This window comes from Ornithodoros turicata, chromosome 6 (genome assembly GCF_037126465.1).
Source record: "Ornithodoros turicata isolate Travis chromosome 6, ASM3712646v1, whole genome shotgun sequence".
Classification (NCBI taxonomy): Eukaryota; Metazoa; Arthropoda; class Arachnida; order Ixodida; family Argasidae; genus Ornithodoros; species Ornithodoros turicata.
The window spans coordinates 18,893,973-18,960,374 of NC_088206.1; the positions used below are offsets into that span (position 1 = coordinate 18,893,973).

A 66,402-nucleotide genomic window follows, 5' to 3' on the forward strand; every position below is an offset into this window, starting at 1 on the left:
ACTAATTAATTAATTCATTCACTCATTAATGATTATGCTTTCTGGGAAGTGCGAGATAGCAGAATTGGAGCCCGTCATTATCCCAATCTATCGCCCTTATTAAGCACCCTGAAAAGTGCATGAACGTAGCTTGTGGTATAAACGCCCGAATTTTCCTATGCAAATGAGCCGAAACCAGAACTACGCACTACTCGAGTTTCGAGCACTCCACGTAGCCCTAGTCTAGTCCGTGTGAAACGCTAGAGGGAACCAGCGTTACACGCGAGAGAGGGGCATGTGCTTTGGAGCGATGGAGCTGATTGGAGTAGGTGCTAATCTATTGGCCAGGACCATGGCCAGGACCGCCAGTTAGCCCCCCCCCCCCTTTCGCCCGCCTGAGGATGGCCGACTACAGGGGGATGCCACGAATCCATCGTTTAAAATCCCAGATGTTCAAAATGCCACATTTCTCAGTTAAAGCTTTAATACGAAGCATATGGTGGAATGATAGTGTTGAATAATACATATTGCAGCCAATAAAAGCCCGGTTTTTGGCGACCGTTAGGCTTAGCATGGCGGTCACATCAGGTCAGCAGAAATGGCTAGAATTTGGTTAGGTTAATTAGGATATAGTTTTCAGAAGTTGAGTTCGTTTTTTGACAGTTCACCACGCGGTTGGGCCTCTCCACAGCTAGGCACGCGCGCAACACTACATAGCGCCGTTTGGGATTTTGAACATATGGTATTTTAGATGATGGATTCTTAACGGCTGCATTTCGGGATACCCCCCCGACTCCGTGGCCCAAGGTCGTGCCGTTTCCAGTGGTCGTTTCTGCGCTAGAGAAGTGCGTAGCTCTGGTTTCGGCTCATTTGCATAGCAAAATTCGAGGATTTGCATAGGAAAACGTTCTCATGCAGAATAAAACTGGAAAATGCAGGAAAAAGAGAGTTGGCTCTGCAGTGCGATGCAAAAACGCAATAAAGGCACAGTGTCTGTGCGCGCACAACGAGCAGACGGAACTGCGTGTCACTGTGAAATGCGATACGCGCAGCATGTCAAAGTACCATGATTAGGAAGTATCGACAAAATTCCATAAATCTGGATTTGAAAACAGTTAAAAATGTAGCAAGTACCAATTCTCCAAGCTTCCACCGCTTCCACTCCACTGTTGGCTACCTGACTAGCCCTACGAGCTACGAGCCCTACCAGTGACGCGACGGCGACGCCGCCTATGATGAAGTGGTGAAAACGTTCAATTCCTCGCAGCCGGCGCGCGTCTCGTGAGCACGTGTTTCTCTATGAAACAATGATAGTTTGGAGCTGGTGAGCGAATCCTGTGTTTGTGGCATGCTTCGTTGCAAATTGCACTTATCCTAGAGAGCACATTCCAGCGGCGTCCTTGCCAGTGTGACCCGCCAGTGCTGTACTGTCTTGAGAAACCTGCGTGAACAACTGGGTTCGGATTCATTACGTTTCATGTGCACATGCGAGTTTTCCGAATTCCTATCAACAACAGCAGAAATTCGTTCATTTAATTTTAGCACGTTCTTCTTGTTGTTGTTAAGTGCGAAATAATGCGCGGCAATTCCCTCCTATCATGCCGAGCAGATTGTGCAATGCTACTTTTTTTCGCTCGAGGGGTTACAATTTCGAATACACTTTGCGCATCCTACTGTCCCAAAATGCGGTGCATATGAGAACAGCGCTTCACAGAGGCGTCTGTAGTTCAGTCACTCACTGACATCGCTTCATTTGTTCTCGTCTTGTAGAACCTGTTGACCAAGAGCATAAAAATGAGAGCCGAATTGGTGCTCGAGGATGGAAGCGTGTTCTCGGGCAAAGCATTCGGCGGAGCCAGAAGCCTCTCTGGCGAAGTTGGTAAGCACAGACACACAAAAAATTCACCTCGAATGATTACGGTTGCGCAGACCTGACATCGTTTAAATGTGTTCTTCCATTCATGTTCAACAGTGTTCCAAACTGGAATGGTGGGCTACATCGAATCGCTGACAGATCCGTCGTACAATCGTCAAATCTTGGTCCTCACGTACCCCCTGATCGGAAACTATGGCGTTCCAGCTGAGACAAAGGACTCGTACGGAGTTCCATTGCATTTTGAGTCTCACAAGATATGGGCTGCAGGTCTTATTGTTGGGGAGTACGTCGCAGAGTACAGTCATTGGGATGCAGAATATTCGCTGTCCAGCTGGCTGAAGAATAACGGCGTTCCTGGCATCACTGGTATGACGATCACCTCGAGTGTTTTGCAGCTAACGAAATTTCTGCGTTCTTCCTCCAGGTATTGATACTCGAGAGTTGACGAAAAGGATACGTGAAAAGGGGTCTATGTTAGGAAAGGCAAGCGTGTTCTCTCTGTCTCTATTATCAACCTAGTATGATTACGCTTTCATTGTAGTGAGTAAATGCTGAGCTGTTCTGTGTGTACCGAATTCTTCCTTTGAGCCTTTTCAAGTATATTGTGTGCTGTAATGTATGGTAATAGTAAGAAGACACAATTCTTGCCATGTATCGGCAGTAATTTGTACTATTTCATACCATGTTGTTACACTGTACATCTTCAATGTCCTTCATTGCAGATTGTCATTGAAGGCACAGATGCTTCCCAGTTGCAGTTTGAAAACCCAAACACACTCAACCTTGTAAAAGAAGTATCCCTAAAGGTACGCTTCGGCCTGTTTTGCAGTCCTAACGGTCTTTTAGGAGCTTGAGTACAAATGAGCTAGCGAAGGGCACAGGGTGCAATATAAAACAGGAAAGAGTATTTTGTATTAGGGAAATAATGGTCCTCCATTTTCAATAAAAGTGCTAAAGGTGCCACAAAGGACACATACCGAAACTGTGCAGAGCACCCAACATGCCCAGTGTCTCCTTCATCTCATACTCCCATCTGTCATTTGTTATTAGTGATGTATTTGCTGGCTTGCTTTTTTTTACACTGGTTTGACCTATGTGTTAGTAGAAGATTTTCTTTCCAAACTTTATTTGCTCTTTTGTTGTGTCTAACTGGAAGCCTTTAGCACAATTTCTCTTGTAGGGACCCAAAATTTACAACCCCGGAGGATCTCCTCGGATTACGATAATCGACTGTGGCATGAAATACAACCAGCTGCGGTGCATTCTGGCTCGTGGAGCTTCTGTTACAGTTGTGCCCTGGGACCATCCAATTAATGTTGAAGGTACAGTGTCCTTAGTCATCGTTACCATGATAAGACGTTTGACTCACTCACTAAATAAGCTTCACTTCAGAGTAGAAACACTGAGCTCCACAGGCGAGCAGGGAAGCCATTTTTTTATTTCTGTTCCACACCAGCGCCATCCCCGCTTGAGAAGCAAAGACAGCTAACATAACAATGTTCGTCGTGGAGGCCTGGGTTGATTGTCATGCACCATTATTTATGTATTGTCGACGACAGCATTCCAAGGCTGCCAAGGTATCTGCCTTGGTGAGGTGCTTACAACAGGAGCATCATTTTGGAGCGCTCCACAGATAGCATTGTGAGAGCCGTTAGGTGATGCTAGTGTGGTGCGGAAAGAAGATGGCCTTTCCTTGCCTCACCTGCTCACATGTGGAACTTAGTATAGGTACTCTGAAGCTAAGTGCACTTAGTGTCTAGTGCTCGCTATCCTGCACATGAAAGTTAACTACACTGATGACCATACTGTGAATGCTCTGAAGCACAGAGAAAACGATGGCAATCATTCGTATCGGGAACGTGTGACAAAACATTAAAGGGGCACTGAAATTCCCCAGAAGTTCCATTCAAACTACTTTGAGGGTTGTGTTCATTTTGCAGCGTCTGTTATGACTCGATTCCCATTTTTTTCTTCCCTCCGCACCACTCCACAACGATCACTGCACTTCACGCATCAGGAGTTACAGTGCTGGATGTGCATGCCCCACTGTGGTGTGGTTTTGCGTTAAAAGAAATAGGGCTACCTACCTATGAAGCGAAATTTTGCTGTAGAGATTTACGAATAGTTTACTGCATAGGAACATGTCTCATTAATGTTACCAGTGGCAATTAAGTTGTTTTTACACTGTGTGTGATGCGGCATACGTATACATAGGGTTCTTCGTTTTCGTGTTTTATGATTTTTCAAATTCGGGAGGGAAAAATCGGGTGCTATTTATACACGAGAATTCGGGGAGAAATCGGGCACTGCGATCTCTATTCGTTATGTCATCGGGGAATTTTTTGGTAAAACGAAAGGCATATGAAACAAGCCAGTGATGTGACACTGGGACGAGAAACAACAATCATTATATTTCCGCTCGGAACAGGGGCAGTGAATGACCGCGGTATTCAAACACTTACCCGAGCTCATGAAAAGCTCGTCTTTGACTCTTGCAGGAGGGGATTATAAAAGGAGGACAAATTTGTTGTCACAAACAGCTCTCTTTGCTGATATTATGATTCACTTTTCCGACAATTTACCTGGAACAAGAAGTTGAAGGACCACAAGGATTTCGGGTAGATATCGGGTTTTACGCGAATTCTTGAAAACGTGTTCGGGGGGGAGGAACTATCGTGACAAATCAGGTTTAACCCGAAAACGAAGAACACTACGTATACAAAACTACTACAGATACACTATACGTTCGAAGCACGCAGATGTACAACATTCTTGTGAACGCACATTCCCTTGCCTGATTGGCTACCGCCATTGAGGTTCTAATTGGCTGCTGCCAGCGATGAATTTTTTTTTTTTTTTTTTTTTATGTTTCGATTGTGTTTTCGTGATGAACAGTAGTGCAATGTAAAACTGTTTTTGTTGCACAATGCTTACTGAAACTCTAATCTCAGAACAAGTTGGTTTTGCTTTTTAGTGCTCCTTTAATGTGTTCTGAGGTGTTTCCACTATAACACACCCCATGTTTTGCTTTTCTGAAGGAGAAAAACAGAAAGGGACCATAAGCTTCGTTTTGTCACTTTCTCACTCATTGCCATTATCTTTCTCGAAAGAGGCATAATTGTTTCTCTTCTGCTCACATAGAATTCGACGGCCTGTTTGTCAGCAATGGGCCTGGCGATCCAACAATGTGTCGAACAACCATCGACAACCTAGAGCAGATTTTATGGAACAAGTCACGTCCAGTGTTCGGTATATGTCTCGGACACCAGCTGATGGCACTCGCTATTGGAGCTGCTACTTACAAGATGAAGTGAGGGTGCAACGTGTGAAGCATTGTGAACAGATTACTGACATTGCAACATGCTGCTTTCCAGATATGGGAACCGGGGACACAATCAGCCTTGCCTGTTTAAGAACTCTGGTCGGTGCTGCATCACGAGTCAAAATCATGGCTATGCTGTATCAGCATCGGATCTTCCCGACGACTGGGAACCATTATTCACAAATGCTAACGACAAGACTAATGAAGGAATGGTTCACAAGAGCCTTCCATTTTTTAGGTAAGCTTACTTAAAGTAAGAGAACGCCATAAAAGCAATATGCAAAATTTAGCGGAATAGTAAAGCCGTTAGGCCTGGACGGATATCTTGCGCTTACCAGGGTCTCCGTAGCATTTGTAGCCATGTGATCTGACTGTACGGCCTCCGATTGTTTCCTTTGATAGTAATGTATGAAGTCCATAAGGCTTGAGACAGTTAAGTTGTGAACATATGAGTAAGTGAAGTGACACATAGAAAAGTGATTACAATGATTATTCAGAAATTGTCATCTCGAAAATACCAGTCTAGCAGAATTGTACAAGTCCAGTGGCACTGTTGTACTACACTGTGGAGATCTCCCCCAAAAAACTGAGCTAATCCCATTGGGAGGTTGTAATTGAATCGCTAAAATGTATTTCGGTACAGAGACAGGAAAATGCAGGGTTTGGATAAGTTGTCACTATGACTCAAGTTGAAGAAATAACAGTTTGAGAGCAGCTGTTCCAAGTCTGGAACACAAGCCTCAAGGCGCCTAAGAACCTCAAGATTGAAATATGGCAGTTGTCAAAACAGCGGCACAAGTCAAGCCTGCACCTCTTGATCAAGACTTCTAGATTACCGGTTAGGTGTGCTAATCATTACAACATTTGTGGCATAATGGTTAGAGCACTTAACTGATAATCTAGAGGTCCCCATGTTTCAACGATCCCTCCCTTTGATTCCCGTATGTAGCATGTTGCCCTGGACTGGACCCCCCTGAGAAAATTCCTGGGTCTACCTCTGGTCTTATTATGCCTACCTGTTCAGGCAGTTCCCCATTTCCTTCCTGTTCAGACAGTTCTATTAAAAGTGGGCTAAATTTCTAGTGTAAGAAAGTGAGCCGTACACATGTGGTTTCATTCGTAACATGCATCATCTTCATTGTGTCTTTAGTGTCCAGTTCCACCCTGAACACATGGCAGGTCCCGAAGACTTGGAGTTCCTTTTCGATGTCTTCCTGGAATCTGTGAGAGACGCAGTTGCGCAAAACCCAAAGTAAGGCACTCGTGCAGCCTTCTTCCAATTTGTAGTTTAAAGTGGTGCACCATAGTTGTGTGCTAACGCAAATGTCACAACATCCTGTTTAAATTACGCTTGTCCTTTGGATATCAATATTTGTCTTGTGTTTGCTATCCCCTGCGTTAACTATGCCTATGTTTTCTTACATAGCATTCCAATAAGTGAGAGGATTCATAACAAATTCCAACTTTCGCCAAAGTCCGAAGTGATCCCTGATGCTCCGAGCGTCCCCATGAAGCGACCGAGGAAGGTCCTCATTTTAGGCTCTGGCGGACTTTCAATTGGTCAGGCTGGAGAGTTTGACTACTCCGGTTCACAGGTAGTTTAACAGTTGTCACAGCTTTACGGTACTGTGCCTAAGGTGCTTCAGTCCCAATCAGACTTGGAACTGAATTTTGCAGGCCATCAAGGCGCTTCGCGAAGAAAAAATCCAAACTGTTCTCATCAACCCTAACATCGCAACGGTGCAGACGTCACCGGGCCTAGCGGACAAGGTCTATTTCCTTCCCATCACCCCCCACTATGTCACTGAAGTGATTAAGTCTGAGCGTCCAGATGGGGTGCTCCTCACATTTGGGGGCCAAACTGCCCTGAACTGCGGAGTGGCGCTCCAGCGATCTGGAGTGCTGGATCGGTACAAAGTAGCTGTCCTCGGAACTCCGATCAGCTCCATCATCAATTCGGAGGATCGCAAGCTGTTTGCCGAGAAAGTTGAAGAAATTGGAGAGAAAGTGGTGCCCAATTGTGCTGTCTACTCTGTGGCAGAGGTGAGTGTCTCGCTGGACATAGGAATGTGATAAGTGAGGTTGACATTTTAAATTAGAAAAGATTGACATTTATATTGGATTAGTTTCTTTTTATCAATACAACTATGCTCTGTATTCCCCGGACATTGTAAACTTGATGCTGTTAGAGCAAGTATTCATCTTCAAATACATCTTCAGTGGAATCTCATTAAACAGAACCTCAAGGGACCTGGAAGATCTGTTCTGTTTATCAGTAGTTCCATTTACTGAGTTGTGTGTGGTATGTTAAATGGTGTACCGTAATTTCCAGGAGTGCAGAAGCTGTACGCAGTCTTTATGCACATTACTGCATCAAAGGCAAGGAATACACACACAATTTTCAACTTCATTCTAGTCCTCATTGAGATGTTCCACCTTCACATGAACAATAGGCCCATTCATTGGGATATTCTGAATTTGGGCATGCTTTATCCACAGTAGCAAGCATTTTTCAAGCTCTCGTAGTCACCGAGTCGGTCTTCTTTTCTTTTTTCTTTTTTTTATTTTCTGTCCAAATCATGAAGCACTAAAGGCACCACAGAGCTTGTAATTTTCGCTAAGAGTTCTTATTAACATACTTTTGGCATCCCTTACTTAATCACGAGCTCCGTTTTTGTGTAGCAACCACTCTCAAAATTGTTGATAACTTCGATCTTGCTTTGAAGATCAAGAGCATGATGTGCACGATTCTGCAATGCAGTTGAAAATGGCATTCACTACTGTTAACATACTAATCCTAATCATGACCATACCAGAAGCGGAGAGCTCAAGCTGCAATGTGTGTAGCGATGTTGCTTTGCAATGTTAAGTCAGTTCAGTTTTCTGTTCCGTTTACCCAGTGGTGTAAAAATTTTTGTTCCGTTTAACGAGAACCTTTTTGCACTGCATAAATATGAATCCAAACGACCTTGCGGCTGTTGTTCCGTTAAAGCAGTAATTCCGTTTAAGCGATTTCCGTTTAGCGAGATTCCACTGTACAGGGAATAAAAGAGATCGCCTTCAATTTTCTAGATGAGCAACGGATGTTAAAGGAGCACTGAGGTGGCCCCGAAAATGTTTTGTTCTTTACTGCGGCGTGCTCTGCAACAAATAATTAGAGCCTGAAGTTTTCGGGAAATATTTTTTTCTAAATTCGTGGGGTAAAAATCAGGTAAATAAACATGTGCGCAGAAAGACAGTGTGTATGAAAGCAAAATGCATTGTACAGTGAAGCATTTTATTGGTGAAACTGCAGCAAACAACAACGTGTGGCTGTCCTAATGCACAGATACTTGCTGGAACACGTTGTCTAGGATATGTGCTGTGGAAAATACGAGCAAGTAGGGAATGAAAAGCACTGCAAGACCCTGTGCTTCTGTTGTTTTAGCTCTTCTCGGTTTTTGTGTTTCCGATAAACCTTTCGACGACAACTGATAACGTGTTGAATCGGTCTCTGCAATTTAGTTTACTGGCTGACTAAATGATTTTCCACTTAGGCACTCGCGGCAGCCGAGAAGCTTGGCTATCCCATCCTGGTTCGTGCCGCATTTTGTTTAGGAGGCTTGGGATCTGGGTTTGCTAGCAACCCTGAAGAACTGAAGACACTTGTTGCCCAAGCCATTGTGCGATCCAGCCAAGTGCTGCTAGACAAAAGCCTCAAGGGATGGAAAGAAGTAGAGTACGAGGTTGTCCGCGATGCGTACGACAACTGCATCACGGTTAGTTCCGAGTCCCAAACTTGCAATAATAATTTTGTGTTTTATGTCGTGCGACGGCCCTCACTAGAGCCCCCAGCATTCTGCAGTTCCGCGAAATTTTGTGGAATTGGCCATGTTTTGCGGAACCTGCTGTTTCCCTCTGAATGGGGTGTCTTTTGCAGAATACTATTTGGTATATTATGGAATTATGTAAGGATTTGAATTGATCTGCGACATTTTTGTGGGTTAAACCCGATTATAGTCGTGACTGCGATACCCGACGCCACTGATAATGGTGACACGCGGCTGAACATTCTGCGACGAAAGAAAATTTGATGACAGGAATGCCCTATGAGAAATTGTCAGTGTAGTCTGATTTTCTTTGTGCACTGAAAAGCTACGAAAGACTGAAAAAGCGCGCAGGATGAGCCGGCAAGCGTTTTTTTTTTGGGGGGGGGGGGGAGGGGGATTCTGTAACTTTTTTCTTTTGCTTGTTTTTATCTTGCCTGCAGAATCCAGCAGATTTGTACGTCCCACTTCGCAGAAATGTTAATTTTTCACCGCAGAAAGCTAGGGGCTTTAATTCATGATCCTGAAGATTAATGTAATTTTTTTCTTTTCATTTATTTTAGCTTTGATATGTGTGCTGTTTTCTGTGTTACTGTAGGTCTGTAACATGGAAAATTTGGACCCCTTGGGAATCCACACTGGTGAATCTATTGTGGTGGCCCCGAGCCAGACGCTTACAAACGAAGAATACAACCGGTTGCGTACCACAGCCATTCGTGTAATCCGCCATCTGGGAGTTGTCGGAGAGTGCAATGTGCAGTATGCTCTCAGTCCGAACTCCTTCGAGGTACATTGAGCGTAGAAGGATGCCCGTATTGTTGATGTTTATCGACATTTTCTTTCAAAGTACTACATCGTCGAAGTAAACGCGCGACTCTCACGAAGCTCGGCGCTGGCAAGCAAAGCAACTGGTTACCCGCTCGCGTACATTGCTGCCAAACTGTCCTTGGGGATTCCACTGCCTCAGCTGCACAACTCGGTCACGGGCAAGACGACAGCTTGCTTCGAACCCAGTCTGGATTACTGCGTTGTGAAGATTCCACGTTGGGACCTGGGCAAATTTCCGCATGTCAGCAACAAGGTCTGCAACACCTCTATAGAATTGTTCGATATATATGTATAAATGTTCTTTCCCCTTGAATGAAAAATCCTTCCCCCCCCTTTCAGATCGGCAGCTCAATGAAAAGTGTCGGAGAAGTAATGTCAATCGGCCGGTCTTTTGAGGAAGCGTTCCAGAAGGCTATACGTATGGTCGACGAACATGTTCACGGGTTGGATCCATATCGAAAACCATTCAGTGAGGAGGTCAGCCCTTGTGCCTTCTCATGCTTAGCCTGTTTGAATGTCAAAACGTGCCTAAGTGTAGTCAGATTGTTTTCTGGCACCCTGTTTAACATTCTGAAACTCTCAATCAAGGAACATTACCAGGAAGCCCATTGCACTCACCTAAATTGGATCTTGTGGCCATATTCGCTGCAGTGAATTTTGGCGGCACTGTGATTTGTGCCCTTAGTGCAAACATTGTTTATTCCCTTCTAATGCTCCTGAAAAAAAAAATTCCCAAATTCCCCTCCTACCCAACCTCGTTTTGTCCTCCAGAAACTAACCTGTCCCACAGACAAGAGAATGTTCCACCTTGCATCTGCAATCAAAGCTGGATACACTGTCAAGCAGCTGAACAAGCTGACACAGATCGACCCTTGGTTTTTGCACCGCATGGTAAACATCATCGACCACTATACATTCCTCGAATCATTACGTAAACAGGTAAGTTGCAGGGAAATAATGTTGATGCTGGAATTGAGTAGCTGAGGGAGTGTACACATGTGGTTCCAGCCAGAAGCGTTGACGTACCAAGTGTTGCTGCGCGCCAAGCAGCTGGGATTCTCCGACAAGCAGATTGCGGATTGTGTAGAGAGGTGAGTTGGTGTCTGCTGGCACAGCCATGAGCTTCTAATCGTGCCATAAAATCTTTAATTTCAAGTACGGAACTTGTCATCTGCAAGACTCGAAGAGAACTGGGAATCGTCCCGCTCGTAAAGCAGATTGATACCGTGGCAGCGGAGTGGCCAGCAGCTACAAACTACCTCTACCTTACGTATAATGCCAAAAGCAACGACGTTGACTTCAAACAAAGGGCAACAATGGTGCTCGGGTCAGGTGTTTACCGTATCGGCAGCTCTGTCGAATTTGACTGGTGCGCTGTCAGTTGTGTCCAAGAGCTGAGAAAGGTAACATACTGGCCTTGTTTGTAACAACTTTATTTTATGACAACAACAACTTGTTTGTAGTGGATCAGTGGCATGGTTGTAGTTGTGATGTTACCTCTTTGCAGATCGGAAAGCCTACAATCATGCTAAATTGTAACCCTGAAACTGTCAGCACAGATTACGACATGTGTGACAGACTTTATTTCGACGAGATATCATTTGAGGTGAGCTTTGCAATGTGTACTGAATGTTTATGCCCTTGTTGTATATCTTTCGGAGCTTCTGTCCCTTCCTTAGAGGTCGCCACTAGTTGTAGTCTGTAACGCTGTCCTGTGACTGCGGCTGCTTAGTAGTGCTGGTGTGTTAGAGATGTAGATCCGCCACAGAAATATATATAACTGACCCCTGTGCTTTTCGGGGTTTTTTTCTTCTTTTTTTCATATGAGGCAGTAAACAATTTTATTCATCTTTTGTTAAAAGGGGTAAAACTGTAAAATCTCGTGATACTGCAGATGCCCTGTGAAAGAACAGTAAAGAGCAGAAAGTATATAACCCCCCATATATATACCCCTGTACTAATGTTGTATGAAATTCTGCCTTTTCTTTAATGCACCTGCTATAGACTGTGATGGATATCTATAACTTGGAGCAACCTGAAGGCATCATCTTGAGCATGGGTGGCCAACTCCCTAACAATATTGCGATGGACCTCCACCGTCAAAAGGTAATCTTAACAGCGCAGTTCGATTACCCGTTCACTGGTCAGCCTGATTTGCGTTGTAGAAGTTTCTTCCCACGATTGTTTCAGGCCCGCATCCTGGGAACATCTCCAGAGTCGATCGACTGTGCCGAAAATAGGTTCAAATTCTCACGCATGTTGGATTCTATCGGGATATCGCAGCCCCGTTGGAAAGAGCTGACAAACTTGGAGGTAATAACAGAAACTTATCCACTATGTTCTAGCAAGGGCATCATCTGACGTTGTGGGGAATAAACATACTCTAGTTCCTATTCATTTTATGCTTGCTCATTTAGAATGCAAAGAAGTTCTGCGACGAAGTGGGTTACCCTTGTCTGGTTCGTCCGAGCTACGTGTTGAGCGGCGCGGCCATGAACGTTGCCTACACGCACAAGGATCTCGAGAACTACTTGGGTGAAGCAACGGCTGTTTCAAAGGAGCATCCCGTTGTGATTTCAAAGTTCATCTGTGAAGCAAAGGTCAGATGAACAGCCTTGATTCTGCCTCTGGAATTCCTTTGTCACTCTTCCCCCCCTTCTTTCTATATAGGTGTTACACACACAAAATGTGTTCCTTTCAGGAGATCGATGTCGATGCTGTTGCTCAGGAGGGCCAGTTGGTCGCCATGGCCGTGTCTGAACATGTGGAAAATGCTGGTGTTCACTCTGGCGATGCAACCTTGGTGACACCACCTCAAGACTTGAATCCGGAGACGCTGGCTAAGATCCGTTCCATATGTCAGGCTATAGGGCAGGCTTTGGTTGTCAGCGGGCCGTACAATATGCAACTGATTGCGAAGGTAAGAGAGAAAAAACACCTGGTACCGTATTACCGCGTATTATCCGGCATGCCGGATTTTCCGAGGTCGACCAACTTTCGCGATCTGCCTGCCTGGTCTATCCCGGCATGCCGGATTAAACGAGGTCGCCGGCACGTGGTACAGAATGACTGAGACAAGTAATTCTTACAAAACCTTTATTGTACAACGACATGCTATCACAAACAGAAGGCTATATGCAATAGTACAACAAACTTATAAGGCATTTATGTCCTCGTCATCAGAAGAATCGCAACTTTCCGCGTCAGTGAGTCCAGACCCGTTTTCTTCGTCGTGGATCGGGCTGGGCTCCATCGTGCCCGTCGTCAGAACATCAGCTAAACGTCCATGTAGACTACTGGAGTCTGCTTCTGCCACAAGTCCACACTTGATAAAAGATTGACGAATCAGCTCCTCGGGAACTTGACTCCATGCCTCTTTGACCCATTGTGCAATGGTGGCATATGAAGCGGAGCGGCGTTTTCCCGACTTCGTGTGCTCCACTTCTCCATTCCTCAACCATTCCGTCCACAGGCTCCTCATCGCTGTCTTGAAGTTGCGATTCCAAGCTACGTCGGCAGGCTGAAGAAGTGGTGTGAGTCCACCAGGAATAATCGAGAGGCAGGTGGCGTAATGCTGCTTGAAGCTTGATTTTGTTGTAGTCTTCAGATGCGCTGGCGCACTGTCCATCACCAGCACTGATTTGGGTTTGAAGAAGGCACCCGGTCGTGCAGCCCAGACCTTTTGCTTGTAGGTGTTCATAAGCTCAGCAGTCATGCTCCCTTTCATTGCCACGGAAACAACAATTTCTTTAGGGAAGTCAACCTTTGGCACGTTCTTGAGTCCTTTGAATATTATCATCGGCTTCAGTTTTGTACCATCGGCCATTGCGCTGAGAACAACAGTGTATCGAAGCTTGTCCTTGCCGGTTGTCCTGCATGTTACGTGCTTGACTCCCTTAAAGTCGTACGTCTTATTCTGTGGCAAGTCAAAATACATCGGCGTCTCGTCCATGTTTCCAATGTTCTTCAGTTCAATTCCTCCAATTACTTATTCGTGAAACTTGAAAAAACAATGGCACAGCTCACGCGCATTGTCCGGAACCTTTTGCCCAACACTGGTGACTGACCTGTTGACAACTTTGTACCTTTTGGTGAACCTTTCCAACCAACCATTGCTTGCCTTGAAGTTCGTTGCACCGTCGCTCTTGCTTAGTAAGTCTTCGGCCCGCGCCTTGATGTGGGATGCAGAAACAGGAATACCTTGCTTTCGTTCTTCGGATATCCAGCTAGCAAGGCTTTCCTCCATCGCAGGGTACCTTGCACGTTTCTTTGCGGTGTCCTCGGAAGAAGGTATGCACCTACGTTTCCTGATGACCAAGTCGTCGTCGGTCCTGCACGCTTCGAGCTTGTCCTGCTGCCTCAACCAGTCCTGCACGCACGAACGAGGAATGCAGAAAAATCGTGCTGTTGCGCTGATGTTACCATGAAGTTCGGACAGCTTCTTCAGCACGTCCAGTTTGAACGAGATCGTGTAACTACGCGTGTGCGTACGAGCCGGAGTCGGACCTTCATCCATGGTGGCAGGCTCAGTAATGCCAGAGCAAGACCCAAGCGGCCGTAAGCAGGTCAAGATTGTCCAGTGAAGATAATATTAGCACAATGAATGGGCTTTCATCCTCCGGAGGGAACAGTAGAGCAAGAACCAGCGTTCGTTCCGTGACGTCATCCTTCCCTGGGCTTTCCCCGCGTGTGTCATTGAACTGTTGTGAAGGACCTCGGTTGACTCCTGGAAGACTACGTCCCCGATTCTCGCATTTGCCGGCATGCCGGGAAATACGGGGTTTCCCGGCATGCAGGTCAACCTCGCTTTAATCCGGCATGCCGGATAATACGCGGTAATACGGTAAAGTATTCACCGTAGCCATGTAAAGTTCTGTACTTCTGTCAGTATTAGTGAGGACAGAGTGCATCACCGCACTACCCAGCTATCTGTGCTGCTCTGTCCTGACTAATAAAGGACAGTTTTTACCCTTCTCTCCTCTGTTTGCTGATTCGGGGTGTTTTCGTCGATTCGGAGAACATCCTGCCTCCTTTCTGGGCAGTTTTGCGCATATTGAATTGCTGCAAGGGGCTGTGTTTTGTTCTCAGTTAGTCGAGTGTGAGGCATTAATAGGACCCTACGTTTTCTGTTTTTTAAAAATCGAGGGCTAAAAATTGGGCCACATATCAGGAGCCATAAGACTGTAAAATTGGGCAATATCAGGTGGTAAAGCAGATTATTGGGTGAAAAAAATAAGCTTATTGCATTTTAGATTAACACACGATGTGGAACAGCCATGCTGAATGTAGGGCCCTGTGTTTTAAGGTAAAACCCAAACGTGAACTTGCAAAGTGCCAATTCAGCCACCAATATGAGCACAGGGGAACGCCAAGCATTGAACACTCAGCACAGCTGTTCTGCATCTCGTGTTCATCTAACGCAAGAAGCACTTTTTTGTTTTTTTCCACCCAATTTCGCCCAGTTTTACCCTGTTTTACGGCTCCTGAAATAAAATCAGACCCCACCCCCACCCCCGATTATCGAAACACATATCCCCAAAACACAGGGCCGTATGAGTATGTGGTGCTTAGCGTTCAGTGGCAGTATTGGTGGATGAATGGGAGTTTTTTTGCATTTTACCGTAAGTGATGACGATGCAAAAGGGGGTAAAAAATGGTCTGTACCAGATTTGGCCCTAGAAAAAAAATGGGCCCTACGCATTAACAGTTTCTGGTTGTTTCTTGTTCGCAGGACAACCAACTCAAGGTAATTGAATGTAACTTGAGGGTTTCGCGATCTTTTCCGTTTGTGTCGAAGACCCTCAACTGTAACTTTGTGGCCCTCGCCACTCAAGTCATACTGGGAATGAAGGTAGAGCTCCATGACGTCACCTTTGGATGCGGGAAAGTTGGAGTCAAGGTACAGTGCACAAATATGAACCACAGCTAGTCACGGGGAGAAGGTTTGTCCATCGCATCATTGTACTTTGATAGGTGCCACAGTTTTCGTATTCCCGACTCGCTGGAGCTGATATCAGGCTCGGCGTGGAGATGGCAAGCACCGGAGAAGTAGCCTGCTTTGGCGAAAACCGCTACGAGGCCTACCTCAAAGCCCTACTGAGCACAGGGTTCTGCATTCCTGAAAAATCAATCTTTCTTTCCATTGGAAGCTACAAGGTGAACAAGTGACCCTCACTTGGACAATTGATGTAAAAGTGGTCGTTTGATGTCTCGCAGCACAAGGCCGAGTTCTTGCCGAGTGTCCGAACGATCGAGAAAATGGGTTACAAACTTTACGGAAGCTTGGGAACGTCGGACTTTTACATGGAGCACGGAATTAAAGTGAGTTTTTGTTGTTGGTTTCTCTTTTTTTTTAATGATGTTTTTGTAGTTGTGTATATGACTCCTTTCCATATTACTAGTGTCTGTTTTTCGGTGATCATACTATTGTCCAAGGTACTACAAGATAAAGTGAAGATAAGTGACAAAGCGAAGTTATCCTGTTATTTCATCTTATAAGCCAATTCAAACTTGTACTACTGTAATTTGCCTTTTGTGTTCTTTTGTGCCGCATTTTGGGAGGTCTCAAAAATTACAATGACCGAAAACCCTACATGTTACCCATGAAACACGGGAGCTCCAACTTTACTTTGTCACTGTGCTAAAGCACCAGAAGAGGCACTTGGAGCGCATGCACGTTTACTCACAAATGGAAGGCTTGGAAGAAATTCCCTTTCCTTATCAGAAGCACCAGTGGACAGGTTGCTGACACCAGTGATTTATCCGTACCCCCCCCCCCTACGCCCTCCTAACACTCCCCCAAATCCTTCTAGACCCCCCCCCGTTCCTTCCTTTCCTGTGCATACGTACACGCACACACAACTTTTTCTAGCACCTCCAAAAACAGAACATATTCAGACATGTGGTAGACTGAGCACAATGCATGACTCCCAAGTGTAATATCAGTTTTATCCCTCCCAAGATTGAAGCCATCACTTGGCCATTCCACGAATCTGGGGAGACTCAGACAGAGGAACAGATCTGCAGCATTGCAGACTTTCTGCAGCAGAAGGAGTTTGACCTGGTCATCAACCTCCCGATGTGCAGCAGTGGAGCTCGTCGCATTTCAACAGTCCTCACACCGGGATACCGCACACGCCGCATGGCTGTGGACAACGCCGTCCCTCTCGTCACAGACGTCAAGTGTGCCAAACTCTTGGTCGAAGCTCTCCGCCTCGTTAAGAAATCGCCACCAGTCAAGACACACATAGACTGCATGACATCTCAAGAGATCATCCGCCTGCCTGGTCTAATAGATGTCCATGTACACTTAAGGGAACCTGGAGCTCCACACAAGGAAGATTTCGCATCCGGCACTGCGGCAGCACTTGCCGGAGGCTTCACGCTTGTGTGTGCTATGCCTAATACCAAGCCACCAATCTGCGATGAAGATGCTCTTGCGGTCTGCCAAGCTGTATGTATGAACAAATCTGTGAAGCGTAATAATACAGTCGCCAATCGATCTTTCGGACATCTAGTTATCGGGCAGTCCAAATGTTTAGTGAATGGCATAAATATTAGGGGTGTGCGAATCCGAATATTTTAAAGGAGCAGTCTAGAGGACCACAACTTTTTTTCTGTTTTTGGTCAGTGTGGAATGTTACGCGGCCGAAAACAGTTTTCCCACAATTAGTGCAACCGTAGCTAAATTGGGACGCCTGCAATAGCTCCCCGAACCTCCCGCGCGCGAAGCACCCTCCTTCGCCTTCACGATAGGCACGTGATGAGCGCCACCACACACGTCACTATGTGACGCAAGTGGTGAGGACGCTCCTCATTGGACTTGGGATCACATGATCGAGGTGAGCAACATCGTCCAGGCCGGAGCGTCTGCTACGGCTTGGGAGACGCCATGCGTTCTCCGGCTTCGTGATGTCCGAAACGGAGGGTTTGAAGGCTGTCAACGACACAACCACGATTTTTTGGGACCGCAGGCACCACGGGAAGAACGAGTGGTGCAGCCCGAAATTAACTGCGTTTGTACAGCAAAAACCCCGTGCTTCTCGACAGTGTGCAGCCTGTCCGACAGTTTTCACCGCGCAGTTGGTTCAGTGGCTAACAGGTGGCGCCACAATACCGCTTCCACAATACCGCTTCGCAATAGCTTTCTGCTGCTGTGAATTCTGAGATTGCACAGAAGCCACGGATATATTACTCTTGTGATCGTAATCTTATTTTCTCAGGCTGCGTATATGCTTCTTCTTTTAAAGAAAACGTGGTATAAATCATATAAATAATAGAAGTCAACAAGAGGCAGCTAGCAATGTTCGTAGCAGACGGTTTTTCCTACGAACGAATGAGGGGCTCTCTACCACGAACGTCACCCTAGAGTGGGTGTGGTCTGCAGTTGGAGCGCTGCGGCCTGTCACCGCGGCAGCGATTTTCCAAATTAATTGCACCGTGGTGATACAACTTTGGACAGAAATATGTTGTGGGAATGCTTTTCACATACTGCTTTACAAGATGACAGCAGTTTTGGGCCATGTTAGATACCACTTTAATGCTCCTTTAAGTCGAATCGAATATCGAATCGAATGGGGGAAAAATTCCGAATACCGAATCGAATGTTGAATATGACGTGCAAAATTTACAATATGTGACTTTCGCACTAAAAGTTCCCATTTTGTAGCCCATGGCTTTAGTGTAATTTTTCTGGCATTAACTGTCACAAGAGAGAGACGCAATTCTTCTGTTTAAAGCCCCTGCTCTTTAATTTTACATGAGAGTGCTTCCTGCTTGTCAGGTGAGCCTACACTTACTGGAGTACTGGAATGGTTATCTTCATTTCAAAATTGTATGCCAGGCAGTAGCACGTTATACGGATGAGGCTGTAATTGTTTCAGACAACCACAGGCCATTTGTGAAACAAACGAATTGACATCCTGCCTCAGCTTTGCCATGAACACCTTTTAGTTTCTTTGCACTCGCCCTAGGGAGTTGTACTACTGAAACTTTAGACGTAAAGGACATCTTTAAGACACCCTTCTTGTTCGTGGGCTGTAGTCATTATTCGAGAGTCCTAACTTTTTAAAGGCAACCTCACAGACATCAAGTCAAAGTCCCTCGTCGGCACCGCTGAACTGCATGTGGGAGGGGCGCCACCCCTTCCACAAATGATGTCTTTAAAACTAACTTTGGATAACGTTATCTTAAACTAAACACCGTCCCGCCTGTGTTGGTCCTGCAGCAAGGGCAATTTCGTAAAGCAGGATTCACCTCATGCACAGAAGCATCAGGTGAAGCCCACTTTCGGGTTGTGTCGTTCATATTCGTGGAATAGTCGAATATTTGAAAAATCGAATATTGGATATTCGATTCGCGAATCGAATAGTTCGAGCGTTTGATATTCGATTCGAATTCGAGAATTCGAATATTTGCACACCTCTAAATTAAATATACTTTATTTCAAAAACATTCACTCAGAACATTCAAAGTGACTTAAAAAAGGGTGTCTGTACGTCTGCTTTGCAGCGCGAACGAAAATTGTCCGAAAAATTGGAAAGTGTCGGCGACTGTATTCTTCAAGATATTGTTTTCTAAACCACGTCCTGTACCTTTTAGGCAGCAAAAGCTGGTGCACGCTGTGACTATGCTCTATTTGCCGGAGCAAGTTTGACAAACTGGGAAACAGTTCTACCATTGGCACCGTCTGTCACTGGCCTCAAGATGTACCTGAATAATACGTTTGGCCCGCTCTGCATGGATGCTGTGTCTTCCTGGATGAAAGTAATTTTTGTTTAAATTTTCTAGCTAGCACATAGCTGATTCCTGTGTAGGCTTCTTGTTTTCAAAGTTTTGGTACATGTGCATGTAATGAGGATTGATAAAAAAATCTCCAGAATGGATTTGTATTTAAAAAGTAAAATCTTAGTCAGCATTTGACGGTAGCCCCCTTCAGAAGCCACACACCTAGCCCAGCTGTTTGCATGGTCCAAAACAGTTTCGGAAGTCTTCTTTAGAAACAGTGAGTTACTGACTCGTAGAGCACTGCATGAATTTACTGGCACAACCTGGCCCGTACTTGGCCCCAGCTCGACCCGCCTAACTCGGCCCAGTCTGCAGCTGCATCCATCTAATTTAATGAATTGATTTTCTAATTATTGAAGTTTTAATTAGTTAATAATAATTCATTAACAGTTAAATTTTAATAATGAATCTGATTTAATCAAGCCATTTAATGTGATCCATCTGACAGGTGCAACCCATACGGTACAGACCTGTAACACAGCATAAGTAGGGCCCTCAGTTTTCGGGTTTTATTTTTTGTGAAAATCGGGGGGGGGGGGGGGGGGTAAATATCGGGTTGAAAATCAGGACCTGCCAAACAGGGTAAAATCGGGTGATATACTGAGAAGTTATGTATTTTTCGGTGAAAAAAAAAATTATGTGTTGAAATAAATTAATTAATAATTGGGGGTTTACATCGCGAGACAACTGAGATCATGAGCTACGCCACAGCGGTCGGTCTGTGGAGTGTTGAAATTAAATGAAAGAATATTTATTAAGAAACTGGTTGATAATTCACTGTATAACCACTAAGGCTTGCACTGGCCCCTGTTTATAGAAAGAATAAGTTGCATGTTCAGTAAAGCATCATCCATCGATGAGCGTTGAGAGCATGCTCGCGCTCGCGTTGGAATGCCTCGTATATCGTTGGCTGTTGCTGCATCCTCTTTACTACTCCGCGTACTTTGCTGATACAAGATACTCCCTACAAGATTTGAAAGTTGGCTTCACCTAACACTTCCGTGTATTGCGGGCAAACCCACTTCAAGGAACGCCGAGCTTTGCTTGACTTTGTTTCTTCGCTGTTTAGCGTGATTTTTCCTGATTCCTTTGCTATTTTTGGTAACAGCACAAGAAAGTGTCTCGTCGACATCCACGGAAAGCACTAACAGTACAAAAATCCAACACTGAAGTTTTCAACTTACTTATTGCACAAGCTTTCATGTAGCAGACTACATTTCTCCGGGTGTGAAAAACACAGGGCATTTTTGGTACGAAACCAGGGCATTACTTTGGTTGGCGTTGCCAATCTGCAAGGCGGCTTCACCTCATTATTGAAATGAATTTTGAGGGACAAGGGAAGCTGTCATGACCCCATTACTCTAACTTATCACTGAACTAATCAAGTTGATGATGTCTTAGGTTAGTTTAATGAGAGTTTCTGTATTTTGTTTAGTGAAGTTAGGTTAGATTAATAGGGCCATGGCCGCTTCGATAATGAAGTTTGGGAGTGCGAGGCAAGCTGCCACAGCCACACTAATCTAACCTAATATATCACTAAACAAAGTGTATGATGTCATAGCTTAAAGATGGCTTTCCCGTAACACAAATAAATGAATCGAAAAGTTCCGCTAAATCTACAAACGTACACTTAAAGCAACACTAAGCATTCGTTGAAGTGGGCTTAACCGCAATACACGGAAGTGTTAGGTGAAGCCAACTTTCAAATGGTGACGCCTACCAAAGGAACATTTTTCACGCTAGAAATCGGACCTGCATGCAAGCGTCCACAAATCCAAACCCGACGTGTTTTGTTTACTTCACCCGTTGTAACGCGGCGCGGTCGGGAGCGGTCGCGCGATTGCCGTAGTTCGCGCGTGTGCGGCTCAAGTCCTTGGTTTGCAGTTTCGCAAGCCCGGTTTACGGGTTTTATCGGGTTAAACTCGAACTATTTTGATGTAAATCGGGGGGTAAAAACGGGCTTTATCGGGTTTTACCCGAAAACTGAGGGCCCTAATGCATAAGCAACATATACTTGGAACACGCAAGCGCAGCCTTTGATGCGGTTTGTGCTTGTGGCAGCACAATGGCGTCGAGTCTTCTTCTTTCTTTCTTTTTCAAAAATTTGTTAGAAGAGACTAACAAGAGGATTTTCTCTTATAGCACTTTGAAAAGTGGCCCAAAAACATGCCCATCTGTTGTCATGCTGAGGGTCAGACGACGGCAGCAGTTATTCTGCTGGCTAGCCTCTACAAGCGACCTGTTCACATTTGTCATGTTGCGCGGGAGGAAGAGGTAATTGAGATTGCTGAGTGTAAATGTTCAACAGTTTTATGTTAAGAAATAAAACCATTCCTACCAGATCCTGATAATCAAGGCAGCCAAAGAGCAAGGGCATGAAGTCACCTGCGAAGTGACTCCTCATCATTTGTTCCTAACAACAGAAGACATCCCAAGGTTGGGAGAATCTCTGGCAACCGTCAAGCCACCACTGTTGGCACCCAAGCACCAGCAAGCACTTTGGGATAATTTTGATGTCATCGACTGCATTGCTACTGATCACGGTGCATTTCTTAACTTGATCTGTATAGTTTCTGCAGACCCTTGTGTTTTGGGGTTTTGTTTTTGGAAAATTGGGTTGTATTTCAGGAGCTGTGAATTAGGGTAAACTCGGGCTATATGGATATATCATATGAAAACAATTGAAAATGAAAATAAAGTGTGTGTCTTGCATTTCAGACAAACGGTGAGATGCCTAGCAGCTGCACTTTTACAAGTTCAATTTCAGGGATTTTTAGGTTTTACCTGAAGTGACGATGACGCAAATTGGGGGCTAAAAACTGGTCTTACCGGGTTTAACCCCAGAGCACAAGGCCCTAAGTCCGCAACGTACTCCTAAAGAACCTCATAAGTGAATCTTTTCCTTTGTGCCGACAGCCCCGCACACGTTTGCAGAAAAGTCGAACGGAAATGCTCCACCGGGTTTTCCTGGATTGGAAACTTCACTCCCACTAATGCTGACCGCTGTTCATGAGGGACGCTTGACCATAGAGGTGAGCCCGTCTGATGTCCCTTTTTACCTCTCTTCCTCTATCATCTTCATGGTTCCTCATATTCTTTGTTTCACGCTTGAGTTTGTTGATCCCACATGCTTTCTTTGGCTCCTTCTTTGTACCTTGTCTTCAATGTATTTACTTGGAAAATTTGCGCACCCCCTAGTTTGGGACAAAAATGCTGAGAAAAGAAAAAAAAGTGTAATTTTTGCACCCACAGTTTTGCATGCAGGTATCTCGCCCGTCGTCTCTGAGCGACTGTGGTGATTGGTTTCTACGCACCACATGGTTTTCACCATGCCCTCCACGTGTACCCGCTTCATAGTTAATGAGCGTGTTAAGTAGGCGCCCCTCTTTTGGCACACTCACACGAGGAGTACGAGAAACCCAGAGTGGACACTTAACAGCAAAAAACAGCTTTGGAGCATTACACTGCTCTCTCGATGATACCACTTCCTGTTGTCTGCTCATGCAGTGCCCACACTGAGGACACGTTGGCTTTGTTTGGACGACAGTAGTTTTGATAACGCTAGCAAATGCGACGTAAACAATGGGAATTTGTAATAGGCGCCATAGGAGCAATTTTCGGTTGACTGCTTGACGTGGGCATGACCCATGAGTAACTGCTGACATCCATATGGAAGTTTCCCAGAATTACAACAGTATAATGGCAGTTAAAAAAAAAATGATAGCTTCCCGAAACGAGAAAAATGTACGTAAGAACAGTACGTTTGTACTTGCTTCCAAGCGTATGCTCCCGGTGGATCGCACACTCAACAGGAAATATGTCACGCCAAAGTGCCCCAAGTGCCTGTCGTCTGCTTCGGTGCACCCATCTGAGATGGGAGCACGATAAACTCGTTGGTGTCTGACACTCTGGGATGCGCCGATGGTGCATGTGTCGCGTTAAGCCAGCGGAGTATGAAACACTTGTGCTCCAGGTTGCCTATTTAACGCACCCAATGACATGGTTCACTGACAGTGACATGGTTGTCTCGTACGATGGTTCACTGACGTGATAGACGATACCGTCAGCTGACCTGCAAAAGACACATAAAAATAAACGCTTGACAAACCCGCTATGAACTTGCAACAAATGTGACAAGGTTGGGTGACATAGCATACGCTCGATCGTCAGTGTGCCTAGCGGAGACTTCCAGGAACGGCATAGTGTCTTGCCCTATTTCTCCAGTTGGATGAGCAGCAGTGGGCCGGTATTTTGCCTCCCGACTGTGACGAGTGCTGCCAGCTGCCTGTCAGGCACAGTAGGCCAGTACTGCTTTTACACTTGTGCAGAGCAGTAAAAACTTCAATACTGGCTCTACAGGGAGCCCACGGGACCAAAATGCTATTTAATTTTGGGAGTACAGTGTCGTTTGAGTATTGCTACCAATGTTCCCGCGCAATTTGCGGACCAACAACTTTTCAGATTTTGGGGGGAAGAAAAAGTGTGCGAACAGTCGCCGACCGGTTTTTCGGACCTCGATTTTTCGGACGTGCTCGATTATTCGGACTCGTTCACGGAACGGCCGCGGGTCCCATAGAGTTGATGTATAAGAACGTCCAAACTTTCGGACGCCGTGCAGCCCCGTCGCTCGATATTTCGGACTCTGTTTGCCCGACCAGCGAATTTCTCTCTTGGTGTGACGGAAAATATTGGTATCGTCCGAAATTCGTATCAAAAGAGATCAACCAACTAAAATATTGAGGCAACAAAATAGGCAGTGATGATTGTTCATTTTCCATTCCTTTCCATTCCGTGTTTGCCCAACGGCTGTCCGCCCGCGAGTCGCGCTATAGCACTGTAAAGCGAGCTTCACCCAAAGCACGCATGCGTTATATGAAGCCGACATGCGGACTTGATGACGGCGGTGCCTCTGACAGTGTACATTGACGAAATGTCGCTTCGGGAAATAGAAGCTGATGTTATCAGGCAGAGCTGGAAGCGCGTTAGGAAAGCATCGACAAATTTTTCCAGCCTACTAGGGCTTAGTAAAGGTTATTTTGAAGCGAAATTCGTTTTTTCTGACTGCTCGATTATTCGGACTTTTGCGCGATCCCCGCCGAGTCCGAAAAATCGGACGGCGACTGTATTTAGTAATTTGAACCTTACGTTCCATCAATATCAGCATTTATAGAGCAAGGCTTCTCAGGCAAGCAAGTGCTCATTACGGCCCTCAAGGAACTATGTGCGTTGATCCAATTAACTCACGTTCCACAGCACATTGATCTGACCTGTTCTGGTCTGATTTGCAGACTCTCATAAAGATGATGTACCACAACCCCAAAAGAATCTTCAACCTGCCTACCCAACCTGATACCTACATTGAGGTTGACTTGAACGAAGAATGGGTCATCCCTGAGCGGCCACCCTACAGCAAGGCCCAGTGGACGCCCTTTGCGGGACATAAAGTCTGTGGTAGAGTTCGACGGGTAGTCGTACGAGGAGAGGTGGCATTTGTGGACGAACAGGTACGCAACACATGTATGTGTAGTCGTTGCTTACTTCACAGGTACGTATTGCAGGTGCTGGTTCCACCTGGGTTTGGTCAGGACGTCATCACACAGTGCGGTGCAGAACTCGAGCGTACTCCAAGTATAGTCAATCTAGCACAGGTAAGTTCTGATACTTGATTTCATGTCCTTATTTGTGAATATGGTGTTTGCATTATAAATGCCTGTTGAATCCATGGCTGAAGACGACAATGAGTCATCGTCGGCCTGCCTCGCTGTCTTGTCTTGCACAATGCCAGCCAAACAAAATTTGTTAGCAGAAAAGAAACCATTTCTTAAGGCCAGCAGTAAAGTGTAATTAGCATTTACCTGTTCTGGCTAGCAGTAAGCTGAACGATAAGCTGAAAAACATTACACGTCTTTAGAGCCTGAAGTTTTAGGGTTTTAACCGATTCTTCCCCGAATTTGCACCCCGAATTGAAGGTTGCCTATTTAGGGTGAAACCCGATTTTTATCCGGCAAACTGCCCTCACTGGGACATCTGTCGGAAGGCACTAACTTAATTGTTTTGCAGTAAATGCAGTTACATCACCGTTTGCACCTAAACCACTACAGTTAGTTTGAGTAGCTGAACCCAATTTCTCCCCGAATTTAGCATACTGGAAGTTTTTCCACCCGAATTTGCATGAATTTAGTGCACACGTTTATTTACCCGATTTTTACCCCCCGAATTTCGAAAAAAATATTTCCCGAAAACTTCAGGCTCTACACATCTTCCTATGAAGGCAAGCTGATCCCACAGCAAAGCCCTTTGGCATTTTGGCTGGAAGCCTCGCGTCCTCGGAAGGACTGCTGCAGGTTTGAGACATGGAGTTGCACTGCAACTGGGGTTGTAGTATGGCTGATCCTACATTCCCTGAAACTGTTTTTTTTCTTCACTAACGAATTATTCAAAACTTTACAGACGACACCAGAGAAGCCAAGCAGTGCTGTTGCTGAAGGCACCTATAAAAAGGCACTTAATCGGACTCCATTGCAAAGGACAGGCTCAGTCAAATCACTCGCAACAGGTACACCAAGCAGGCGAATGTTGTGTTGTACTTTAGCACTAAACCTCATAAAACCTATTTTTAATAGGGCTGTGGGTATAGTTAAATTTTGGTTGTAATTGAATACATATTGAATATTTATTTCTTTGAATAATATAATAAACCGAATGCATTCAAATATTGCTACATGTACTGCTGCATAGAACGCAGGATAGGGTGCAGGAAAACCATTACACATGTAATGGCATTTTGAATTATGGAGAACAAGAATTAACTTGTCTCTGAGACTCAAATGTAACAGTAAACTTGCATAACTTCTGAACAGGAAAAAAAAGAGAGAGAGAGAATGTCGTCAGAAAGCCTGTGCAGCTTTTCAGTGAATGTGCTTTTCCTATCATGACGTAATAGAAGTAAACTGAAAACTTGCGTAATTCACAGAAAAACATAGTGTTCAGTAACAAGTGGCTGCAAACTAGTTTGCTTCTAGTAGTGACTTTCTGCTGGCAGCTAGAGTTGACCAGTCATTGTTACTTTGAACTTGCAAGACACTGTACTAGATTTTTGTGCCGTGTTATGTTATCACTGCCGGTAATTGCTTTCAAGTTTCCTCTAGTTCTCAACCAAAGTTCAAAAGTAATGCTACCTAAAGCAGTACTTCTAAGTACATGCTTGAAATGATGTACGTCGTCACGACCGATTAGTTGAGTTTTGAGGTAGAAAAATATGTTCCACTCTCTACTGCTTGATATGCTGTTTAATCGTACAGTATTAGGGCATAGCATTGAGTCGTTTCATAATACACCACGAAATAAGGCGCACACGAGGTGTAATCTTCATCTGCATACAGAACTACGCTCCAACTCCACATAAAGGTTTTGGATTTTTATCGGATTGGATTGGATTTGCCCCTGGGTTGCACACATTGGAACCGAAAATCTGCAAAATTTTAGCCTGTAGAAACCAAAACTGCCAGATGTGTACACCAGTGCAGTGGGTGATCGAATTTGACAAACTACTATTTGAATCGAATGTCGAATACATAATTGCTGTATTCGGCCCGAATATCGAATACTTGGAATATTCGCACAGCCCTATTTTTTACCCTTGGTTTGGATCATCCTCACTTGCAGTACAGTTCGAAAAAAAACCTTAAATGAATGTGCCAAAGTGCAAATTCAGCCACCAATACAGCCACTGGAGAATGCTAAGCAGTGCACATTCCACACAGCCACTTGGCATCTTGTGTTCATTTTACATGCAAGAAGCACGTTTTTTTTTTTATCTTTAATCCAAAAATCTGCTTCATCCGGTATCGCCCGATTTTACCTTGTGTTACGGGTCATAATATAAAACCCGATTTCAGCCCCCGATTTTCGAAAAAGTCATCCAAGAAGCACAAACATCTTGGCAAAATATTGACTGGATATGGGCAACACTGGACCAGTATTGGTCCGGTATTCAACCAGTATTGCCAATATTCAGCCAAGATCCTGTGCTGCTTGGGACATGCTTGAATTCGCTTAACGGATGCTGTATAAACACTTTTCTCCCATTTTTGGTTATGTTACGACAGAAATCTACAGCAAGATGTTCCAAGAGCTAGGTCTCCCAGACCGACTTCTAACTTCGGCAGTGCCAACCACCCCCGCTACATCGACGTCTGGCCCGCTAACTTCCCTCATAGATGATCGCGTCGTTCCACCGCGCGTCACCAGCCCAATGTTGTTTTCACCAGCACCTCCTCAGTCTGGACAACTGTGGAATCTTCCTGACATTCCTAGTGGTCTACAAGGACGACACATTCTTACAGCTGACATGTTTTCGAAGGACCAGGTATGGCTGTGTCTGGTATGGGGGGTATATTGCGATAGCGAAAACCGGGTGGCAAGTTATATCAGCACTCAGCTATTTAAAGTAACAGTGAAGGATTCCTCCCAGGGTGCCTACCAACCTGGAAAACCGGGAATTGTCTGGGAATTTTGATGTGACTGGGAAAGTCGGGAAAGTTGACAAAGAAAGTGCTGGACGATTCCGACAGTCGGTAATGCGAAATTTGAGCGCGGCTGTTGACGTTGAGTTATACACCACTGTTTTTTTTATTTTCCACACGTAGTAGTTACTTCAGGTAGCGCTCCTGTCCCAGTCCGTGAAGTCGTTGCGAAGGTGTTGTGAAGTCCTTGCAAAGTTGTTGCAAAGTCGTCGTCCATGTTGATGAGGTACAGCCCGGTTATGTCTGTAGCGCAACTCAGTGCCACGTATACCAACTTTCGCGGATGACTCTTGGCATAGGAGCACACGACTTTTTCATACGCGCCTCCCTACGATTTGTGAATGGTGATGGCACTCTCCTGCACGATGGGTAGCTGGCATCTCCTCACCGATGTCTTCTTATCGATAACGCAGGTGACTGCGCCTTTCGATAGGTATCCTGTTTTGCTGAATGTCTCTGTTGAAGGCCCGTAACTGCCGCGATTTTGTGGCTGCCATGGTTCCAGTCGCAAGTTTGTAACCAAGCTGACCGAACTGCAACCAGATGCATTCCGGCTTTCCAAGCATGCCCTCCTTCTTCGCTTTTCTCCTCGCGCCCTCTTCGCTCTCCCGTACTTTCATCCTTCGCTTCACTCACTCTGCCGATTACAATGCCGATGCCACTCAACGCAGGAACGGGCGCCTAAGAGCTGCGCTCTAAAAGTAGCTGAAGTCAGGGAAAATGGCAGACAAGTGCTATAATGATAGAATGGTGTAAATGCAGGCTAGCTGGTGGATAAACTTCATGATAGGCAAGGTTGAGCGATGGGCAAGGCAAGTAAACATCCTCGTGTTCCTCGTTTCCTCGTGTTTGTGTTGTCTACGTGTCTTGCCCATCGCTCAGGCTTGCCTATCATGGTGTGCTATAATGATACGCAGCAAATTGTGAGCGCCAGTATGGCAAGCCTAAAGGCTGAAAGGTACCGCAGCCTCACTATGTGACCTTTAAAGAGAAAGCGCAAGGGCCATAAATGAGGCACAGTATCTGGTCTCCTTACTGCAGGAAAAAATTGTTTAAACAATGTCTTAAACAGTATGGAGAAATGTGTACCCTATTTACATTTTATTTTTTGTTTTGTTGAGGGGTCAAGCGGGCCCCCACTTCAGCACCCCTGGTCAGAGGGGTAATGCAGGTGTTAATGCCCGCAGAAGGGGGGCATACCTGAGAAGGGGTGCTTAAGGTACTAAAAAATGAAATGAAATGCGTGTAAAATATTCTTGTATGTAGTTGTATTCTGGAAAAAAAATTATTTACGCTGTTCGTGCCAAACGTTTTCAGTGACACTAGAAAAACTAGGGGTTCCCACTCGAAGGCTTCCCTACACTTTGTGATGCCGGAACTCAGTGTTCCAGTGTTTCATGCTATTGAATCACTGTTTTCTTTTGTTTTTCAGATGCATGCTCTGTTTAACTTGGCCCATTCGTTCAGCATCTTTGTGAAAAAGAGGCGCGGAGAGGAACTGTTGTCTGTGCTTGCAGTAAGTTCATGACTGCTGAATTCCTCCCGAGAGCCTTCTTGGCTACTGCAAATATTCTTCACACAGGGCAAGGTGATGGCTCCCATTTTCTACGAAGCAAGCACGCGCACGTGCTACAGCTTTGAAGCAGCCATGTCTCGTTTGGGTGGATTGCCGCTCCATCCCTTTGACAAGAACACGTCGTCCACAACAAAGGGCGAGACCCTTGAAGGTTTGTCCTTTCTTTCTTACGATTGTGTAAACATACAAAATTTTATTATTTTTAATTATAAATATCTAAATCATAAAATCTAGGTGTCCTGTGCTTGATATGTGTACTTGTCCTTACCTGTTTGCAGACACAATAACCATGATGTCACTGTATAGCGATGTCATTGTGCTACGGCATGCTGAACCAGGGGCTGTCATGGTGAGCTCTTGTTTACCTTGTTACCTTGAACAACGTATGTCTACCCTTGTACAGTAGCAGACTGATTTTCCGGATTTTGCGGTGACCCGAAAAAAAGTCTGAATAATACAGCAATCTGAAAAGTCTGACGATCACTAAATTAAACTTTATTTCACCCCAGCTGCACTAAAGAAGTCTGTAATTGTGCCCTGCCACACGTGGTGCCTGTTCATGTGGGAATCCGAATAGTCTGCATCTGAAAAATCAGTCTGCTACTGTACCAGGGAGGGAAAGGAAGCTGAACAACTGGACCATAATAGACTGAGACCACTAGAGACCAGTACTGGACAGCTGTTTCAAAAGCAAAATTTTAACTGGCTACACACAGTTTTCGGTTTTCAACAAATTATACTGTCCTGTTTTTTCATCACCGCGGTATAGTTACAGGATATTTTGCGGACATTTCAGAGAGCTGCTAAGAACTGCAGGAAGCCCATCATAAATGCGGGGGATGGCATCGGCGAACACCCAACACAGGCTCTTCTCGACGTTTACACCATCCGGGAGGAAATTGGCACCGTAAATGGGCTCACGGTATGAAATCACCGGATCCTCGGAGGGTAAATTTACTGACAGAGAAGTGCAATGCAGGTGACACTTGTCGGTGACCTGAAGCATGGGCGGACTGTGCACTCTCTGGCAAAGTTGCTCACTCACTACGATGTGCAACTTCGTTACGTTGCTCCAGCGGGCTTGGGCATGCCCGACAATGTAAAGGAATTTGTGAGATCTCGTAACATTCCACAGGTGAGTTTTTGCCATGTTGGTGTGGTGTCACTTTCGAGGATAGTTCTACACTGGGCCTTCCGTATGGCTTTTGTTCAACTCTGATGATGTCACTGACGTGTAGTGATGAAGCCACCGCATCCTAGAGGGCATTTGTTTAGTCCAGAATGTTAAGAAATAAATTTGGGCTCGAATGTTTTGAAAGTACTTGATGGCCAGGTGCTGAGAAGGTACTGAGGCCACGTGTTAAGCAGCTCCCTAGCACATCCTGTCCTGCAGGGCATACATTTTTGCTTCAACGTAGCATTTTTACGTGTGCTGTGTTCCCTGTGACATATTATAATTAGGGCCTGACTTTTTAGGGTTAAACCCGTATCCGCCCGATATTTATCCCCCCGAACGAAATCTGTAAAATTCGGGTTTAACCCGAATCTACCCGAAAACATCCGGGTCGTGTGGCACACTCATAAGCGTGCATTAAAATAAAGTTTGATAACATTGCTAAACATTAGTTCCATGTTCAGACAAATTTTTATTAAACAAAAAAAAATCACCCGAATACACCCGAATTCCTGACGACAGAATATGCCGTAACGGGATTTAACCCGAATACACCCGAATTTTCAAATGAAAAATATCACCCGATATTTACCCCCCGAATTTGGCCAGAAATAAAACCCGAAAAAGTCAGGCCCTAATTATAATATACTATTTCTCTGCATGGGCCCCCGCTGCCTTATATTGAACCTTTCCCTGTGTGTCTGGCAGGATCATTTCCCTCTGTGTTCAGTAGACGAAGCAGAACCTAAGGTGCTTTTGAAATGACCACGCGACTTCGATAGTTGGCACGTGGTCATTTTGAAGTGACACTGTCTTAGGTACTACTTCGTCGGCTAAGCACAGACCACAGAGCATGTCACACAAAGGGTATGAGATAACTGATGTTCTGAGGCTGGAACAACATAGAAGGGGCAATCACATACAAGGCCTCAAGTTGCCTAAGAACACAAAGGGTAGTTTGCACACGACCCTGGCAGCAATTTATTGTCGTCTGTACCACAAACAAAAAGGTCATTCTGTTATCATAAAACTAGGCTATCATTCTGAAACTAGGCTGATGATAGGGTGCTGCTCTGTGCTATGCCATCTAACCGTTTGGGGGCATCAACCATGTTATGGCAATTTCTTACTCTGCGTAGAGCGCTGTTAACAAAGTGGTGTTGGTAAAATTGTTGTGACCACACAGGCAGCATTGACACACCAGGAGAATGAGATTTCCATTTTCGTTCGAGTACACTATTCAAGTATTTTAATTGTGTACAGTTTACAATGTGGTGCATTTTGATGCTATGATGTGCATTTTTAAAGTGTAGCTTCATGTGTGAAAGAAGCCATGCAATGTGCCATTTTCAAAATGTTATGCAAGAAGGGCAACAACATTTTAGAATACGTGACACTTCTTCGTCTTAACCTGAGATTTGTGCACTCCAGGAATCCTTCGTATCCCTGGAAGCTGCTCTTCCTGAGACAGATGTTTTATACATGACGAGAATTCAGAAGGAGCGTTTCAACAGCTTTGAAGAGTATGAGAAGGTACAGCACACATCCCTGTTCTGTGTAAATTGCTTTGCTCTGATTTTTGCATGATGTCCAGACTTTCGGAGAGATACTAAAAGGACCATAACTTCCAAAACAGGAATCGAGGTGGAAAGAGCATGACAAATACAGGGGAGGGGGCACTACTAATTTGTCACAAAATTAATTGTATCACATGAGAAATTCATGCCAAAATTTTGCTGCATGTAGTGATGTAGTGATCCTGGGTCTTTGTGATACGTTTAATTTACCATTTGGTTGAAGAGAGACCTGTTACTGTGACTTCATCTGTGCGAGATTCAGTCCGGCAACAGCAGTCCAGGCTCGTCTCTGTATGAACTCACATAACCTAGGCATGTGCAGCTTTTGTAGTTCAGGATTTTAGGACCATCAGTGTACACATGCTCCTGCAGTGCTCATGTCTGAATGATATCTGTGTTGCTGACTTCTGAACTCCCCCTTGCAGGCTTGCGGCCACTTTGAGGTGACGCCTCAGATAATGACAAAGGCAAAAAGACGAATGATAGTAATGCACCCATTACCGAGGGTGACAGAGATCAGGTGAGTTTGCGCCACGAAAAAGTAGTTCACACTCGGCTCTCTCTGACAAGGAATTGGGTTATGTGATTTGACATTTTTCTTTAGCCGAGACTTCGACACTGATCCACGGGCAGCTTACTTCCGCCAAGCTGAGAATGGGATGTACGTCCGCATGGCACTATTGGCCATGGTGCTCTACGGAGACTGATCTGCAAGCTCTTCTTGAACTGAAATATGCGCTGGTTTGTGACGTGCCATATTGTTATAGGGACAGATTTTACCAAGTGTACAAGTATAACTGAAGACACTGTTCAACAGGGTTGCTCGGAAATGCAACTGTCTTTTGCCTCAGGATGATCTTCACAATGGCTATAACCACCTTGTATGTACTGAAGTGTATTTTTACGATGGACCTTGTAATGTTAGGTGGTTATGTTAATGTTAATTTGCTACACAGTTGATAGTACTCACAATATGATAGGATAGTTACATTGAAATGATGATCAATCTTCGTGGATGTCTGCTCGCGTATATCAGATATAGCGCTATCAATTTGATATTAGCAATTATTTGTGCACATCTTGAATTCTGTCTATTGCTGGGAATGCTTTATATGAAACACAGAACCCTTCTTTTTTTCTTTTTTTACAGCATTCAGGTGTATAATTTAGGTGCCATACATCAAATACATTGTGCAGTTTGTGCACTGATTTTCAACTGTGATAAATTAGTCTCAACAAAATGTGTAATCATGAACCTCTGTAGCAACATATTTTTGCATTGCATGTCTTTGGGTCTGATACTCTGATGGTGCTTGTGAAATAAAATTGATTTGAAGGAGAATAAACACCCTTCTGGCATTGCTGTAGACATGGTGAAAAATTGCTGATATAGACTTGCAGCTCTCAGCAGTTACGGTTACACGGTTGAGTCTCCAATACTGCAGTTGTGCACCCTAAGCTTTGGGCCATTTCTAAAGTGACCATGTGGAGGGCAAAATTGTCACACACCCCCTCCCCCCCCCCCCCAAAAAAAAAGTGAGGGTATCCGTCCCTGCGTCGCATCGTAAGTAAACGTAAGTGTGACGCAAATAGAGTGTGTACGAATGTAATATCCGCTACGAGACTGTCACGTGGTCACGTGACGTCATTGTTCGGCTACTGCGAACGACTGCGAGGTAGGGAGCTAGGTGCCTCCTCTCAGCGGTAGGAACAGACTGATATCGTCTCCTCCTCTTCATGTTACTACAGTGTGAGTCACTATCTCGAGTGTGTGCGTAAAAGTAGTTTGCTGCCGTGAATCTCAGGGCCCAAAGTCTACAACTTGCGGTAAGTGAACATTTGGGACGATATGTGCAACGACGGGAGCTTGCTATCAGCGGTCTCCGCATTTGAATTCATCTGTAGTTTTGGCAATTTGCAATTCTCTAGGATATTTCAGTTTCGTGCTTCGGCGCAAAGTGTCATGTTCGCCCTGTCCAGCTCTTGTGAAACATTTGTGTGGCGTTGTAGCTTTCTGCGAAACATACGTCTCTGCTGCGATAGCACTAACGAATGTTTCACGGCTTTGTGGTTGATCACGTATCCATCCCTGACTTCACATGACTTACAACAACGAAACACAACTACGTAGTCACTCCTTGATGCATGTCTAGTAACATCCTTGACCACAAGAGTAATCAGTTTGGGAGCCGTGCTTACGTAGGCTCCGTTTTTAGATTTTGAACCGCTTTCGCTGTCAGTCAAAAGCTTGTAGAAACGTCACGTCTAATCTTGCTACAATCTTTGCAGGCAACAAAATGTCGAGCCTTTATCCAACGTTGGAAGATATGAAGGTGGATCATATGATCCAAGTGAGCATACACCATATTTTTACAGCATATATCTCATCAATCAGTTTTTTTTACCAGTCACAGCACATCATTATGTACCCTTTCAGGCGCAAGTGCGTCCACTCACGCCAACAGGACCACCACCTGCTTCCGCACCTCCGTATCCCCTGTACCCAACGAGCACCCCCTTGTCCGATGAAGCATTTCGGGCAATCTACCCCTCGCTGGATGACTACATGGGGCTATCACTTTCGCGTGACATCCCTCCAGAGGTCACAGCTGTCGCTGTTCGACCACCGGTAATAATCTTCAGGAGCATTTATGTTGCCTCTGCACAAACCAACAGGAAAAGTGATGCGGCAATTGTTCCTTTCATCAGAGTGAAATTGCCGTTCCACAAAGTAGAGGACCGTCGTCCATGATGGTTGCCCCCATTTCGGGGTCCTCTCTCGGATTGAAAAGAGCCGAAGTCAACCACGGTATTAGGGAGGTAGTCATTTGCAAGGATCAGGATGGCAGGGTTGGACTGCGACTTGAATCCATCAACAAGGTGCGTGTTTGTCTTTACTAGTTAGATATCCGCTCACCGAATCATGAAGTCATTTTCTGAAAAACTGTAATGCAGGGAGTGTTTGTCGTCTTGGTTCAAGCAAACTCGCCAGCCGCACTGGCGGGCCTGCGGTTCGGAGATCAAATCTTGACCATCAACGACGAAATTGTTGCCGGTTACACTATGGATAAAGTGCACAGCATTCTCAAGAAGGCCAGCAAGGAGCGCATCACCATGGCTGTTCGGGATAGGTATCAATTTAATGCTTTCTTTTCACGTCTTTTACGATCGTTTTTGTGACTCGGTTTCTTTCGTTCTCTAGGCCATTTGAACGTACTGTCACAATGCACAAGTCAAGCACGGGTCACGTCGGTTTTGCATTCAATGGCGGGAAAATCATCTCCCTGGTCAAGGACTCCTCAGCTGCGAGAAACGGCCTACTGATTGATCATCAACTCTTGGAGGTGAGATATAAGAACGTCTGCACATCTTCTAGATTGCCAGAAGTAATTTTACTAAAGCTGGGACGAATCAAGAATTTTTCAAGAAAAAAGAAAAAGTTGAAAATAAAAAAGTTTAAAAAGCCAGGGGAAAAAACACTTCTACTGAAAAGTAGTTTGAAGCAGAATATGATATATCTGTTTAATGAAAAACAAATTAAATAATAGGTCACTTTCAGGAGAAAACATACCCATGTATACTTCTTAAATGTAATTTATATAACACATTGTTCATCGACTACAGGAAGTACATAAATTCCCGAGTCTGAATTGTTTGCATAAAACTAAAACAACCAAAAGCAAAACCGTACTCCTTTTAAACCTGTAATGTGAGAGTTCCTACCTGAACAAAACATCCGCCAGCCAATCAGGCTTTTCGGCGGACTCCGCAGGCATCAATTTTAAAAAGAAACAAACAAATGTGGTTGGTGGATTCGAAAGATTTGATTCGTCGTTTGGGGTACTGGGATTCGGATTGCCGAATCTCGAATCCCTGCCTAGGATTCGCGGATTCGGTTGGCACATTCCTAAATTTTGCATTGCACATCAACTTGTCTGTTGTTTGCAGGTGAATGGGCAGAATGTTGTTGGTTTGAAAGATAAAGACGTCACTCAGATTATTGATGCTGGAGGGAACGTCATCACGGTGACCGTGATGCCCTCGTTTGTGTATGACCACATGATGAAATAGTAAGTGTACTACTGCTAGTTACTGTAGTGGGTAGTAGGTCGCCCATTTCGTATCTAAGGTTGTTATGGCAGCCCGCAGACAAACACCGATATGCTGAGCATCAACGAAGCATTGATTGATAATGATGGTTGCCGAATGTGAAGGCATTGTGGAAATGTCGGAGCTCACTTTCATGTGTGCACTTTGTAATCACAGCAGCATGTTTTTACACGGCATATTTCTGGTCATGAGGACAGTATCTCTTTTCTCGATCTGGAATATTTTTCCAGTAACCGTAAGCAACAATAAGCATCGTTCTCTCGTTTTCATATTTTTTGCCAACTTTTTATTCGTTAAAATGCAACATATCTGAGGAGCAGACTCGCATTAAAGGGGTGGTGATACTTTGCATCAAGAGATGCGTGGTTCCAATCCTGCCACTGTCTGGCTTTTTTTTAGGACTGCCATATTGCAACTGTTGATTTCCAGCCCTCATTGGAAAAACCCTCCTCCTCTGCACAATTTGCATGACCCTGATGTGCCTTCTTTTCTTTGGTTTTGAAGAAAAGCTATTGCCACCTCTATAAGGTTCACAGATAGAAAACTACCACGCTTCTGGGTCATGTAAATTGTGGAAGCAAGGGTATATAGGGTTCTTCTGTGAAATAAAACTACGAGCCCAAAAACATATTCTGCTACTCGGCAGAGACAGCTGTCTTTCATTGTCCTTGTGTTTTGTCTTGTTGTCACTATGCTAACTTTACTGTAGTTGTGCAGCTGCATTCGAATGTCTCACGTCTTCCCGTTTTCTCGTCACAGCACTGCGGGCAGCATCCTCAAGAAACTGATGGATCACTCGGTGCCCGACATATAATTCTCACTTTGCTTCCATTCAAATCATCGGCCCTTACTTGACAGACACTCCAGTGAGCCAAAGAGGTTTGGGAGCAAATGAGACAACCTTTGATTCAACCATGCTTGAGAGATTTCCAACCAGCATGTACCACTGCTTAACGAGTGTGTATGTTCCTGTCTTGTGCTAGTCTATATGCAAACTTGCTCTGGTTGATTTTTGGCAATGGAGTGCAAAGTTTTTATTGTAATTTATTGTGTATATTAAATCTGACTATTTTAATATCCTACGGCTACAGATGTTTGGCAGTCATTATTATTCACATACGCGTGTAAGCATGGCATCTGTATGCTCCACTGCATGTCATTGCCTGGTTGTTGAATGCTGAGTAAGGTACACTTGAAGAGAGCCGCTCGGAGGCGGGGCAGATGACCCGGGAGTTAAGTTGGGCAATAACATGCTCAACAACGCACTGTAGCCATGTGTGTGTCATTGCCCTCCACGTCCCAATATGAAAGCATTATCTCAAGCTCTGTCTCACGTGGGCTTTCGTTGTTTTGTCGTTCCGCAAAGTTAGCTTTCTTTTTCTTTTTTAGCTCCTCTGAAGAGATTCCAAAAGCTGTAATATTGCACATGCTTTGTCAGTTCATCACTGATTTGGGCAAACGCACTATAAGCATTGCTGCAGGTTTGAGGTAATGCTTGTTATCTTATCAAGATGCTACTGTAAACACGGCAGAGTTCACAGCTGGACAACTCCTCTCTAACTCTCGCCCGCATGCCTGAGATAACAGAATTGGGTACTAGAACCTTTGGTAAGGTGGATGTTCCATAGGTTTTCATTGTGGATGAAATGGCTTTTGTGTGTGTTTGCAACAACATAGTTATATGGACAGTGAAACAAGATACTAACAAGCCCTGTTGTTTTAGTAGAATGCGAACACCGGTGATTTATCCGGACCCTGTCCCCTACACCCCCATCCTTTTCTTTCCTGTGCACCCCCTACCAGGGGGCACGCCGTCGTTTCTGCTCTGTATGCTTTGTCCATGATACATAAAGCTGTTTCAACGTAACTAATAATACCCCCCCCTGCTTGTCTGGATAAACCACTGGTGGATATTCCACAAGAACAAACAAAAACGTTAGGGGGGTTGCGCTGCTCTATCACTGTTCTTACTGAGAAAGGCAATGGAACATCCGAACGTAAGGAGCTGAAAGTAAACATGTGCCAAACCCACCCAATGTCCTGGACCGACAGCCAGCAATCACAGGACTCTCGGGAAGTAACTGTAATTAATAATTATTTCTCGGAGTAACTACCAAATTGATGTCTTGTAACAGTTGCCTTAGAATTAGAACCTGTTTATCCCAACAATTTCCGAAACTAGTAGCGCCTTCATTCACTGTCTGTCACCAACTTGTATTCACCATGAAAGTTGCTCTATGAGAAAGCGTTAATTAGTTACTGCTCAATTGCTCAGTAAGGGATTACTTGGCAGTGAGGTACTTCCCGAAACTGCAGTGGAATAGCACAATGGAGGCAATTTCACGGTCTCGTGCAATAATGGCTGCTGAGGCTTCGTGGAAAGGACTAGCAATGGATGTGCTCCATGCCATATGTGCAGCAACAACAAATAGAATATGAACTGCCCACAGAACGTCACAATGCATTCTTTGTATATAGCCCTTAGAATATGCATCCAAATATTTTCCAATTTTTTCTGTCACACAAATGCATTCTTTCACTCCTTCTACCCGCGCGCCATCAAACTTTGGAATTCATTGTCCGTGGGAACCGCATCCATCCATGATCATTAATCCTTCAAATCTGCAGTCATCTGTAATCATCTTATTTTGTACTTTAAATTGTGCACTTGTCTGGGCTGTTTGGCCTCCCAGTCACACTGTTTATTCATTATTGTTACTGTTATCGTGATTGTTATAATTTTCTTAGTATTCCCTTCACCCATGTAATGCCTTCTGGCCTTTGGGTTGCTAATAATAAACAAATAAATAAATAGTAAAATGGTTGGACATTGGTTGGAACATGGGATAGTTGAGTTGGTGCACCATACTCTGAATCATGTACCAGAACTAAAGTTCTCCAATCCACTCAAAAGAATAGTCTCAATGCTACAGACCCCATTAACTATTTCTCATGACCTCCACTAATTGACAAGAGTATATCCAGAAATCTTAATAAACAATGCTTTTATTGCTTCAGAACACAGGCTCGGGACAAAAGATTAGAAAAGAATGCCTTACAATAAGGAACAATAATACAATAAAGAGCTTGTTACAGTCGGAGCACTGGCTTTCAGATAAGTCCCGTAACCTTTCTGAAAATCATTATCTATTCAAACACTCTTGAATACTTTTCTGCTACCTTTGTTCATTATCAACCACAAACCCATTTTTCACTGTTGTGAGTGGTAAAATTAACGCAGGCTTGCTAAGCTCTCATTTCTGTAAACATGCTTTTCGCAAATATGAAAAATGTGAGCCAAATTTTATTGGATGAACAGTACTGAAAGCCCCGACAGGAAGAAAAAAAAACCTTTGGTGGAATCCCCTCAGGTTACAATATGTGACTACCAAACGAAGGAACTCAGAGTTGCTTATGTTTTTTTTTACTTTTTCATTTTGCTCTCAACTGAGTGCAGAACACAAATGCAGAAAAGTAAATTTAGCATCTAAGCCACAGCGTAACCGTAGAGGTACTGCCCAGTCTTGTAGCACGGCCAGTTCTCTCCAGCTCCTGCCTAGCTAATGCAGCATCAGAACACGTGCGTTAAATTTCCTCGCGGTAACAAACACAAACCACTGTAAGTCTCTGGAATGCGTACGGTTACCTCCTTTGTTACGTGTACATCATCTCTGCCATGAGCGACATCTTCCTCGGAATATATACGAGGTTATCGAAGTAGCCCGCTAACTCGTCCACAGTCGTATCGTCCATTCGTGCTTGCTGGGAACAGGTCAGATCCGTTGACGATGGCCTCAACATGGCCCTGACCTCTGGTGTCAGCGCCGTCCTCACTCCAGAGCCATCCACACTCAAGGTACAAATGTCCGGCAGTCTTTGTGCGTCCTTATCACGAGTTGGGGCATCATTGATTTGTAGAGACGCAAAGTCGAGGTTTTCCGAAAGGCTTTCACCGAAGACACGTTGGCCGTGGCCTTGCTGCGGATTTTGCGGCTGTTCCGACATTTTAGGTTCCTTCTGAAGGATATTTTGCTTTACTGAATTTGGAGACGTTGATACGTCTAGTGACGGGAGTGGTCGTGGCCGGTATTTTCTCGGGGGTGTCGACAAGTGATGGTGGTGGTAGTGATGGTGACGCTGGATGCCGGACGTTCTGTGGGAGCTGGAGTGAGGAAAGAAGATCGAATCAAACGAAATCTCTCCGCGCAAGTACGGGTCGTATAAATATAGAAACTGAGATATATGCATCTCATTGAATGCTTGAATCTTGTATTGAGAACGTTGAGGCTTACCTAGAAATGTTCACACGAAGCTTTTTGAATGCAGTTTGCAGGTCTTCAACTTCTACATGCTGTGCCATTCCCGGTAGACTTCTATCATGACTTGCTTCTGCGCGCTGTCAGTGAATGTAAATGAAGTACTACGTCAGGCTCATACTGGTATACATACCAACGCTACATTGATAGAGCACATAAAATCCAGCACATACAGTCACGTAAAGTAAGATTTACGTTCCTTCGTGGCTTCTTTCAAAAAGTGAAATGACCTCACGCAGCTATAGCCTACTTTTTTTGGACCTTGTTTACTTGCGCCAAATCTGGGTCAGACGGTTCCAGACGAAACTAGAGCGGATCCTGGTGACAACTGCTTCAAGACTCAATTCATGCAAGTTGCACCCAAACGAATTCGCAAAAATATTTGCGGGTCGGCAATAGCAGCTGGATATAATGCAAGTCACTGCGCAAGAACGTCGAAGTCGAATTCTCCGATGCAGGCTTTAACTGTGAAGATGAAAATTGTTGTGCTTACTTTTTCCGTGTCAGTTTAGTGCATATATCACAGCAGAATGCAACTATTCATGAATTTTTTAACGCTGCAATAGGCAGTTATGATAACGCGCAGGCATTCACTAGGGCCATATTGCAGCGAAAAATGCCATTACAATCCCATAACTCTGTGCGAGCGCGAAAGTTTGAACAGTCAGTGGCGCCACCTTTGGAGTGCAAAAGAGACTACTTCTGAAACGTTTAAAATGCTTCAAATTGCCATTTCAGTCGGAAAAAACACGCAAAGATACTGCAGGGCAGTATGGAGTGTGGACACCTCCCATCCAACACACCTTGCCAGCCTTGTTATTTCGGCAAAAAATCGGCTTGCTTCCACGAGCTGCACTGCACGTGTTTGCAGCCGTATGTGTTCGTAGAGTGTACAGTGCTCTGTTGCAGACAAGCTTCTTGAGTGTTCCAGCAAATGATGCACACGTTTTTAGCAGTCGTTCACCATAATGAAATCGGTTCCGAAAGTTGTCACCGCTGTTATCGGTTCCATATCGTGCGCAGCTCTTCTGTTCCTCGGCAGTTATTTCTACGAGAAACGTTTCCGCAAATATTTGTGCCGGTTAAAGCGTAAAACTGTGATTGTATGCCGCAGTGTAAGTGACTTCGCAAATGTGGAGGATACATTTTACAACTTGTGCTTTAGACGCAAAGTTATGGGGCTTGACTGTGAATGGGTGACGTTGAACGGAAAAAGGCAGAAAGTTTCTCTCTTGCAACTAGCACCGTCGTCAGATTTTTGTGTCCTGCTTCGAGAAAGCTTCCTGGAAAGTCGAGACATTCCAAGTTCGTTAAAGACTATTTTGCGGGATGAGCAGATAATTAAGGTTGGTGTGGCCATCCACGATGACGCTCTGAAGTTGCTGCAGGACCACAACCTCATTGTGAGAGGGTGTTTAGACTTGAGGCACATAATTACACAATTCACTGAGCTCAGTGGTGTGCCAGTAGGTGGCCTTCAAGCTTTGTCATCTCACCTGCTGGCTGTCCGACCAGAGAAATCGTGGCGAATCAGGTGCAGTGACTGGGCAGCAGATAATCTGACACAGAAACAGATAAACTACGCTGCAGAAGATGCTTTGTTGTCTGTACAAATCTTCGACCAAATGGTACGACTCAGATTGTCACTGACACGGTTTCGTCCCTGTTGGTTTGAAAGATTGACGAGTAGCACGATAGAGATGTGCCGTGTTGCTGTAGATGTGCCATTTCGAACCAGGACAAGGTTACCCCGATCCCCTGAAAAGCATGGCGAACCGCATCATACGGTCTCCTCAAGAAAACTGGGCATCTTTAGATCATACAGGATACGAAAAACTCCGCTGTACGACAACTGCGTCTTGCAGGCTCCCGACGGTGAACCCCTCTGCACTTGCGACTATAAGAAAGCTCGCTGGTACCTCGAAAAGGGGCTTGGAACAGAAGTTTCGGAGGAACCTCTCATAGTTCGGCTCAATTTCGAGCCGGCCAACCGTCCAATACTCGACAGCCAGTACTACATTCAAGCAAAAGACAATGTGTGCGTTGTGTGCGGCTCGAAAGAGTCCCTTCTCCGTAAGAACGTTGTCCCACGCGAGTACCGGAAAAATTTTCCCGACGTCATGAAGCACCACATCTCGCACGATATCTTGTTGCTGTGCGTCCAATGTCACCAGCTGAGCAACTTGAGGGACCTCGATCTTCGTTACGTTCTCGCCTCTGAGTGCGACGCACCGTTTGAGAGCCACGAAGTGACAAAGTGCCGAGAAGATCCTGTCTTGCGGCGGATCAAGTCGGCTGCTAGGGCTTTGCTTCGCAGCCGAGACAGGCTCCCGTCCGACCGAGTGGCTGCCCTCGAGCAGGTGCTGAACGATCACTACAATTCCGACAGTGTGACGAAAGAGCTGGTCGAGGAAGCTGCAGAGATCGACACAAAGATTTACAACACAAATTTTGTTGCTCACGGGGTGAAAGTCGTAGAGCACTACAAGAGGAACGGGGGACTCATCAGCTTCGAGACAAAATGGAGAAAGCATTTTCTCGAAACCATGAAGCCAAAGTACATGCCTGCACTGTGGTCCGTAGATCATCATCACGAGCTCCTCGCCATAAAAATAGCGAAAGGTAAAGGGAAAGATACAAACTTGGATGAGATTGGGATAACCCAGGAGTATGTTCGTAAGGCTCTCGAGAAGGTTGGCGCACAGTGGTTGCTCGACGACGATGCGGAGAGTGCAGGCGACCACACCGACAGTGACAATGTAGATGACTGAGTAATATTTTACATGCGTTGTCACACAAAATGCAGGACAGGATCATCTGTTGTACATATTTATTGAATACAGACCGACGTGTTAGTGTTTCTTTCTCCTCTTTTATTTCGTAACGTGTGCTGAGGTGGTGTATTTAGCCGTTTTCCTTTTTTCTATGGCTCGATGTCGGAAGCCAGCATGACACACTATGACTGAGTTGAAAACTGAAAATATTTAACAGGTCGAAGTGACTTGTAGCCCATCTAGCTGGGAATGTAAGTGAATCTAGCGCATTGACATCATGAAGGGCATGGGAAATAAATCGCGTTATATTACTGAATATCGTCGTCACAAACTAACGCTCATCACCTCATTCTCACTCTTAATGCGTTACCAAAGGTGTAAATGCTACATATGCAACAAAAAAGATGTGTCGCTGTAATGTCTCATCTTCATTTACACAAAGTATACACCATTTTCCAGCCAGCCTCGCGCCACAGCGCTTTCACACCCAGCGCATTCCAGCAAGGAGGAAAGCGATTCCACGGAGGAAGCGTACATCCCGTGTGTTTTCCTTCTCTCTGGCATGTGCGGTAAACAGCCTTCGACGTGCTTCCCCAGCTAGACAGCTCTGCGGTTCAAATATGGCAACGTCCACGGGAAAACGGTGTATAGGCAGCTTAAATTCTAACCTTGGGATCTATGTACCGCTACATGGTGGGTCATTAATATTCATACGTGACACACTCATTAAAATAACAGTGCTCTGCCCTCCTGCTTTTGTTTCGTATTGTGCAATTCTCTTCCTTTTCTGTATGACATAGATTTGCATTTTTTCTCTTTTTTCATCGTACTCCTACACTGTATATAATATAATATGCCAGTATGAAATAGCTGTGGGTGGTAATGAGTGACTTATTCTCCGTATGCTTGGCCCGTCCCTAGAGCCTAGTGTGCTTCAAGGACCATTCTCTTCTATTATCCAATGGCACTATACCCCAGTGCGTTCCCTTGCGGTTCCGTCCACTGAAGGGCACGCCTGAGTGAGGTTCAAACGGAACGGACGACGGCGGCATTGTTGTTGTGTTTGTACGATTGTGTTGTTGAGTTCAGTTAAAGGGGCAGTAACGTGCAAAAATTCTTCTCGTGGAATGAAAGATGCAGTTACTTCCTCTGTCACCCCCCTCGTCGCTAAGTCAAGGTCCTCAGAACAGAACTTCACGGCATAGCACGTTGTCCGCCAACCATTGCCACGAATGACAGGGTTACCGCTTCTGATTGGATGAGCGAGGGGGGCGTACGCCTTTTTGTGGCAATTTGGATATACGATAATTGCTACAAAAAGGCGTACGCCCCTCTCACTCTTCAAATCAGGAGCGATAACCCTATCGTTCGTGGCAGTGGTTGGCGCACAACGTGCTATGCGGTGAAGTTATGTTCTGAGAGTGAATGACGCAGTTTCTGCTCCGCCTGTAAGTCCGGCTTCCTTTCTTGCACCTCTATGTAAGAGGAAGCGAACTTTACAGGACGCAGCTACGGCACCGCCATACTCAGAGGTGCTCTCTTCGAAACCTTCTAGCGAAACATAAGAAACAACGGCAACGGGCAGTGAACATCATCGTGTGTAGTTGGCTTCATTCGCTGACGACTCCCTTTTTCCTTTTTGAATAAAGTGTCCGCCGTCAATGTGGAAAATACCAGTCGTCAGGATCCGCTCTTCGCTTCATGTCAGTCACGGTGTAGTTTTTCTGAAAAGAGTAAAAGATAATTTTTATTTACACTGCCTTGAGGGCCTGGGTGCTGACTCTCATCTTTGACTAATTTCTTTGCAAATTCCGTGCAGAAGGCGCGCCTCGCTTCAGTGTAAAATAAAGCGAGGGTAATACGTGTCATGTCCTCACCTGTAACTGCTGAACTCGACTGATCTGCTGTTCAGTGGCTAGCTGTCGTCGCAGTATTTCCACGTTGTTTACTAGACGGTCACGTGATTCTGTTGACGAGTAGGGGAAAAGATTCGTTATTAGGACTGTTCGAATGACGTCGTGAGAATGGTTTGATGTAACGGCGAAGGGGTTTTGATCATACCACTGCGTTTCCGCTGCGTCATTTCCGGTGGATGGTAGCGCTTTACTTCTGTCTGCTGTTGATCCGCCTCCGCTGATTTCTCTGTCTGTAACGGGAGATGGTGTGATTATTTCGTTGTTTTTAGATCGGTGTTAGAATGGTGCTGAGATAGCGTGTGAGACTTATGTGTATTATTGTTATTGTTCACTAATCTATTTTCAGCGTTTGGGACGAGAGGGTGCGTTAGCCAAGCAAACTGAGTGTTCAATGGAACACAAGTGAAGCTCACTATCCTGCGGTCGCCTGTAAAGCGTGCTTTCACTGCAGTGGCGCAGTGTACGCAGGAGAAGCAACATTGCTGCACTGTTGTAATGGGATAGGATAACAGCGAAACGGTTAGCTAGGAGCGTGCTATGTGGTGAAGTTCTTGTTCTTAATTTCTTGTTAGCGCCGTGAAGCAACTGTGGCTATGAGCAGCGTGAAAATGTGAACAGATGGAGAGAGGACAGCAGGAAGGATGGGGAGACAGGGAGCTTAGTGTGCGTCCTGGGCAGACTTACTTCCAGACACAGCACAGTTGGTGGTAAGATAAGTGTTAAGAGTACTATACGCTACCACGAGCGTAGCACAAAAGATAAAGATTAATTTTTAGTGCATATTCTTTCGCTTTACGTTTATTTTATTACCATTTTATATAAGTCGTTAAAGGAAGGAACTGCGTTGGCGTTCCATTTTTCAGCATTATTTAATTTCTCAAGGACAAATGCGTTCCACAGTGCAGGACCCGTATCGCCGTTCACTATGAATTGAGCTGCACGCTTTAAAAAAAAATCGTAAAAAGGTTTCGGAGTGCGAATAAAAATTATCCATCTGCGTTATAATTATTTACTTACCCAGCTATTCTCGTCGGACGATGTTTTAAGTCTGTGTCGGGTGGGTTTCCGTTTTTCTTTGGTCTCCGCCCGTGTTTTCGCCCTGTGCGGCATCTCTCTGCTTTTCTCGCGTTGCGTCTTGGTGAGTCTCTCTTGCTTTGGGCGAACCTGCACCCATAAGAACACAATTTTAAATAGGCTAGTGCTACTTTTAAAAAAAAGAGAGAGAGGCTACTTTAAACTATAAATCGGCTGTGCTTCGGCAGCCGTAGCTATGGAGACCAGCAGCATGAGCAGCCACTTCTAGCCACAGAAAGCCGATATTTGAAGTCGTCTGCGACGACTGTCCGAAGCAGACGTCGTTTGCGGCAGACGAAGCAGGTGTCGTCGTTTCTTTGTCTGGGTTGGTGTTGCTTCCTCGCCCTCTCAATCAGGCTCTGCTCTCAATGTCCTCGATGAATCTATCCAGGTCACATGACTTGAGAACGACACAGACATGCTGGGGTAACGGCGGTATCGTTCTATATGATGCAGGGATGCAAAAACTAGCGCCCCGCTATCACAAGTGCTTCGATAATGCTAAGAACTACGGTGAAATGTAATTTTAAGGTGCCATGCGGGACTGAGTAAAAATAAAACATTTCGAAAACCACTTTCTTTTTATTTGATACCCACTCGGAACTTGCTTTCTGTAATCCTACAAACTTTCGGATGTGAAGACTGCACATTATGTGCGTGATAAAATGCTTAAAACGAACCTCGGTGTCTTTCTTGTGCCTCCTGCGTTGCTCCTCCTGGTATTCACTGTACATTTTCTGTCTCTGTTCTTCGATTCTTCTCAATAGTTTATCTTCCTCCGACTTTTCTCTCTGTCGTTGCTCTTCCAGCCTTTTTTTCTTCTCTTCGATCTGCTTCATTGGAAAAGTAAATAAAAAGAGACACTTTGAATAACCATGCGAGTTACCGTACCGCTAATCTGTCGCGAAGAAAAGAAAATGTACTCAAAAATAGACTGTCGTAACACACTGTATATCTGCAACGCGTAAATCGTGAAATAAAAATTGATGTCGCACCTAGCCGCACGTTTGAACTTTGTACAATAAATTCTAGAAATAAAATGTAGAGAAGACAATGAATTACTTGGCACTAAAGAGGAGCGAGAAAGAGAATCCATCAGTGGGTATACAGTGGTCTAAAATAATTGCTGTGCAGGACGCACTCTAAGAAAAGAGGGTGTGAAAAGGTGGTACCTTCTATACCATATAGGTCAACATGGCGCCTGATAAAGGGTATAAAAGGGTGGTATCATATATCCAAATTGATACAAAAGGCGTACGCCCTCCTCGCTCAATATAAACTTCACCGCATAGCACGCTCCTAGTCAACCATTATTCTGTCGCATGATTTGTTGAAAACGGGAGGGGTGCGCCTTTTTTATGACAATTGTACAGTCCATAAGTGTCACAAAAAGGCGTCCACCACCCTTTTTCATCAAATCATGCTACGCAAAGATGTCATTCGGGATGATGCGGCTATGATGAGAGTGCTATGCGGTGAAGTTCATTTTTAAGAGAGGAGATGGCTTGCGCTGGTTGTGTCGAAACAGTTGAAGCTGGGGAACTGCTTGCTGTATATTCCCGCGAAGTATATCCTTTGCGGGCGCGTCTCCCCCTAGGTCTAGGCCTCTGATTGGTCTCCTGAAACGATCTCCCGCAATGATTGGACAAATCGTTTGAGGAGACCAATGGGAGTCCGCTCCACATTGTGTGTGTGTGTCTTTTTGCACAGGTGCCCACCTGTTTTCGTAGGTCTTCTCGGTAACTCTCAACGGTGAGGTTTGTCGGCCTGGCCCTCCGTCCACCGGGGATTCTCGGGTCGAAGTCTGCGGGAAAGAAATGCCTCCTAAGCTGTGGGGGGAGGGCCATTTCAAGACATAGCCTGGGCACCAGGGACGACTCCGAGCGCGCCTTGGTCGGGATGATGGAGCTCGAAGTCTCCACTGGATGCACCAGCTCTCCGATGAAACGGGGTTTCCGACCTGCGAACAGAGTGCACGCATTCCTTTTGAAGAGGCCGACTGTCGGTCGCAAACTGGGTGGGAATTTACTGGTTGTGGCTGAGCTTGTAGTGTACTTTTTATCCGGGAAAGAAACACCACAGTGTAACGCATCTCCCGAACGATGACAATCTCGGGTAAACATAAACAAGCCCCCGCCACAACTTCCGGTGCCACGAAGACTTCCGGTCCTTCCGCGACTAAGGACGCTCGGAACCAGCCGCCATGCAGAATTATATCTTTCGCTTTCCTGATTTGTTGAAATCTGGAAGCGTAAGCTTTTTTGTGGAAATTTGAATTGCCACAAAAAGGCGTACACGACCCTCTCTCTCTCCTCAAGTCAGAAGCGATAACTGTATCAATCGGCACAGTGGTTGGCGCATAGCATGTTTGCTGTGAAACCCGATGTGGTTTTGAAACGAAACCGGAAGCGGTGAAAACGGCATGTATACTACGATGTGCACAAGGAAGCCTGAAGTGTTGGCCCAAACACAGAAAGGACACGACACGAACCGCTCAAAAGTTACGAGTCCTTTCGGTGTTTTGCCCACAACACTTCTTCACTATAGGGGCTTCTTCACTATGGGGTTCATTCACCAGTTGGCCTGCATCTATGCCATTTTGTCATTATTACACTACGATATCTTTGGCTTTCAAACGCGCACTTCCAATCGTTGGGTTGCACATACTCTCAAAAGGGAGGGGGGGGGGGGGTGATGGCAGGATAGGCTCGCCGTTGTTGGCCACACAGAAGTGGGCGTCGTCACGACTATAGCCAAAAAAAGAAAAGGAAAACGCATAGCAAAACAAAACACAAAGGAAGGACGGACGGATGGAGGATAGAGGAGGTTGAAGGATGGGGATGCTGTGAGGTGCACGAGTTCATCGGGGAGAGTACAGTATTAGATGGGTCGATCAGCAAGGCCTGTCTTCAGCAGGAAGAGAATGAGGTTTCTTGCTTTGGCGGAACGTTCGGCAGAAGAACCAGCGGGGTAGAGGATGTCTGCTAGCGAGCCCGAGGTGGAGCGAGGGAGATGTGTTTCGCGCGCAGAATGGTATGCTCGGCAGTCTCGCAGGATGTGTTCGATGGTTTCGGGTTGTTGACAGTGGCCACAGCAGGCGTCACCCCTAGAGCCTATCTTGAACAGCTGGGAATTGGTGAACGCGCACCCAGTGCGGAGCCTATGGAGCATGGTCTGGATGCTTCGAGGAAGATTTTTCGTGGGAAGAGGAGGGCGATTATGATGCATGATGTCCTGTATTCCAGGGTGGCGCTGTTCAATAAGGAGCTGAACAGACAAAGGGAACTTCACCTCATAGCACACTCCAAGCCAATCATCATCCCGTTTTCTCCCCTGATTTGTTGAAAACGGGAGGCGTACATCTTTTTGTGACACTTATGCGGTGATGGTGCTCGTCACAAAAAGGCGTACGACCCGGAGTGATAACGGCATCATTCTGTGTAATGGTGGGTTGGATTGGATAGGATTGCATTGGAGCAAGCTTTGTAGATGTCTTCTGCAGAAATAAAGGAAGATAAATGCGCCATGTCGTATGAATGAACCGTCTGGCATGCTGGAAACCTAAAGTGTTTGCACTCTAAGAACAGAATTTCACCACAAAGACGTTTTGTGTCAGTTATCACTCGAACCTCGATATAACGAAACTCACAGGGAACACGAGTTCTTTCGTTGTACCGAATATTTCGCTGTGTCGATCATGACGAAATATGGCACCCAATTGTGGCAGAGAATACAAGATATTTCACTGTACCACGAATTTCGTTGTTATATCGAATTTGACACAAAAAGCCGTACGCCCCCCCCCCCCTCCCCTCTTTCTCTCTCTCTCACTCTCTTCGAATCAGAAGCAACAACGTTCCAAGCATCTCCTGAACACTCCTCGCAGATGGCCGACTCCATGCGTGTTCGATCGTATATTGAGGCACGTACGGGTTACTTCAAACGACCTCCACACACGCCTGTCACCCATGTACCGGAAGTCGGGACCATGGTGGTCGGGACCAAATCCTCCCCGGAGATGCCCACATATGTTGTTGATGGGACTTGTCACGGTAAGGCTGTGCCGGCCGTACCGTTACTGTCGGGTACACTCTAAAGACAGGATTTCACCACATGGCACGCTGTGCGTCAACCATTGCAAGGAGTGATATGGATCTTCTGATTCGAAGAGAGAGGGGGTCATACGACCTTTCTGTAGCAATTATCATGTATCCAAATTGCCACAAAAACGCGTACCCCCTTCTCTCTTTTCAAATCAGAACCGATAACCCTACCATTCGTTGCAATGGCTGGCGCACAGTGTGCTATGCAGTGAATTTCAGTTGTTGTTTTTTTTTTGTTGTTGTTGTTGTTGTTGTTTTGTTTTTTTGTGTGTAGCATGTGGAAACGTGGATCTTAAAAAATGAACTTCACCACATAGCACGCTCCTAACCAACCATCATCCCGAATGACATCGTTCTCTCTCCTGATTTGTTGAAAACGGGTGGCGTACGCTCTTTTGTGACACTTATGTAGAAATGTTAATTGTCACAAAAACGCGTACGCCCCGCGCTTTCCTCAAATCAAGAGTGATAGAGGTATATCGCTCTGTACAATAGTTGACCTTCAGCGTGCTATGTGGTGAAGCTTCGTTTTAGGAGTGCGTGCCTAACAGCATGCTAGTAATAGGGTACTTCCACGCGATTTTCACGTATCACAGGAACACGTACAGCCTTTAGAGTAGAGGTTGGAGTCCCCTAATAAAATATTGGAAATATCCTGTGCTCTAAAAACAGAACTTCGCCGCATAGCACGCTGTGCGCCAGCGATTGTCACGAATTATTGGGTTATCGCTCCTGATTCGAAGAGAGAGGGAGCTTACGCCTTTTTGTGTCAATTTGGATATATCATAACTGACACAAAGCCTATCATTCGTGGCAGTGGTTGACGCACAGCGTGCTACGCGGTGAAGTTCTGTTATAGAGTGTGGAACGAGTTGCCCTTAAATTGATTTCCAAAGTATCATCAGAATAAGAAGAAACTCTATTTAGTGATTACTTACTTACTTTACTTTACTTTATTTAAGTATTTGTGACCCGCAGTTGCATCTTTTCAATGTCCTTACAGCCCTCCTATAGTAGCCAACGTTACGACAATCCAATGCTTACAGTAATTATAGCACAGAAAGAAAGGTACTGTTGACGCAAATTGATACAATATTCTCTACTATAAGTGCCAAAAAGGACCTAAACACAGTGAATTCAGTAGCGCTAAGTCAGTACGCGTAGCATACTGGCATCCGCGAACACAGCAGATTTTCTCTCTCTCTCTTTCATTCCCTCACCTTGATCTCTGAGGTGGGCGTATGCCTTCCCCCACGGCTCGTAACATTGTTCCATGTACTTCTTGTCCAACCTGAAAATAAAAGACACGGAGCGGAACGTCACACCACTTCCGACTATTCTTACGTCATTGGAGGAATTGACCTCCGAAGTAGATACTGCTCAGGCAGGCGTGAATGAGCACGTTTCCAAAATAAATTGCGACGCGGTTGTTCCATATTTAGACATAGCATAAAGCTGCGACTGTTCTAATTACTGACGTGACGAGCAGATTATTAAAGCTCTTCTTTTATGCCTTCTATTCTCTCTGTGTATTCCTACGACCCGAATTTCCCGTACACCGCTGGTCGTTCTGGTTCGATGGCTTTCAATTGAGCTCCCGATCCAGCTTTTCTTTCTTTTTTTCCCTCTGGACGTTCCGTAATGAGACACTTGGGGATTAATTGGATTATCGGCCGTCATGAGACTTTCGGCCATAATGAGACTTTGGTCGTAATGAGACTGCGGCCGTAATGAGATGTTACCGGATGTTCCAGTTTGGAATTGGAAGTGTGCCAACTTGAAGAGCCCATGCATATTTTCATCTGTTTCGTGAGCATAGTGAAACTATTTGCAAGACCCACTAGGAATGTAAGACTATCCTCAGAAACGTTTTGGAGGAAATTGATTGATTGCATGAGTCTTTATAATGTAACTTTTGACTACATGTACTTGCATCTATGGCACAGCGATCCAACAGCCCACCAGCGACCGCATGCCGATTTTTAAAAGTCCGAGGAAAATCCAGTGAGAACACGGAAGACAACGCTACCGGTGCCGTGATTCGAACCCGGGTCAAATCCCAATGAACAGTGAAATTTGTCCCGGAACCAACCGCCGCACATGGCGAACCAAACTGGGTACCTACTTTGCCTCCTCTTCCTTTTCCATCATCCTCCTCTCCCTCGTTTCTTTTATTTGCGCCTCCAGGTCCCGAATATACTGTTCTTTCGTTGATACGTGTGACCTTTAGATAACAGCAATGAATTTAAAAAACACGGCACTGGAGCTTCGTATAGAAAAAGGTGCACCACACTGACAGCAGGAGAAGTCGCCGTTATCGGCCATGAAGCTTTCAGGTTGATGCAGCTTTTAGTCTATGTTTTAGGAATGTGCAATGTTTGTTTTGTTTAAGAAGAGAACATCGCACGGCTAGTTCGTGATACTGGCCCATTGACAATCGAATGCTAACATAGATGAGGATGATAGAAGACAACCAGACATACCCGCACTCACTTAGACGTTGTACACATGTTTACACAATCTACAATTATCTCAATTCCAAAACTTCATTCATGTCTTATTATCATTCAATGGGCGAATAATAGGTGAACTTATAGGTGAATATTCTTCAGCCAGCAGCACACAAAACAATCCCGTACACTGTAAAAGTATAACCTTGCCCCATAACACGCTGCTCATTTAGAATAATACCGGCCTGCTTAAGCTTAGCTTGTTCCTTGTTCCTTTTCTGCATGAAACTGAGTCCCTGGCACGTATGGCACGGGATGATTGTTGGCTAGTAGCGTGGTATATGGTGAAGTTCTGCTTTAAGAGTGTGACGCCGTCAAAGAAACGTCTTTCGAATTAGGGACGGTACAACCCGTTTTTTAATGACGCTCTCATTCGACTGGATCCTCTTAAGAATACACATTAAGAGTGATTGTCATTACCTTTGAGCTTCAGACCCGACTCTGTCTTCCATTTCTAGCACACAAGAAAAGTAACAAGAGATGCGGTTACACTCAGTTAAACTCGTATTAAATTACGTAACGGAGGGGGCCGACTCACCGTTAAATATTTCGAGGCGCGTCGGGTGTGACCCTCCCAGCTGACTCCTGAAAAATAGCATCGTCGAACGAGCTGTGCACACTGCCTCGAACCGTAATAAGGTGTGAAACACTGTCGCTCTTCTGACTGTGTGTGTCTATAGCCACACAAAAGGGAGCTTTGGATCGAAAAATATCCTGTCTTCTACTGCAACTAAATCGATAATATTGACTCTGCGCTCGTTTAGAGAAGGAGCGATACTTTGTCTTTCAGTGGGTCGCTGAAGTGAGACCTATTTTAGACCTTTGCTTACTTTGCTGATTTATTGATTTATTGTTCTTGTGTACGTTACGGAAGGACAATTTCGTTGCGTTAGCAAGGTTTTGTGAAAGACAAGATCTCTTCTGATCGTTTACATTGCTTCGTTTAAAGGGTTACTAAAGTTCAAAAATTTCTCTTCGAGGAATTAAATGTGTCGTTACCTTGACACGAACATAAAAGGAACGGAAGTCACACGTTGCGTCGTTTGTGACTTATGAGCGAAAGAAACCGCAATGTACACTTTCCCTTTCTCTCTCTCCCCCCTTTTCAAGAAGCACGACAATGCGGAGAGGCCTCTGATTGGTCTCCTCAAAGAATCTCCCACGATGATTGGACAAATCATTTGCGGAAACAAATGAGAGTGCGCTTTTGTAGGGCTTCTTGAGAATGAGAGGGAAAGCGGTTTCTTTCGCTCATAAATCACGAACGACGCAACGGATGACTCCCGTTCCTTTTGTGTTAGTCTCAGGGTAACTTAACTTTTAATTCCGCGAGGAGAAACTTTGGTGCCCCTTTCAAAGGAAAGTCCGCTCGCTACACTCTAAGGACAGGAACTTCACCGCATTGCACTGTGTGCGCCAACCGTTGCCACGAACGATCGGGTTATTGCTTATTCTGATTCGAAGAGAGAGGGGATTGTGCGCCTTTTTGTGTCAATTACCGTATATCCAAACTGACACAAAAAGGCGTACGACCCACTCTCCCTTCGAATCAGAAGCGATACCCCAATCATTCGTGGTAACGGTTGGCGCGCAGCGTGCTTTGCGGTGAAGTTCTGTTTCCAGAGCGTAGTGTAATTGAAAGAAATATGACTGGCGGGGGCGCTAGACTCCGCTCGAAATCGACGTTTATCTGTATTCTCTCGTCAATGCAGGCAGCAGACCGGGACACACCGGGAGGAACAAGCAGGAAAATGTCCTCCTCGCATCAGATCGCATTACGTTGCGCCAGGATGGTCATGTGTTCGCTTCCTCTCCTACACCTCCTCCTCCTCCTCCTCCTCATATATTCTCAGCAGCGCAACTCGAAGAATTCCGCGGAAGCAGCGACACAAAGCAAATAATCCACGCAGCTGAGGTCACGTGACATCCTCTCCAAGGGAACGCCCTCGTGTCGTCACGCTGACGTCGCGCTGACGTTTTTCCGCGCGGGAATTTCAAACCGCGTGAATTCCAATTATTTACAATGCCAATAATGAGATTATACCGGTCATGTCGGCGAAAAATAAAACGGAATGTCGGTGAAATAGGTAACATTCTACCCGTGAAAAACAAAAATCTACGAACTGATGCCCGGAAAGTGAACTATCTCGTTTAAGAACTGCGTTGTCGCTTATGTAGTAAACACTTCAACGTGATAGTTATAGTTGTACCTGAGTTCACCTTGGCTGTCTAATCTTCGTCTTCGTTCGTCGTTGAATTTTGTTCTTCCTTTCAAACTAAAATGTGACGTGTAAAACATTTATTGTTAGTATTGTACTGAAGAGTCATAATGCTACGCTACTTAATTACTGACTGATTAATTACTACGGAGTTATTACTGGATTACTAGATTGTTGCTGGATGAGGAAGAAATTTCGATACACATACCCCCTGTCCAGGCTCTGACTCCGTTCCCATGATTCGTCTGCGTCATGTGATGCCATGAACATTTTTGGTCAATGTTGACTCATATAGTACAGTATACTACTAGTACATGCATTGAAACATGAACCTACCTATAATGCCTTCCGTGCAATGAGATTGTTTCCCCCTGCAGTAACGGATCAAGAAATAACTTTGTTAATGCTCGTGAGAAGTAACAGGAATTGATACACGTTTGCAACGTGGCCTGGTTGCCCTAGATAATTTCTCACCTTTGGGGTAACCTTTCTTCAGACCTGGATACTGGTCTCCGAACTGTGGAGACGACTTCCTAAAATAACGCATCGTTTCGAGAATGAGTAAATGATGGTTATAATTTAGAGCAGCGATGATGTTTCTGGTACGACTTACCCTCAGGTTACTGATCTGAAAGTAAATACAAAATCTGGGTCAAAGCAATTTCTCGTCTCCAAACGCACAAGCGTTGAGTTAACTTAGTAAGCATTTCAAACTGCTGTATAAGTGGTTAATTTCGTGGTCTTCATAATTTGGGGGAATTCGGATATAAGCGAATTTGGGGAAGATTTCGCGGGACTTCACTTTCGCAGAAAAATAGCATTCGCGAAATTCGCGAAAATTACTAATAGGGTATTCGGAGGCACATTTATTTGCACCGAGACGTTCTATAGAAGTTATATGGAACAGCAAGATACAGTTGAACGTCGATAAAGAACACGTTGAACACTTAAGCGGACAGAAGGAGAGAGAGAGAGAAAAAATGAATTTTCGCAGATTTTTTTACTTATTCAATTATCGTGAACTCGTAACAATCGTACCTCAATACCTCAAAGCAGATCATAAAAGAACGTACCAGCTTGGCGAACTCTTCGCGTTCGGTTCGTAACCTGTCGGTTTCTTCTTTGAGAATCGACACTTGCACCAGGTCTTCTTCAGATAATCCCCTAACGTGTAAAAATGCCCATCACGATCTCGTATCTAATAATGTTTTATGACGGTATGGAAGATACCGTTACGTTGGCAGCAACACAAAAACGACGTCATTTATAGTTATCTTATAGCTTTTTTATGAAAAAAATCTGCAACGGTTAAAACAGTACATTGGCAGCTGCTGGATTTGGGTTAATTGGCTGTGGTTAGGTGGCTAGGAAATCGCAAAGGACGCTGGGAGCGCTGCTACCAACTTGAAGGGCACGAATGGGCAAAGTTTCTCCTCGTGGAATGAAAGATGCCGTTACCTTGACAGGCACCAATACAAAAGGAACGTGATTCGTCCGTTGCGTCGTTCGCGATTTATGAGGGTAAGGAACCGCAATTTGCGCTTTCCTTTTTCCCTTTCCTCCTCCTTGTCCTCAAGAGGGCCGGCAATGCGGAGCGAGCTCTCATTGATCTCCTCAAACGATTTGTCCAATCATCGGGTGAGACGGTCTGAGGGGACGAATCCGGGATCCCTCCGCATTTTTCGCGTTCCTTTTTTTTTTTTTTTTTTTTTTGGAGTAGAGGGAAAGCGGTATGTTTCGCTTATAAATCACGAACGACGCAACGGATGAATCTCGTTCCTTTTATATTGGTGCTTGTCAAGGTAACGGCATCTTTCATTCCACGAGGAGAAATTTCGCACTTTAATGCCCCTCCAAGTTGATAGTAGCGCTCCTAGCGCTAGTGCGATAGTGCGCTTTCCTAGGTACCTAACCGTAGCTAATTAACCCAACTTCAGCAGCTTCCCATGTACAGGTCGTTTTTTTTTTTTTATACCCTTTGCAGATTTTTCTGTACAAAAAAGCTATAAGAGAAGCATAGATGTCGTTTCTGCTGTTGAGATACACGACCAGGCTTGTATCCTCTCGAAAGGGTATGTAACTACAAGATGACTAATTGCCTGAAATTCATTCATTAATTCATTACCTTAATTAATTCTCTTCAATCATGGGATTTCATTTTCCTTTTTTCTGTTTCTTGATTTTTCTTATTTTTCTTTTCTTTTTTTTTTCAGATTATACCTACTAGTACCACGGCTAGTACCTACTTAGGGGGTTTAACAGAATGGGAGACAATCCTCGTTGAAAGCCATTACATGTTTAAAGAATCCTGAAAAACACGTGCGTCGAAATATCCATAGCCGAAATTTGCTATGCAAATGAGCCGAAACCGAAACTGCGTCGATCGGGAGCGCAAGGAGTACAGCGCTCATTCGCGTCAGAGGGCAACGTGCTTTTGAGCGATGGAAATGATTGGAGTAGGTGCTCATCTGCTGGCCAGATCAACTGCTTTCCGGCCCACACGCTAAAAACAGACGGTGGTGGTGATGGTGAAAGGGCACGCAGGTGTCGGTCTCACAGATGTGGGCAACGTCACGACTGACGCCCTGGGGAATGTGCGTCCTGGGCCGACTTCCAAGGGAACTGTGCCGACATATGTCTGAAAGCGTCTAAAAACAGAACTTCACAACATAACACGTTATTAGCCAACCAGTCAATCACCATGCCGAATGACATCGTTCTGTCACAAGGTTGGTTAAAAACGGGAGGCGTACGCCTTTTTGTGAGACTTACGCAGTTATGTGAATCGCTACAAAACGGCGTACGCCCCACGCTTTCCGCAAGTCTGGAGTGATAACGGTATGATTTTGCGCAGTGGTTGGCCTTCACCGTGCTATGTGGTGAAGTTCAGTTTTTACAGCTCAGTTTTACCGGGATTCGAACCCGGGAGGAAAGACAGCACAGCCGGCACCGGGATTCGAACCCGGGAGGTACCCGGGTTCGAATCCCGGCTGAGCTGTCTGGGGTTTTTCCTGGGTTTTCCTCAGACGCTTTCAGACATAAGTCGGTACAGTTCCCTTAGAAGTCGGCCCAGGACGCACATTCCCCCAGGGCGTCAGTTGACCACCTCTGTGAGGCCGACAACGGCGAGCCATTTCTCCACCACCACCACCTCAGTTTTTACAGTGTGCGGATAAACATCCGTCGGCGAAGGTGCACTCTTAGAACAGAACTTCAGCGTATAGCACGTTGTGCGCGAACCACTGCCACGAATGATAGGGTTATCGCTTCTGATTTGGAGAGAGACAGAGAGTGAGGGGCGTGCGGCTGTAGCAGTTATGGTGTATTCAAATTGCTACAAAAAGGCGTACGCCCCCCCCCCCCCCCTCGCTCTTCGAATCAGGAGCGACAACCCTATCATTCGTGGCAATGGTTGGCAGACAACATGCTATGCGGTGAACTTCTGTCTTGAGAGTGTGATGCGCCCCTGGGGCACGCTGCCTTGGATTCGGGTCATTTGCATAGCGATGGATATATAAAAAATATATAATATATATAAATATATAAAATATATATAAAATATATAAATTATATATAAATATATAAATAAATAATATAATAAAATATAACAAAATATATATATAAACTTGGCGATGGATATTTCACTGCACGCCCTCGTTTCACAATGTTGAAAAGATAAATGTCTTTCATCCCATTCGGGTATCTCGCTTTTGCCCGAAATTCCTAACGAAAATTAGGTAATTAAACAATCGTTGCAGCTGTGTCCCGTTTCTTTGTGTCTGTGTGTGTGTGTGTGTGTATGTTGTACTGTGTCCCTTTTTGTGGTGTGTGTCGCCTTTGGCTGCATTTTCTTTTTCTTTTTTTTTTTGCGAGATATTTTTTGCCTTTAAGCAATTAATCATCTTGTAGTCATCGCCTGGCCGAATAACTCAGCTGCAAAAACGACATCGATGCTGCTCGCATAGAAAACTAAAACATCCATTTGGGCTTGTTCGTACATTTCCTTGACGATAAAAGCGCTAAAAGAGACGAACTAGAGTGCTCTATGTCGTGTCGTCTGTGTTCGTCTGTTAGCGCTTTTATCGTCAAGGAAATGCTCTCATAGAATTCTGTAAATGATAAAAAAAGCGCCCCGTATAGATAAATGCTACACCCCTGAGAAAAAAAAAGAAGTAATTTTAGTTCTTTTGAGGACTAGATACATTTCCACAACCAGTGCTCCTTTTCGGGAGCAAATACATGGAAGTTTGCGCTAAGTTTAGGAAGCACTTGTAGCGCTAAGGGCCAGAAACTTTAATTGATCTCCTCCTTGGTCTCTTAGAATATAAAAGCATACTGGTTCACCTTGGAGCTTCCTCTGGCTTCCCATCGGTCAGTTTATCCTCCGCCGCCACTTGTATAGCCTTCTCATTAGTTCCTACTGGACATACGCAAGGATGTCTTCCCACTTGTGCTTCTTCATCTTTACTTGCAGTGTGTTTTCTTCTACTGTACCTCCTTGCTAGACGCCTAATCTCTTCTTCCTCCTCTTTCTAAAACAAAGACAATGAGGCGCATTGTAGCCCCGCACTCTTAAAATGGAGTTATAATAGGTACTAGGGTAATTGGATCACGCTCTTAGACAGTCATCATCCCGAATGACATCGGTCCGCCCCCTGATTGGTCAAAAACGGAAGGCGTACGGCTTTTTGTTACACTTATGAGGTTGTGGTAATTGTCACAAAAAGGCGTACGCCCGCGCATTCTACGAATGATTCTGTGCAGTGTTCGGCCTTCACCGTTCTATGTGGTGAAGTTCCGTTTTAAGAGTGTGGGTAGAATTGCTGTAGTATACAGGGTGTTTCACCTAAGGTGATAAAAAATTCTAACTGGCGATGTACACTCTGAGAAATGGACTTCACCGCATAGCACGCTCCTAGCCAACCATAATCTCGAATGATATCGTTATCTGCCCTGATTTGCTGAAAACGGGAGGCGTACGCCTTTTTGTGACACTTATGCTGTTTATAATTGTCACAAAAAAGGCGTACGCCTCCCGTTTTGAACAAATCAGGGCAGATAACGATATCATTGAGAGATTATGGTTGGCTAGGAGCGTGCTATGTGGTGAAGTTCATTTTTAAGATTGTACTCGCCGGAGGATTGTGGGACTTTCGGCAATTGTAACTTGGCAATTGTAACGGCAACTTGTAAAAAAGAAAGTTCTTCAATTGGTGCACCCGTTTCCGAATTATTTAGCCCGGGGATTTAGCGGAGACACCCGGCATACTTCGTTCCCTTTTTCACCTTGTCGCTTATACGACAGCCTTCTCGTAAACGGCTCAACGGAAACTTATACACAAGCCTGTATATTAAGCGTTTACCGTAAGACGACGCTAACGAATAAAGACGCTAAGAAGTCCTTTAACGATTTCGTTTACGGACTGACACACACACATAAAGATACGATGATGAGATGGGGCTGATGCCGGCGAGCAGGCGGGGTTTGTGGACTGATTAGGGCCCATTGCAACTGCTTTTCATGGCACTCTCTTTAAATTAGCACGAGGTTATTCTAAATTTTTCGCAAATTTTTCGAGATAACTGACTTACTTTGGCCAAGAAATCGTTGTATTCCCTCTTTCTCTCCTCCGCGAGACGTCGTCTTCTGTCGATGTCATCCTGAATCGGAAGACTTCTCAACTCCGCCTCCTCTCCAGCGCTCAAGGTTGGCAGAGAAGATCCTCGTGGAAGCTACATTCAGCGAGCATAAACGTCTAATCGTCATTTAGGGTCCACTTGTACAACAGCATAACAACAGCGCACGATAATGTGCAACAATCGCAAGATCGCAACTCGGAAGCGGGCACCTCTTTTTAGCTTTCCCGCATTCAGAGTATATGTGTGGGGAAGCACGCTTCGAAGGAGCCCCCATTTGGGGAAAGTCTTCTTGTTCACTACGCCAATGCGTTATCTGAATTCATTGTTAAAAATAAACGTTGAACTACGACAGAATGCAATTACTATTAAGTGTACTGATCGCTCACTAGCCGATTTATGACGTCCAATTATTTTTCGCTGCCATGTCAATACCATTTTTTAGCAGAATTGAACGCGTCGGGGTCAAGACGGAAGTTCTAGGAAAACTTCCTTACTCTATTACGTCACTTTCCTTCTCGACATTGGCACTGAGCGGCACCATCGGCAGCTGGGGTTGGCAGATCGTGTGTCCATCGTCCCTCAATATTATTAAGACAATGAGAGAGCCGATACTATCATTGCCCTAATACTACACTATAACAACGAAACGTGACACTCTAAAGGCACTGAATGGTACTGTTATCACTCCCGATAGGAGATCTGATAGCTAGCTGATAATAGACCTGATAATATAACTGAAGACTGGATTAGTGAGCTGCATCTGGGAAGATGGCTTTGCGCAAAAAGTCACACAATGTCCGACACACAAAATAGAACTTTGTTTGTTAGCCCTCGTCTCGACTTTATGCGCCACGGCATCCTCAAATGTAACTCCTGATTTGAGGTGGGAGCGGAACCTACACCTCTCTGTAACCATTAATATACATACAAAGTGTTACAAAAGGACGCGCACTTCCTACTTTCAACAAAACAGGATACCGAGAGACTGTCATTCGGAATTATGGCCGGCTACGAGCGGCTTAAGTTCTGTTTTGAGAGTGAAACGTGCAGACAGTGTGTTAACAATAGCAATTTTTGGGGGACGTCTGCCCGTAGCGTACTTTGAGTGTTGTACACAGTGTCGAACGTAAACTTTGCGACTATACTCCTCGGTTTTCGAGAAGCTCGTTGTACGATGAACCGCACGTCACGTCACAAAACAAACTGCATTGCAGAAAAAAAAATCGAAAAAGAAATAAAGGAAAAGCGAAAGTCTTGCTCATTTCCTGAGTGTCAACCGTTCTATAATCATCTAGCAACTTAGTTTGCTTACTGTGTCCTTGAGTGTGTGTAGAAACATGCAAAGAACATGCAAATCAACTTACGTCTATCATGAAGACTCTCTCCGCAGTTTGTCACTACTTTCTGTTTCTCTGTCCAAAAACGTCATGAGTGACGTTGTAGATGACGTCATCTAAAAACGACGGTGTATGCTGCAGTGAGCACAGGGCAAGAGCATTGTTAGGAGTGCAAAAACACGATACGTGACACGACGACACATACATACATTCTAAACACTCGCTCTGAGGTCCTCATTTAATTCACTGTTATGCCTGTGTAATTAACTGGTGTATAGAGCGTGTCGTCACAGTTAGAAAACTGCGCCACAGTGTGGCAAAATTAATAACAAGTAATGACAACGCTGGCAACTCTGCACCGAAGAACAACAACAGATAAATGATGATGATGATGATACAGGGTGTTTCACCCCATAACATGTGACAGATTAGATTACGGACTCCCTCTTGAATGTGGACGTACCTTCGAATCAACATTAAACCATTTTCATGTCACTCAGCATTCCTCTCACATTTCATCAAGCCTGAAACATGCTCTATTGGTTTTCTGCTTTATATTCAGTATAATAAATTTTTCACTCCACATGTGCATTGAACTGAAAAACCATTCCAATGTTTTTTGTTTTGTTGTTTCCTTTAGTTTATCGTCCTACAATGACCTTTTCTTTCCCTTTCTTTTCTTTTTTTTTTTTTCTTTGGTCGCACCAGTGCATTTTCTTTCGGGAAACATTAATATAATGAGTAACGACACGAGTCATGATACCGAAAACCCTGTTCCTCGGAAAGAACTTGGCATATTGAAGATGAGAGGCCACTGTTTTATCGGGTGTCGCTGCAGCAGATTTTGTGCATTTCTGCTTTGATACGTGTTCCCCGAAAAATAGGTCGAAAGTTGGGCGTCGTCATTTGCCGGGCTTGGCGCGTCTAACAACCAGGCAGCCTCGTAGCACACATGTGACCCCGATAAATTGCTCGTTACCCCTGCTCACGAGGGACATTGCTGGGGGCACGCGGACAGCCGCGTGGATTCCCCGATGGCAGAGCGAGGTAAAAACCCCGGTGTAGCGGTATCGGAGGGAGGACGCAACAGTTCCACCATTAATTGTTATCTGGCAATTCGGGTTAATGAAATGTGTATAAAACGGGAGCGACTTTTGTGCGTACGCTCCCCCCCCCCTCTTTTTTTTACGAGGTGTTTGGATCTGATTTGTTGCTTTTCAGTTTTGTGTAGTCCTCTATGTTTTCTGTTTTTCTGTTTTCTCTATGTTTTTCTGATTATTTCATTCCCCCGTCACCATCACCAATGGGGTAGAGCATCGCCCCTGGCGATGAAACTCCCCATTCATCATCTTAAAAATAAAGCTGTTGTTTTTCTATATTTATGTACATACATAGGCGGGTGTTTCAGTAACCATGTCAATAATTTGTAATGAGAAAGAAAAAAGGACGCAACGCAAAGATATGCGATCAACGGCACTTAACCTAAACTGCAGAGGCTAAGCGACCAACTGAGAGAAAAACCAGCATTGGTGTAGAGTATTACCCCTGGCGGTGAAACTCCCCAATCATGATCATAAACTGCGCTCAATAAAATAAAGTTGTTGTTTGAGGCAAACACAGAACGTGACCAACACCGAAGCGATGATCTGAAAGATTTCGATTTTTCGAAAGGCTTCATCAACCGCGGCCTTTCAAATCGATTACATTTATCTGTAGGGAAGGCGTTGGCCACATGCTGCGAGTGTCTTTATCCAATTTCAGTTAAAAGATTTAATTTGGTGAATTTCCAAATTCACCACGAAATCTTTAACCTACTACGCCGACGCTACCGCCCGATGACCGTACAAAACGTTCTTGGTTCAGAAATCGCTGCAAATCAAAAAGTAGCTCTGTTCTAGCCGCTCTGGCACGCAGTTCACCCATGCTCTTGGAGCCTGGGTTGCCAAGAAAAATTGTGACACACGACGGGACGAGACTTGAGCCTCGTCCCGTCGTGTGTGTGTCTTTTCTGGTGCTCCTCGTACTCAAGGAATATGCACTCTAAAAACAGAGCTTCACCGCATAGCACGCTGTGCGCCAACCATTGCCACGAATGATAGGGTTATCGCTTCTGATTCGAAGAGAGAGAGGGGCGTACGCCTTTTTGCGGCAATTTGGATATATGGTAATTCCCACAAAAAGTCGAACGCCCCCTCTCTCCTCGAATCAAAAGCGATAACCCTATCATCCGCTGCAATGGTTGGCGCACAGCGTGCTATGCGACGAAGTTCTGTTTTTAGAGTGTGTTACACCTACAAGTACACTGTTAAAACAGAACTTCACCACATAGCACGCTCCTAGCCAACCATCATTCCGAATTATATCATTCTGTACATTGGTTTGTTGAAAATGGGAGGAGGCGCCTATCTGGGACAGATTATCCTGTCCCAGATAGGCGCCTCCCCCCTGTTTTGAACAAATCAGGACACAGAATGATATCATTCGGTATGATGGTTGGCTAGGAGCGTGCTATGTGGTGAAGTTCTGTTTTAACAGTGTACGTTACACTAGCTTGCTTGCCTCCTAATCCTGAGTTCACGGCGCCTGTCTGTTGCCAGCTGAATCCGACATGCGCCTACGCGAGGGGCGTGACAAAACATACTATTATTATTATCATCATCATAATTATTATTATCATCATTATTATTAAGCGCGGCATACACGACTGTATCCAGTACACCAATTGTCAAACGTGTGGTAAATCGGAGGACATGGAGCTCATTGGTGCATCACTGGTCCATTGGTGCTTCAGGTGACCTTTTCTGGGGTTTGTGCTGGAAAGCTTGACTATTGATCGTGTAGAGAAGGCATGACAAGAACGCAGGATGACAAGGACCTTCTCAGTGACAAGCACCTAGGTCACACCTAGACCTAGCACCGTCGCGCGGATCTATATAACGCACAAGGCGGCCGTCCTGCGACAAGGACATGCGTTCTCGTCGTGCCTTCTCTACGAACACACAGTCAAACCTATCCTTCTTGTCTTCCTACGTTCCCGTCATGTCAAGCCTTAAACCGACATGCTCTTCGTCTTCTTGCATGCAGAGAAGGTGCGGGGAACTGGTAAAAGTGCGAAGACTACAGGAACTCTGCTGTACGATACGCGTGTTCCTTATTCTCGTTCTTCGTATTGACGACTGTTGCAAAGGGGAATTCAAATAGATAAATTACAATTAAAAATTATCCTAGTGGAATGATAGATAACGTTACCATGACAGCAATACAAAAGGAACGCGATTCTCTCCTTCTCAAGAAGCTCGGAAATGCGGCGTGGCCTGTCATTGGTCCCTCCCAAACGGTCTCCCGCTACGATTGGACAACGCGTTTGAGAAGACCAATGACAGGCCGCTCAACATTGCTTCCACTCTTCAGAAGGAGAGATCCTTCGCGTTCTTTTTGTATTGCAGTCAAGGTAACAGCGACGAGACGTTTTTGCACATTAGTGCCCCTTTAAGTAATTAGAAGATAAAGTGCACGTCCCTGTGAAGCAAGTTAGTTTAACGAACGGATAACGCGTCCGCGCATTATACCAAGCTGAAACACGCGGCTTGACAACGCCATTCACGTCACGTTCTTCTCTTTCCTTGTGAATGTTTGACAAGTGGGCCACATTGTACGTAAATTCATCAGTTTTTTTTTTTTTTTTGCTCTCCCTTAATTAACGGCCCGCGGACGTATCCTCTCGGACGTTTCGCGGAGGACCTGACAAATGAGCGGCCGGCCATGTTGATACAACGTGGTCACTCCATGTGACCCAGATAAAAGTGGTTTGAGATGCGCCCGACGTCCCATGTCAGCTCATTGACGGTAATTCGGTTCCGCTTGAACATGAATTATTCAGTGCGAGTGTAATAACGCGCGCGTAGAGCTTGTAGCGGCCTCGTGCGTCCATCACATGGGGACGATAACCCGCAT

General features: G+C 45.0%; 5 protein-coding genes across 11 annotated transcripts; 3 read left to right on the plus strand and 2 right to left on the minus strand.

The window, feature by feature from the left end:
• The first annotated feature begins 1,196 nt into the window (after positions 1 to 1,196).
• LOC135399323 (multifunctional protein CAD-like) lies at positions 1,197 to 33,812 on the plus strand. The gene is made up of 43 exons (XM_064631183.1): positions 1,197 to 1,303; positions 1,750 to 1,858; positions 1,952 to 2,221; positions 2,280 to 2,338; positions 2,578 to 2,661; positions 3,036 to 3,177; positions 4,997 to 5,165; positions 5,230 to 5,415; positions 6,328 to 6,429; positions 6,604 to 6,772; positions 6,855 to 7,220; positions 8,714 to 8,935; positions 9,582 to 9,770; positions 9,831 to 10,064; positions 10,151 to 10,288; positions 10,583 to 10,750; positions 10,820 to 10,902; positions 10,968 to 11,214; positions 11,319 to 11,417; positions 11,816 to 11,917; positions 12,002 to 12,124; positions 12,229 to 12,411; positions 12,513 to 12,731; positions 15,543 to 15,710; positions 15,785 to 15,967; positions 16,028 to 16,132; positions 16,773 to 17,264; positions 19,412 to 19,576; positions 21,740 to 21,871; positions 21,939 to 22,140; positions 22,514 to 22,629; positions 24,886 to 25,101; positions 25,156 to 25,245; positions 26,048 to 26,153; positions 27,706 to 27,965; positions 29,555 to 29,638; positions 29,705 to 29,849; positions 29,977 to 30,047; positions 30,495 to 30,620; positions 30,678 to 30,833; positions 32,304 to 32,405; positions 32,875 to 32,969; positions 33,054 to 33,812. The coding sequence occupies exons 2-43, from the start codon at positions 1,774 to 1,776 to the stop codon at positions 33,154 to 33,156; spliced, it is 6,756 nt and encodes a 2,251-aa protein (XP_064487253.1). The 5' UTR covers positions 1,197 to 1,303; positions 1,750 to 1,773; the 3' UTR covers positions 33,157 to 33,812.
• A 296-nt stretch (positions 33,813 to 34,108) lies between these two features.
• On the plus strand, positions 34,109 to 37,641 carry LOC135399325 (syntenin-1-like). Of its 2 annotated transcripts, none has more exons than XM_064631185.1 (8): positions 34,109 to 34,276; positions 34,739 to 34,800; positions 34,887 to 35,078; positions 35,159 to 35,329; positions 35,405 to 35,580; positions 35,652 to 35,793; positions 36,398 to 36,519; positions 37,319 to 37,641. In XM_064631185.1, exons 2-8 carry the CDS (start codon positions 34,747 to 34,749, stop codon positions 37,371 to 37,373), a joined length of 912 nt encoding a protein of 303 aa, XP_064487255.1. In that variant the 5' UTR covers positions 34,109 to 34,276; positions 34,739 to 34,746; the 3' UTR covers positions 37,374 to 37,641. The 2 variants fall into 2 exon arrangements, with proteins under 2 accessions (XP_064487255.1, XP_064487256.1); XM_064631186.1 differs by lacking the exon at positions 34,109 to 34,276 and adding an exon at positions 34,289 to 34,328.
• Positions 37,642 to 39,547: 1,906 nt separating this feature from the next.
• On the minus strand, positions 39,548 to 41,519 carry LOC135399330 (oxidative stress-responsive serine-rich protein 1-like). 3 transcript variants are annotated; one of them, XM_064631194.1, is made up of 3 exons: positions 41,369 to 41,519; positions 40,852 to 40,955; positions 39,548 to 40,721 (listed from the first exon to the last, which is right to left on the minus strand). In XM_064631194.1, the coding sequence occupies exons 2-3, from the start codon at positions 40,917 to 40,919 to the stop codon at positions 40,214 to 40,216; spliced, it is 576 nt and encodes a 191-aa protein (XP_064487264.1). In that variant the 5' UTR covers positions 40,920 to 40,955; positions 41,369 to 41,519; the 3' UTR covers positions 39,548 to 40,213. The 3 variants fall into 3 exon arrangements, with proteins under 3 accessions (XP_064487264.1, XP_064487266.1, XP_064487265.1); XM_064631196.1 differs by lacking the exon at positions 41,369 to 41,519 and adding an exon at positions 41,126 to 41,303; XM_064631195.1 differs by lacking the exon at positions 41,369 to 41,519 and adding an exon at positions 41,049 to 41,127.
• Positions 41,520 to 41,538: 19 nt separating this feature from the next.
• On the plus strand, positions 41,539 to 43,737 carry LOC135399328 (exonuclease 3'-5' domain-containing protein 2-like). The gene has a single exon (XM_064631188.1). The coding sequence runs from the start codon at positions 41,844 to 41,846 to the stop codon at positions 43,644 to 43,646; it is 1,803 nt and encodes a 600-aa protein (XP_064487258.1). The 5' UTR covers positions 41,539 to 41,843; the 3' UTR covers positions 43,647 to 43,737.
• Positions 43,677 to 52,957, minus strand: LOC135399329 (uncharacterized). Of its 4 annotated transcripts, none has more exons than XM_064631193.1 (8): positions 52,868 to 52,957; positions 51,963 to 52,033; positions 48,358 to 48,443; positions 47,320 to 47,472; positions 46,583 to 46,729; positions 45,711 to 45,795; positions 45,527 to 45,615; positions 43,677 to 45,373 (listed from the first exon to the last, which is right to left on the minus strand). In XM_064631193.1, exons 1-8 carry the CDS (start codon positions 52,891 to 52,893, stop codon positions 45,308 to 45,310), a joined length of 723 nt encoding a protein of 240 aa, XP_064487263.1. In that variant the 5' UTR covers positions 52,894 to 52,957; the 3' UTR covers positions 43,677 to 45,307. The 4 variants fall into 4 exon arrangements, with proteins under 4 accessions (XP_064487263.1, XP_064487260.1, XP_064487259.1 ...); XM_064631190.1 differs by having other exon boundaries at positions 47,320 to 47,469; positions 48,358 to 48,599; XM_064631189.1 differs by having other exon boundaries at positions 48,358 to 48,599.
• Between the last annotated feature and the right edge of the window lie 13,445 nt (positions 52,958 to 66,402).

Bases quoted from the DNA above. Each gene is read 5' to 3' on its own strand.
- LOC135399323 (XM_064631183.1), top strand. From the start codon at position 1,774: ATGAGAGCCGAATTGGTGCTCGAGGATGGAAGCGTGTTCTCGGGCAAA. The intron at 6,430-6,603 runs GTAAGGCACTCG...TTTCTTACATAG, and splicing joins GCAGTTGCGCAAAACCCAAA to CATTCCAATAAGTGAGAGGA. The intron at 25,102-25,155 runs GTACGCAACACA...TACGTATTGCAG, and splicing joins TGGCATTTGTGGACGAACAG to GTGCTGGTTCCACCTGGGTT.
- LOC135399325 (XM_064631185.1), top strand. From the start codon at position 34,747: ATGTCGAGCCTTTATCCAACGTTGGAAGATATGAAGGTGGATCATATG. The intron at 35,581-35,651 runs GTATCAATTTAA...TTCGTTCTCTAG, and splicing joins ACCATGGCTGTTCGGGATAG to GCCATTTGAACGTACTGTCA. The intron at 36,520-37,318 runs GTAAGTGTACTA...TTCTCGTCACAG, and splicing joins TATGACCACATGATGAAATA to CACTGCGGGCAGCATCCTCA.
- LOC135399330 (XM_064631194.1), bottom strand. From the start codon at position 40,919: ATGGCACAGCATGTAGAAGTTGAAGACCTGCAAACTGCATTCAAAAAG. The intron at 40,722-40,851 runs GTAAGCCTCAAC...TCCTCACTCCAG, and splicing joins CTTCGTGTGAACATTTCTAG to CTCCCACAGAACGTCCGGCA.
- LOC135399328 (XM_064631188.1), top strand. From the start codon at position 41,844: ATGAAATCGGTTCCGAAAGTTGTCACCGCTGTTATCGGTTCCATATCG.
- LOC135399329 (XM_064631189.1), bottom strand. From the start codon at position 52,893: ATGATGGAAAAGGAAGAGGAGGCAAA. The intron at 47,473-48,357 runs GTGGGCACCTGT...TTTCCAATGAAG, and splicing joins GAGAAGACCTACGAAAACAG to CAGATCGAAGAGAAGAAAAA. The intron at 46,730-47,319 runs GTTCGTTTTAAG...TTATGGGTGCAG, and splicing joins GGCACAAGAAAGACACCGAG to GTTCGCCCAAAGCAAGAGAG.